A 72089-nucleotide genomic window follows, 5' to 3' on the forward strand; every position below is an offset into this window, starting at 1 on the left:
TTCACCGCCTCGCGGCTTTCCTCCGCCATTGTGGTCAATCGCGTGGCCCTCATCGTGGGTGCGACGCTTTCCCGTGGCCATTGACCATCGGACCCTGTTGGGGTCGAGTAAGGGGTTTCCCCTGAGCTAGCAGCAAAAAGAATTAGACCACTACATGCCCTAGGACCGGAGTTACAATTTTAATAGGTTTGAACTTGGCCGTGACCAAGTTCCCACGACACTTTAGTGATCAAATGCTCTTTCATTGAAATTGTATCCGCTTTCGGAGTTTGCAGTTTCGCTGGCAGCCAACTCGTCCTTGGAGAGCGGAATCGAGGAATCCCCATTGAAAGACATTACGGCAGGCCTGCACAACTTGTAAAGCGAGAAAGGCCAAACTGCTCCAAGTAAAAAAAATTTGGGCCGCACGGGTAAAATCATCACCATCATCATCATATCTCCCCCAGAACCCCTCACTATCAACCTTTGCGATACTCCCCATCTCTCCCTCATACCCCCATCTCTCCCCCTCCCCCACACACATAATACTCCCCCTCCACATCAAACACACGATACCCCCCTGCACACCACACACCCCCTGCACCTCACTTCCTTCTCCCCCCTGCACCTCACATCACTCTCCCCCCTTGCACCTCACATCACTCTCCCCCCTTGCACCTCCAATCACCCTCCAAGGAACCTCCCCTGCACCTCCAATCACCCCCCTTCACTTCAAATCACATCATCTCGCCCCTCCCCCCCTTCCCTTCCTTACCTTGCGGTGGAGGAGGCAGGAGTGCACGCACGCAGGAGTGCACTTGCTAGAGCAAGCAGCAGGCTGGAAGTGCCTCAATACTAGAGCGCGCTGCTACCCTGCGAGGGGGAGAGAGGGCTCGCGGGGTGGGGGAGAGCAGGCTTGCGTGGGAGGGTGACAGCGGGCTCACGGGGGGGCGGGAGAGCAGACTCGGGAGGGGAAGAGCAGAAAGCCGCCGCGGGCCGCACAGTGAGTGCAGGCGGGCCGCGTGTTGTGCAGGGCTGCATTACGCCATTCATTTCAATAGAGAAGTTCCGCTCCTCCTCTCGGGCGCCAGCTGCTGGTCTTCTCAGGTATTGGGCCCAAAACGGTGAAATCTCCATAGATTCCTATGGAGCTTCAATGGCGACCTATGGAACCGGTTGCAAATGGAGGGTGAAAAGGCGGGAATAGGAACAAAGGGTCATAAATACACAACCACCATTAACCCTTTCCCTCCTCACCTGATCCCAGTGTATGTGTTTGGTGCATACGCTGTAGGGGTACAAACAAAGATAATTAGGACAATACATACAACCAGAAAAGAGAACACATTTTGCATTGAGGCAGGGTAATAAAAACACATGTAATCACTGTTACATTTAACCCCTCGCCTCTCACACGGTGGTGGGGCATGGCCAACTGGGGTGTAACCCCTTTATTACCGGGCCAACCCCCTCCCTGCATGAATTTGTTGGTTTCTGAAGAGATGACCCTTAACACTGAATTGTTTCCCAAACTGAACAAGCAAATGGTTTCTCCCATGTAAATACTTGGGTGTGACAGGAGGTCACACTTTGTACTGAATTGTTTCCAACACCCTGAACTAAGGTTATACAATAACAAAAATACTTTTCACCCATATTCAGCAATATATTAACACCCAATAGAAAGCAAAAAAGCAAAAATCCTCAAAATGTTCAAGGTCATTTATTGTGACACATTTCTTATACAAATGCATTTCATTCTTAATTAAATGTAAAAAAGCAAATACATTTTAGTATATTTTCAGAATAACAAATGTTTCCATAAAAATGTAACCTTAACTACAGCTACACTAAAGCCCCTTTCTTCACCATGTTATTTTTATTTATTTATAAAAATGTTTTACCAGGAAGTAATACATTGAGAGTTACCTCTCGTTTTCACATATGTCCTGGGCATAGAGTTAAGATGACAAATAATACATGGTTACATAAGTGAACAGGGTATACATTATATTCAAGACATTGCATGCACAGTTAAAGATAATATATATTATAGGCGTATGTAACAGTTACAGACCAGATTAAAATGTGAGACAGCCTTAGTTTCGAAAGAACTTAAACTGGTGGTGGATGCGACTGAGAATGTTGAGAAATTTGACATTAAGGGGGTCTAACGTAAACAGCACTGAAATCTCAGCAGCCATTTTGGCAGACTATCCTTGTCGGCCATTTTTGTCTTGTTTGCTATAAGTTTTGTATGTCATTCAGTCTGTATTTGTCTTCCATGTGTTATGTGCTGATTTCTGTGAAACTTGTCTGTGTGAACGTGAGAAAGCAGAGTGGTTGTTGGGCTCTCAGTAGATTGTTTGTATCCTTTGTCAGCTGCAAATGATGAGGTGATGAGGAAGGAGTATGTGGGAGTGTGGGGTGGTAGAGAAAAGTCCAGGCAATAATGAGAAACCTTGGTAGAATTAGCTAGAGTCTGAGATAAGCACAGTTTCTCACATTGTAACTCTGAAACAAAGTATCAATAATAATGTGGAGGAAAGGTTACTGAAGCTGATGTAATCCTTTTTGCTGATTTACATATATTCATTTTGTTTCTTTATTATACAATTACGTTATTTTTATGACGCACAAGCGACTTCATAAAGGGGCGTATGTTTTAGTTTTTAGGGTATAAATATATGTCACACCATATTAACTGTTAGAGAGCTTTTCTATAGAAGCTTTCTCCTGTGTACACTGAATAAACTCATTTGATAACTACATTTTTTTGTTGTAACATTTTAACACAAGAGGTTGTTCCAGTTTTGGGGTGCACGGTAAGAAAGTTTATAATTACCCCCTCGACCCCCCCTTCTCCTGTACACATTAATAGGGCATGGGGAGGCGAGGGTTAATGGGCATGGGAAAGGATGTGGTAAAGAGGCACGGGTGAGAGCCGAGAGAAATACGGGGGAGGAGAGAAAGGGGTTGAGTCATGGTGGAAGGGGTAAGAGACATGGCAGAGGGGAAGTTATTAATATGGAGGGGTGAGATTACCAGCAGGAGGATTCCTTATAGCTGCAGCATGTGAAAGTCAAGGAGTTCCCAGACCCGCTCCCACGCCACTGTCTCTACCAGACCCACACTCAGTCCCCATCCCCACGCCTCTCTGCCAGACCCACACCCACTCTGCAGCTGCTGATAGGAATGCCATGGTAAGAAGTAATGGCAAGTATTGCGTTACCGTCCATTTTTATTACTGCAGTATTACTATGCTACTGGTATATTGCCCAACCCTACTTTGAACAATCACATATTTTATCTCATGCATGAATCCTCATGTGTGTAATGAGGCTGATCCTCTGTGAAAAGCTTTCCCCCCACTATGTACATGGAAATGGTTTCTCCCGTGTATGAATTCTGTGGTGGGTGAGGAGGTGGCTTATTTGAGAAAAGCTTTGCCCACACTCTGTACATGTGAATGGTTTCTCCCCTGTAAGTATCCTCTGGTGTAAGAGGAGGTTGTTCTTAACCCTCTGCGGTCCAATTAATTTTCACTAAGCGCGCCAGCAAGTCTAATTTATTTTCCAGAAAAAAACACATACAGCTTTTTTTTTACTGCGCGCACGCACACACTCACTGCGCGCGCGCTCTCACAGTGCACTCTTACTGCTCGCACGCTCTTAATGCTCTAAAGATCTTATCTTTGCGCGCGCGCGCGCAATCTTTCTGCATACCTCCGATATCAGCTGCTTTTGTCTGCTGGAGCTGGGTGCAGGGCTGGGGGGTGGAGGAGGGGAGGGATCAGTGCAGCTGCTCGGAGAAGGGGAATGCAGGGGACTCACAGCACACACACACCACACACACTGCCCCCCTACACCCTACCCCAGATGTCAGCTGCTTTGTCTGCCTGTGCGGTTCGGTGCAGGATTCGGGGGGGGAGGGAGGAGAGGAATCAGTGCGGCTGCTGGGAGAAGGGGACTCACAGCACACACAGCCAGCCCCTCCCCCCCACCTCTGATGTCAGTGCTGGGAGAAAAGGAATGCAGGGGACTCACAGCACACACACAGCCCCCCCCCCCCCGATGTCAGCTGCTTTGTCTGCCTGTGGGAATTGGTATGGGGCTGGGGGGGTGGGGTGGATCGGTGCAGGGCTGGGGGGGTGATCGGTGCAGGACTGGGGGGGGGCGGGGGAGGAGGGATCAGTGCGGCTGCTGAAGGGGAATGCAGGAGACTCACAGCACACGCACACACGCACAGCCCCCCCCTACCTCCGCTGTCAGCTGCTTTGTCTGCCTGTGGGGATTGGTGCGGGGCTGTGGGGCGGATAGGTGCAGGGCTGGGGGGGGGGGCGGTGGGAGGAATCAGTGTGGCTGCTGAGAGAAGTGCAATGCAGGGGACTTGTGCTGCAGCCGGCGCCTCGCTCCACACCTTCCTCCCTCCTCCTCCTGATCCGACATTGGACCGCAAGTGGCAAAATATTTTGGTGGATATATTCCGACATTAGACTGGAAAGGGTTAATACAGAATGGTTTCCCACACTCTGTAGATGTGAATCATTTCTCTCCTGTATGAATCCTCTCGTGTCTGAGGAGTTTTCTCTTAATACTGAATTGTTTCCCACACTCTGTACATGTGAATGGTTTTTCTCCTGTATGAGTCCTCTGGTGTATGAGGAGACTGCTCCTAACTGTGAATTGTTTCCCACACTCTGTACATGTGAATGGTTTCTCCCCTGTATGAATCCGCTCATGATTGCGGAGATCTCTCTTCTGAGAAAAGCTTTTACTACACACTGCACATGTGAATGGTTTCTCTCCTGTATGAATCCTCTGGTGTCTGAGGAGACGGCTCTTAATTGTGAATTGTTTCCCACACTCTGTACATGTGAATGGTTTCTCCCCTGTATGAATCCGCTCATGGATGAGGAGCCCCGCCTTTAAAGAAAAGCTTTTACTACACACTGTACATGTGAATGGTTTCTCCCCTGTATGAGTCATCTGGTGACGAAGGAAGTGGGTCTTAGTATTGAATTGTTTCCCACACTCTGCACATGTGAATGGTTTCTCTCCTGTATGAATCCTCTGGTGTCTGAGGAGACGGCTCTTAATTGTGAATTGTTTCCCACACTCTGTACATGTGAATGGTTTCTCCCCTGTATGAATCCGCTCATGGATGAGGAGCCCCGCCTTTAAAGAAAAGCTTTTACTACACACTGTACATGTGAATGGTTTCTCCCCTGTATGAGTCATCTGGTGATCAAGGAAGTGGGTCTTAGTATTGAATTGTTTCCCACACTCTGCACATGTGAATGGTTTCTCTCCTGTATGAATCCTCTGGTGTCTGAGGAGACAGCTCTTAATTGTGAATTGTTTCCCACACTCTGTACATGTGAATGGTTTCTCCCCTGTATGAATCTGCTCATGATTGCGGAGATCTCTCTTTTGAGAAAAGCTTTTACTACACACTGCACATGTGAATGGTTTCTCTCCTGTATGAATCCTCTGGTGTCTGAGGAGACAGTTCTTAATTGTGAATTGTTTCCCACACTCTGTACATGTGAATGGTTTTTCTCCTGTATGAGTCATCTGGTGACTGAGGAGGCTTTTCTTAGTACTGAATTGTTTCCCACATTCTGTACATGTGAATGGTTTTTCTCCTGTATGAGTCATCTGGTGACTGAGGAGGCTTTTCTTAGTACTGAATTGTTTCCCACATTCTGTACATGTGAATGGTTTCTCCCCTGTATGAATCCACTCATGGATGAGGAGATCTGTCTTTATAGAAAAGCTTTTACCACACTCTGTACATGTGAATGGTTTCTCCCCTGTATGAACCCTCTGATGATTGCGGAGGGTCCACTTAGTACTTAACTGTTTCCCACACACTGTACAAGAAAAAGGAGTCACTGATGTCTGAATCATCTGGTGTGAAAGAAGTTTCCCCTTCAGTGAGAAACTGCTCCCACCATCTGTACATATAAAGGGTTGCTCCCAAGCGGGGTCACAAAGGTGTGCGAGCAGGTCCCTGTCCAGTGAGAAGCTTTTGCCACACTGACAACAGAGAAAAGGCTGAGCACCACGGCTGCTTCGTAAATCTCTCGCATACCTTTTGCTGGACCCATATTTAGAGTCCGGCTCTGCTGTGTGCTGTACAAGCTCCGTAAATTCACCATCATGTGGCACTGGTTCCTTGTATGTGTCCAAAATGTGGCAGGAATCATTGTTTTTTGGCACTTCTGGGCGAGTAGTCAGACAGCTTCTGGATGCATCAGGGCTCAAGTTCTGTTCCTCATTCAGGCCGTTCTCTAACAGAAGTAAACAAAAAAAGACAGAACAAATGTTTTCAATCTGTAAATCAAATTACTGAACGCAAATTACAAATCCAAAACACTGAAGAATTTATTTCACCAATACTTAATTAACAAAATATTCTCTTCACCCAGGGTTTTAAAATTGTGGCACATTTTGGCACATGGACATCCAGTGACCCCTAATGACTGTGGTGGTTCCCGGAGGCCTGAAATATATTTGTAGCAGCTCTAACTGTGAAATCATTGATACATATATAACTTGTATTTATTACTGTATTCATTATTTAAGGATACATGTACATCCTCCAAATAATTAACATAGAAAATGTCCATGAGAAGTAAAGTTATGGAACTCGTGGTCTATCATATTAGTGCGTTAATAATATCAACTAAACCAGACAGCAACCTATAGTGTAAAGATACTGTAGATGCCCATGTATGTATGTCTTTATTTATATAAGGCCCACAGTGTACTCAGCGCTTTACAGCAGAAACAATACAGTACAGGGAATTATAATACAATAAGTGCAACAAACGAAATTAGACAATAGGAACGAAAATCCCTGCCCTGGAGAGTTTACAATCTAAGTGATGCAGTGACTACACTGCCCATGTAATCTTCTGCCATAAGACCCACAAACTAAACTGCTCCATTTTGTGTAATATTTTGTCAGTCAAAAATACTATTCATATAATTTCCCAAGCACGTGGCCTTGGTGTAATATTTGACTCCTCTCTTTCCTTCTTCTCCCACATTCAAAACAAAAAAAAAAAAGGAGCACAGCAGAAAAGAAGAACTGGAGGCAAAAGTAGAAAAAATAAAAGGGTTATTGAGACACAGCCTAAGTTAAAAGAGAAACCTCTAACGCATTTCTTGCCATGGGCGCTTTATCACAGAGTGGTTTCCTGAGTCTAAAGAGTGTCACTTTATAGGCACTCCCCGCCAGAAACACTGCCTACCTGTATCCCAGGTAAAAAAGTCCCATGAAAATAAAACAGTCCGGGGAAAATGTAACCACGGAAAGAAGGCAGTATAACTGTGGGGGAGAAATCCAGCAAAAGGACACAGTATAGAATATAATAACAATAAACTTAAATAGATTCATAAGGACAATAAAAATTAAATGAAAAAGCATCAAATTTAAAAATGGATAAGATGTGGAGAATAAAATTATTTAAATTAACTGCAACACAAAATAATATAATCATGTAATAATATACATATAATAAATGTAAATTCAACTACCAAGGCAAAGAAAAATTTGAATCTTGATAAAGGGAATATACAGTTAGGTCCGGAAATAATTGGACACTGATACAAGTTTTATTATTTCGGCTGTGTACGAAAATAAATTCAAGTTACAGTTAAATAATGAATATGGGCTTAAAGTGTAGTATATGAGCTTTAATTTGAGGGTATTCACATCCAAATTGGAGGAAGGGTTTAGGAATTACATCTCTTTAATATGTAGGCCCCTCTTTTTCAAGGGAACAAAAGTAATTGGACAATTGACTCAAAAGCTGTTTCATGGACAGGTGTGGGCTATTCCTTCGTTATTTCATCATCAATTAAGCAGGTAAAAGGTCTGGAGTTGATTCCAGGTGTGGCATTCGCATTTGGAAGCTGTTGCTGTGAACCCACAACATGCGGTCAAATGAGCTCTCAATGCAAGTGAAACAGGGCATCCTTAGGCTGCAAAAAAAAAAAAATCCATCAGAGAGATAGCAGGAATATTAGGAGTGGCCAAATCAACAGTTTGGTACATTCTGAGAAAAAAAAAAAAAAAAAAAAGAACGCACTGGTGAGATCTACAACACAAAAAGGCCTGGATGTCCACGGAAGACAACAGTGGGGGATGATCGTAGGATCCTTTCCATGGTAAAGAAAAACCCCTTCACAACATCCAGCCATGTGAAGAACACTCTCCAGGAGCTAGGCATATCATTATCCAAGTCTACCATAAAGAGAAGACTTCACGAGATCAAATACAGAGGGTTCACCACAAGGTGCAAACCATTCATAAGTCTCAAGAATAGAAAGGCCAGATTAGACTTTACCAACAAATATCTCAAAAAGCCAGCCCAGTTCTGGAACAGCATTCTTTGGACAGATGAAACTAAGATCAACCTGTACCAGAATGATGGGAAGAAAAAAGTATGGAGAAGGCTTGGAATGGCTCATGATCCGAAGCATACCACATCATCTGTAAAACACGGTGGGGGCAGTGTGATGGCATGGGCATGCATGGCTTACAATGGCACTGGGTCACTAGTGTTTATTGATGATGTGACAGAAGACAGAAGCAGCCAGATGAATTCTGAAGTGTATAGGGATATATTGTCTGCTCAGATTCAGCCAAATTCAGCAAAGTTGATTGGACGGCGCTTCATTTTACAGATGGACAATGACCCAAAACATACTGCGAAAGCAACCCAGGAGTTTTTTAAGGCAAAGAAGTGGAATATTCTGCAATGACCGAGTCAATCACCTGATCTCAACCCGATCGAGCATGCATTTCACTTGCTGAAGACAAAACTTAAGGCAGAAAGACCCACGAACAAACAACAACTGAAGACAGCTGCAGTAAAGGCCTGGCAAAGCATCTCAAAGGAGGAAACCAAGCGTTTGGTGATGTCTATGCGTTCCAGACTTCAAGCAGTCATTGCATGCATAAGATTCTCAACAAAGTATTAAAAATGAACATTTTATTTATGATTGTGTTAATTTGTCCAATTACATTTGAGCCCCTGAAATAAGGGGACTGTGTATGAAAATGGTTGCAAATCCTAAACGTTTCATACAATATTTTTGCTCAACCCCTTGAATTAAAGTTGAAAGTCTGTACTTCTATTGCATCTCGGTTGTTTCATTTTAAAATCCATTGTGGTGGCGTACAGAGCCAAAATTATGAAAATTGTGTCAGTGTCCAATTATTTTCGGACTTAACTGTACATAATGAATAAGATGTAAATAAATAAATCACACTGAGAAAATTGCCATATTAAGGATACAATACTACTCATCAAATGTGACTAGAGATACACATATGTATCTCAATGATAGAAACAAATGTATATGAAACACACACAATATTATATAACCTGAGAATGGGCAAAGGAATAATATAGTTTAGAGAAAATGTTTTAGGTCCCATTCTGTATTAATCACCAAAAGGGGATAGAGTATTATAAGTGAGTGGATCCAAAACATCTCACGCTGATTAAGCTGTTTAATTCTATCACCCCCTCGTGCAGTGACGGGTATAGATTCAATCCCCTCGTGTAGGGACAGGTATAGATTCAACTCCCTCGTCTAGGAACAGGTATAGATTCAATCCCCTCGTGTAGGGACAGGTATAGATTCAACCCCCTCATGTAGGAACAGGTATAGATTCAATCCCCTCGTGTAGGGACAGGTATAGATTCAACCCCCTTGTGTAGGAACAGGTATAGATTCAATCCCCTCGTGTAGGGACAGGTATAGATTCAATCCCCTCGTGTAGGGACAGGTATAGATTCAACTCCCTCGTCTAGGAACAGGTATAGATTCAATCCCCTCGTGTAGGGACAGGTATAGATTCAACCCCCTCATGTAGGAACAGGTATAGATTCAATCCCCTCGTGTAGGGACAGGTATAGATTCAACCCCCTTGTGTAGGAACAGGTATAGATTGAATCCCCTCGTGTAGGGACAGGTATAGATTCAATCCCCTCGTGTAGGGACAGGTATAGATTCAATCCCCTCGTGTAGGGACAGGTATAGATTCAATCCACTCGTGTAGGTACAGGTATAGATTCAATCGCTGAAAAATGAAAGGTGGACAAGTTTCCCAATGTACAATTTGTAAAATGTTTGGAATCTGGGAGCATCTGATCTAGTTTTTTTAATAGAACGAATGTGCTCCATAATTCTGACCTTCACTGGTCCGATTGTCCGCCCAACAAATCCTCGACCAGAACCGCAGGTTAAGTAATAAATCACAATATTACAATGAATAAAAACTAGAATTGTGTGTCTTTTCTTACTGTATACAATATCAATAGATTTTATAGGATTGGCATAGCAACAAATACAACATTTACCATATTTAAAAAAAAAAAGTGTATTAAATTTGATTCATGAACACTGTCTGACTTGGAGGTAAATAAACTAGGCGAAAGATAGTTTGCCAAGGATTTAGCCTTTCTAAATGCAATTTTTGGTCCTGGTTCAATTGGCACTAAGGTCTTCCTCCAAGGTGAGCACTTCCCAATGTTTCTGGATGATTGAGCGGATTTGATCTATGCCGTGTAATAAACAGCGGATTGGACCCTTCGGGAGTGCCCCGGTCTCTCCTTGATTTAAACCCCCTGCCTAGAACCAGTTGAACCATAAGACAGTAACTCAGCATGAGTACAGAGTTTGGCATTCATGTGAGCCTCCTCTGTATCTCCTCTGTATCCCCTGTTCTGTAGCCCCTGACAGAAAATCTGTTTGCCAATTCGGTGGCCTGTTGGTGAAAAAGCCACCTTAGGCGGAGGAATTGCCCCTTGGGTATACCACGGATGAGTGACCTGGGGTGATTGCTATCCGCTTTAAGAAAGGTATTTCTGGAATTTTGTTTCCTATAAATGTCAGTCTGTATTTCTCCTGTAACGTCAATAAAGTGATATCTAAATAATTAATGTGATTAATATGGGGTTCATAAGTAAAGTTAAGATTCAACATATTGGAATTAAGTGTATTAATGAAAGTGTCCAGTGAATGTGAATCCCCTTCCCAAATCATAATCAGGTCATCAATACAGTGTATAACGCTTGTAAAAAAATAATATGATGCCGAAAAGGATTAGAATCACCAAAAAGAAATGTGGATTCCCAGAGACCCATAAAAAGATTAGCATACGACGGGGCAAAGGAGGTACCCATAGCCGTTCCCCGTGTCTGCAAGTAAAACTGTGACTCAAATAAAGAATAATTATGAGTCAATAAAAATGTGATGGAATCTAAAAGAAAAGTGCGAAGTGAAATAGATAATGAGGAGACGAAGAGTAAGGGGTTAAATACTCCCCTAGCAATGCTCACAGGGAATGTCCACGAGTTAAACATACACTTTGTATCCTTTAGAATCTTGTTTTCCTTCCCAAAGAAGCCTAGACCTCCATTATCCACATCAGCCAAAATCAATAATGTCACATATCATGTCCTTTCATAACCACTCTTGATAGACTTCCACTAGCCTTAATAGGTAAATCTTATGTGGTTGTCTAGGTTTAGGGTACTGTAGACATATAGTATACATCACTTTCACTGTCCGGAAGAATTGCCTGGACTCTTGGGACACTGTCCCCCATCTGTTAGTTAAGCTATGTCTAAATACTGGATATTATTGTATATCTAGTGACCCTTAATGAGAGGGTATTGTTTAAGCTGGGGAACAAGGTTAGTTAGGGAAGGGTCCCTTGAATTTGCTTTGATGGTCAGACGCCCATAACTCTGCATTTCCAACCTTTATACGCGTTTGAGAGCCATATTGCACTTCTAACTCTGCTGCATGTGGCTTGTCCCAGAACACCCAGCAGGCCTGGGGACTTCCTATGAGAGGCAATTAACCATGAATATTCACTAAATGTGACCCTGTGTCTTGTAACAAGATAACATCCCTTTGTGCAGACAAAGGGGAAAAGGTACTCACCAGACACAGGAAATGGAACAGTTTCACTCTTTATTGGGGTCAGATGTTCCTCAATGTTCGGATCTTCCTTCTCTGACTTAATCTCTAAACTCTCCAGCACAATCACTGGGAAACCTGGCAATAAGAAAAGGGAAACCCATCATGTAAAGCTGGGAGTGGGGGCGCTTCTTGTACTCTATACTGATTCCTATGGGGGAGGGGTGAAGTGATTGATTTTACTTTGTTATTAACCCATTGAGTGCTGAAGAAGTTTTTACCCCACAAGTGCTGAAAACATTTGAGCTACCAATGTTCAAACCTCAATAACAATAATATCCTCAATATAACCTTAGATAAATCATTTTTTTCATTAGAACAGGTATCTTATAATTGTATGCACGCTTTAATATTATTTACCAAAATATTGTACACATTTCAGTCCATTTTGAAACATACTGAATAAAGACAAGTGAGGATGTAAGGGTACTTACCACAAACAGGAAATGCATCTATTTCTTCCTTTATTGGGGTCAGATGTTCCTCTGTGTTCGGTTCTTCTTTCTCTGTCTTAATCTCTAACCTCTCCGGTACAATCACTGGGAAACCTGGCAATAAGATAAGGGAAACCCATCATGTAAAGCTGGGAGTGGCAGCGCTTCTTGTGATTTCACCTCCTCTGATATTGGTATAATATAATACCTCTTGTAAAAAAATGTATTACTAGCCCTTCTGGCAGAACATGACAGAGGTGAAGATATATAATCTTCTTACCTGCTGGTGGTGCTATAAGAAAATAAGATTAGTTTGGGTGTTTGATGCGCATAACTGCCAAATAATCAGATATCCCCCCCATGCATATTCCAAAGACACTAAATTATCTCCTCTACTCACTTAACTTGCGTGGATCCATGCTGGCAGTGGGCAGCGCTGCTCTGGGAGGTGCTGGCAGTGGACAGTGCTGCTCTGGGAGGTGCTGGCAGTGGGTAGTGCTGCTCTGGAGGTGCTGGCAGTGGGCAGTACTGCTCTGGAGGTGCTGGCAGTGGGCAGTGCTGCTCTGGAGGTGCTGGCAGTGGTCCCCTGGAGGTGCTGGCAGTGGGCAGTGGTCCTCTGGGAGGTGCAGGACAAATATACAGCATTTAGTATCAGCTTTTTCAAACCTAAATCATTAACCCCAAAGGAGTCGGAGAAGACAGGGGCACCAAAAAACACATATGGCCCATTCGCAAACAGGAACTTCATTTCAAACACTGCAAAACTTTAATGGCTCAGGATTGTGTCACAACAAAACCATCTAGAAAAGTATAAAGTGAGTCGGAGATTAGCAGCCAAAAAAACAGTAAAGTTCTCATAGTGTAACATAGTAACATACTGCACAGTTCCACAGTATGAAGATGTAGCCAGGTCCCCCTCTGCTTGTCGCCCCCCCTCCCCTCACATTGCTGGCGATCGCGGGTGCTGCCGAGCCCCATGGCGGACACGTCGGCGGGCCGCAGGTGTGGGTGGTTGCTGGGGGAGCTGTGCGGTGGTTGCTGTGTGCGGCGATCATGAGCCAGGTACTCCCGGCGGCTCCCGGAGCCGGGTGCCACCATCTTAGATTGCGCACGCATGCGCAGTAAGGATTTCAGTGCGGTGGCCAGCCGGGAAGTTCGCGCATGCGATTTGTAGAGGCCCTAGAGATAATGAAGGCATTAAACGTAATGAGGTATGCGTTCATGCACAGAGCCAGCGCCAGGAAGAGATGGAGGCTCCGAGAGCAGAATTGCGAGATGTACGCAAGGAACAGGATTCTCTCACAAGTGGACTAAACGTATTGAAAATACTGTACAGTTCCATAGTATGAATCAAAAGCAGATACAGTACATGAGTGAGACTTTGATAAATGCTCCCGATACTCTCTCAGGTCCATCAGTTCTGCTCCATACTGACACAGTCTCACTTTCCTATTTCATACGGTGAGAAGTGGGTAATGCAGAGGAACCAGTGCAGTAACTTCCCTCACCTTACCCCACCATAATAAATAGATTAACTCATTAATTTGTTCCTCGATCACCTCCAGTTTCTCACATTCAGCTCATTTGTACCTGGCAGGACATTCTTATATAAAGGAGTGCCTGGGGAAACACTCAGTAACTTCCCCTCACCTGTCCCCACTTCTCACTATATTAAATAGGGGGGTTTGATCCCTCACACTCATTAATTTGTTCCTCAATCAACTCCAGTTTCTCACCTGCTCACACCCTTATAAGCCCGTCCTTTTATGATGGGATCACTGCTTCCCGACCCAGATAATTTCCAGCGGAATAGTTATTAGCGGAATAGCGGATACTGAATCAAAAGCACTATTCTCTGTGTTATATCTGTGGAACGTATCCATATATATATAAATATATAGTGACAACCACATAACGTTGAGGTCCCTTTGATCCCAAATAAGACCGGAAACACAGTACTTCTATTTACGTGGGGTTTATTTATAGGGGTTTAAGTAACGTATTCGCAGGTCCACCGTCCCTTTAAGAAAACCAAATTAAAATAAAACATAAATAAACGCCTATACCTGTCAGGGAGCTTAATGACTTCTTCAGTCCCTTACTATCAGGGCCCCCAGCTAAGCCAGTTGTCAGCCCAAAACATGCCCTGGCATGGGCAATACAGTAACAACACAGTCTTTGTAAATAATAGAAAGCGTTTTGCTTATCTTAGTCCATCTGGCAATGTCCCTGCTTCAGCACGGCTCAATCAGCAGCTTCTCACACTGTTTCAGCACAGCTCTCTCAGCAGCTTATCTCACACTGCTTCAGCACGGCTCTCTCAGCAGCTTCTCTCACAATCTGCCAACTTCTTTAACAGCCTTTGGTAGCTGCGGAGCCCCTTCTGCCTCCCTCCTTCTCTGAGGGAAAACCGGTCTGTCTCTCTCACTGCCTCTCTGGCTTCCTGGGTCTGGCTCTGTGTCTCATACCTTCCTGTATCTTTTTAACCTGCAGTCTTTCAGGAATCCTGCTTAATTAGGCTGCAGGTGCTGGAAGGTTAACTGGTTGAGTGCTGGAAGGTGCACATATCCTACATTCCAACCTACTGAGACAGTGACTCAGTCACATATCCTCCCCTCCAGCTCATTCCTACTGGGGTCTGCGACCAGTGCACAATTATCGTGCACCCACAAAGACGTCCTCTCTTTCCATTTCCTAGTCTTCCAATTGAAAAATCTTCCCTTTGGGACAATTACCAGGCCTTCTGGGCCTGCAGACTGGTCCTTCGCTACCTCTTTATCTTGTGCCGGCCTGAGTCTAGGGTTGAAGCTCCGCCTTTGTTGTGTCCCTTTTTTCAAATGTTCCCGAGCATCCTGCTGTCTATCAGCTATCTCTGCCTTCTTCCTCTTGTGCTCAGAGTCTCCCTTACCCTGTAGAAGTGCCTTGACCCTTAATTGGCTCATGGCATTCACTCGCCAGTGCCCGTTTGGCCTTTTCTCGTGAAGACAGCAACTCCGCTTCAGTGGTGATGGCTTTTGGACCTTTTCCCATCAGCACACCTTTAGTGTTGGGTTTCACATCATTTATCTTCAGAACTTCAATTTGGGTGGGGGTCTTATTAACCCTAAGTGCTCCCCATGATGCCTCTCTATTACAGTCGGCAGACTCGCAGGCTTGGGCCTGTCTTTCTGGTCCCCTTAACTTACTCCGTTGGGAGTGTTGCTGGACAAACTGTGAGGTCTTTCTCATCTTACGAACATGGACACTCTTTAGTCCCATTCTCGACTGTCTCTTCACAGCGGCTACCTTCCTTGCAAGGAATCCACTATGGGTCCCATACTACAACTGGCTTCTTACTGTGCTACTACATCGCACCTTGGTCTTCCCATTCCGTTCCTTGTGGAAAGTAGACTGTAACACTGCAACGGTATTGCAGTCATGCTTCCTGGTGCGCCTCACTTGCTTCATCTCTACCGCCCTCTTTTCCATGGACTGCTTCTGTGACCCAAGTGTTTGTCTTAGGGTAGTAACCGCTTTCTCCAACTTCAGCTGAGGAACCTCCTGCTGGGCAGCCTTAGAGTCCAACATAGCGTCCTGCTCAGTCTTAAGAGCCTCGAGCTCCTCCCTCAGGTCGTGTTTTGCTTCTCTGTCATCTTGCGGCCAGCACACTCAGACTCAAGGTCCTTCCTTAAGTTTTGAAGCAGTCCTTTTGTATGTCTTTTCCCACTCAGTGCGGCTGTGTCACGGTTGTGCTCGCCACAAATCTGGTTCGGACCGTGTGGCTGAGGTGAGGTTGTATAAGCACCGACCTTAGACCGCGCAGGCTGATCCGGATTGCGCAGTTCGTAGTCATACGTAGCAGGGTCGGGACTGGAGAAGGTAGCATCATCAGTGGACAAGCCATGGTCAGGACTGGAGAGATCAGGGTAAACGTTATTCAAGCAGGAGTTCGGCAACAGGTAATCAGAAGTTCCCCGCCTCAGCTTAGGAGCGTGAGCGTGGGCGTGGGTTGCTGCGCGTGAGGCAACCATGGCCCATGGTACTGGTCTCAGGAAAGGGTAGGCAGACCAGAGTGGGCACACCGCCATGCAGCACTGGTAAACCAGTGCTTCAGCGCAAGAGTCCAGAGCGGCCTGTGCAAGGAGAGAGAGAGCTACAGACCTCAGGACTCATAGACTGGCCTCTGCTAAGGGTAGGGCAGCAGACCACAGGAAACAGGAAGCTGAAGAATACACGGGAGGTGCTCCGCTTCAGCACAGGAACCAGGACACAGCCTCTGCTATGGAGAATGAGCAGCAGGCCTCATGAACCAAATAGATAGGCTCTGCAGAGAAGGGACAGCAAGCCTTAGGAAACCAGGAGCTGAAGTCAACACTGGAGTGACCTCCGCTTCAGCACAGGAACCAGGACACAGCCTCTGCTATGGAGAATGAGCAGCGACCCCAGGTACCGGTAGATAGGCTTTTGCTGTGGAAGGATAGCAGACCTCAGGAAACAGGGAGCTCAAGTCAACACTGGAGAGACGTCTGCTTCAGCACAGGAGACAGGAACAGGCCGCTGCGTGCGACTAGAAGCCGACCTCAGGAAACAGGGATCTGAAGTTAACACGAAGAGTACTCCGCTTCAGCACAGGAGACAGGAACAGACCTCTGCGTGAACAAGGAATAGAACTAGAGAGATTAGTACACAACAGAGCCAAGCCTTAGGGCTTGTGGCAGAACACTTGTGACAACCAGGAAGGGTTATGCTCGGCAGGGAAGCATTGTGGGAAAGGTGTCTTTAAAGGTCAGTGAACCAATAGCTGAAGGGGCGTGTGACAGCATTGTCTCAATGAGTGAACCCAGGGTGGAGCTGCAGCAAAGATCAGGAGCAGTGTTCCAGGGCTGCACAGGTCTGTAAGGCAAGGCAAACAGCGAACTAAGGTGCGGATCCGTTACAGGCTGCTAGTTCAGCTGCTTTGAAGTTGAGTCGCGATTCCAGATCTGTCAGCTGATTCAGAGCCAGGTTTACTCTGTTACCTTTTCTCTATTCTTGACCTGTAGCTGCTGGTGCTCCTCCCGGACCTTATCCAGCTCCAGCTGCAGCCGGGCCTCCTGATTGGCCGTGTGGTCCAGCCGCTTGTATATATCAGCCATCTCCGTTTCATAGCGTAATGTCAGGCACCTCATCTGACGGACGGACACCTCCCACCTCTCGACGAGCTGTATCTTGCACTCAGCAACCTGCGTTTGCAGCTCTTCAATTTGATCCTGCAAGTCTCCTCTCAGGGCCTTCACTTCTTGCTTGCTCTGAGTTTGCATCAGTGCAGCCTTCATCTTTTGGAGCTCTGCAGTGTTTGTCGCCAGGATCGCCGCTGCTTCTGTTTTCCAGGCTTCTTTCTCCTTGGCAAACTGACTCATGGAGATCGAGTTGCCTCTCTGCTTCTCCAGCTCTTGCTCCAGTCTCTGGACCTTCTCGCGCTCCCTCTCATACATAGTCACCTGGCTTCTAAGCTCCACCCCCAGCGATGCTTGAGGCACACAGCGTGGCCCTCAGCTCCTCATGCTGCTCTATGAGGACACACTGGGTACTCAGCCGTTTCTTTAGCACTCGTTGCTTCTCCTTGGCAACTTGTAGACTTGCACATAGCTCTTGCAGCTGGCTCTGCCATAGGTGCGCTGCTTGTGTGTGCTGCTCCAGGGAGACACGTTGCATCCTCTCTGCATTCTAACTTTTCCTGGATCAATTGCTTCTCCACGTTTCCTGCTTGGTGAAGCTTCTCATCACCTTTACTGATTTGATCAGTCAAGACTGAATTTTTGTGTGTCAGACTTACATTCTCTTTCTTTACAGTCTCTAAATCCCCCAGGGCATTCTCATGGGTTTCCTTCAACAAACCCAGCTCTGTGTTTAGACTGTGGCCCTCTTGGTGTGAGTGTTCCACCTCTGTGCTGAGAGCGTGAACCTCTTGAAGAGCCTTCCCATATTTCTGTTTGAGGTTAGCAATCACTTTGTTCAATTTGTTCTGCTTTTCCTCCATAGTAGCAATTGAGGCGTTGGCATTTTCCAGACCAGTCGTCACCTCCTCCAACTCACTCCGTAAGAGACACTCTGTTTCCTTCAAAGCCACATACTCTTGTAAAGCTGAGATTATACACCACTGTAACTCATCGTTTACTTCTCGCTCCTTCATCAATCCCGGCCACAGGACTTCAGAATCATGGCGGGCAGCTTGGAGTGCAGAAATTAAAGCCTCTTTATCCTGGATTAAGGATTCAGCATCCCTTTGCTCCTCCTTTTCCTTTGTCCCATGACAATTCTGCCCATCACTCCGGTCTGCAGCACATCTCGGAGCCTCTCTGACGCATGTCCTGACAGCGCCGGTTCAAGTGGCTCGGTCACTTCTTCTGTGACTTGAGGAACAGTTTTCTTTTTCTTCTTCTTTCTTTTTGATTTATTAGCTCCAGAGACATCAGTATTACTGGGCACACACTCACTGGTATCAGCTTCCACATCTTCCTTGTACTCACAGGGCCTTGTTTGCTTTTGCAGCTGTTTGTCTTTGAAAATTTGGGGACACACATCTTCCAAGTGACCTATCCCACGACAGACCCAGCATACTAAATTTATCTGGTATGAGTCGTCGTCGTCATCGTCATCATCATCGTAGGGCCTGAAGGGACACTGTTTTGTATGATTACGTACATTGCAAAACAAACATTTCACGTCGGCCATTTTAAAACCCCAGCAGGGAAATTCTGACACTCAGCACTTTGCTTATGGCGTTATCTCTATACACCGCTCTTGCTAGCTGCAACTTCACTCACTTCAGCAAAAGGCATTAGCTTTACACAGCAATCCTTTCATACCCCACGGGGCAAACTTTACACTCAGCACTTGCTAGCTGTAATTTCCACTTTCTTCAGAAAAATTTAGTTTTCTGCTTGAATTCAGTACCTTTCAATCTTCTGACCTCTGGGTGCTATTGCATCCACACTACATACATTCTTTGTGCATGCTGTAGCATAAATGGTCATACACATTGGGACAAACTTTGCTTGCTTTTCACTTCCGTTGGGCGGCCATTTTAAATCCCTGCATTTCTCTTCAACCCCAGTTTCCGCTGCATGGTGCCTTAGGGACTGCCCGCATTAAACTCCACCATATGTGACAACCACATCACGTTGAGGTCCCTTTGATCCCAAAAGAGGCTGAAAACACAGTACTTCGATTTACGTGGGGTTTATTTATAGGAGTTTAAGTAACGTATTCGCAGGTCCACCGTCCCTTTAAGAAAACAAAATTAGAGACTTCCGGTGACGTCAACGCTGATGGAAACTTGAGGAGAGAGCTCCGGAGCCCTCCGCTGTATAATCCCCAATAAATAGCTCCAATCGAAGGATTTCGCCCTCAAAATAACATTAAGGATTAGGGGAAACTGTGCAGAATGACCGGAAAGGGCAAAAAAGCAGCCCAGCAGGCTGAATTATTTCCCTGCGAGTCAGTGGGTGGCGGATAGCTGCGAGACCTCCCAAGATGGCGGCCTGCCCCACACGCGGGAAGGCCCGAGCGGAGCGCAGACACACGACATGACTAACATTGCTATAAACAAAGATTACCTGGAAACCCTCTTTACCAGAATGCGGAAAGAATTCCAGGAAGACCTGGCCAAAGCAGTCAACACTCTAAGGGCTGATATGAACGTCCTAGCGGCTAAAACGGACACACTAAGCCACAAAGTGGAGGCCCTAGAGCAGGCCCAATCATCTGCGGAAGATGAAATCAACCGCCTACACTGGGAAATCAGGGGGCTAAGGGAAAGTGCCGAGGACCAGGAAAATCGCGATCGGCGACAAAACCTCAGGATAAGGTACGTCCCAGAATCGGTTGAACCCGAGCAGCTGCGAGCATACCTGGTGGATCTATTCACATATATAGTACCTGAGTTGCCCCCTGATAGAATTGAGATGGATCGCGCCCATCGAGCCCCAGGACCCAGGTCAACAGACCCCAAGAGGACCAGAGACATACTAGTCAGATTCCATTATTATGCCACGAAGGAAAGAATATTAACAGCTAGCCGAGAGAAGGGACACCTCCAATTCCGAAATACGCATATCGAAATTTACCGTGACCTCTCAAGGATGACCGTGGAGAGGAGAAAAGAACTCAAACCCCTCATACAGCAGTTACGAGATAATAAAATAAAGTATCGCTGGGGATTCCCTTTCAAAGTCGTGGTCAATGAGGGAGGAAAGTTCCATACCCTGTCCTACCCGGAGGAGGCACCAACATTCTTGAGGGGCTTGGGTATCTCACAAAAGAACGGAGGATCGGCCCCTGAGGACGCGGTAGAAGACCGGAACCAAAGGCTGCCAGAAAAAATGCCACGGGCCTCGCAGAGGCTGGCTACCCAACGGGACCAGACGGGGGGAGACTGAGAGGCACGACCCGAAGATGTGGCCTGATCCGGCAAGACCTAAGGTCCTGAGTCCCCCCCGCTCACTTTCTCCCCACTCCCGCGAAGGAATAAAGGCCGCGACCCCTCAGGCTGCTCCCCCCGGCGACCCCTCCCTTACCTGCTGCCTGAAGCGAGCATCGACAGACGGAGCCTGGGCGTCCGCCATCTTGTTCCGCAAGGAGGAGGCGGCGATCTCCCCGGACTGATGGGAGGTATCCTGAGCTGGAGACGCGGAGCGCTGGGACGGAGTCCGGTGTCCACAACCGGAGAGTTGGCGTCCTACAGACGAGACGTTGGGGGGGGGGGGTGCTGTTGTCGGGGGGGGAGGGGGGTGTTGGGGGGAGGTCGTTCTGTTGGCGTCCGGAGAGCCAGCTGCGGCTACGGTTTCAAGGGGGAAAAAAATAACGGGAACGCCCAAAAGAAGAAGCACCAGGGAGCACAGAATGGATAGAGGGTTGTATGTGATTTAGATATATATACCATGTAAAAGTTGTCCAGGAATTTGTGCTATAACAAGGGACCTAACAAGCTTTCAACCAAAGGTTACCCCTTCCCCCCCTTTTTCACCCCTCTCCCCCCCCTTCCCTGTCTCCCCCCTCCCCTTCTCCCCCCCTCCCCCCTAGACAGTCTCAGGACAATAGAATCACGAGACTCGTGCCCCAGGTCCCACTCACCCCCCCCCCCCCCCGATGTCCGGACAACCTTTTGGCCCTTACTGCCAAATAAGAGGTCTCTAAACCATGTCAACAGGGTAATATAGAGAAGTTACCCAGGAAACTCAAAATGAGTAACCCTGACGTTCCTTTTTAAAGTTAAATCAGTTAAATGTGTTTTACTATGATTGGATTCATTATTGGTATATAACGGTCACTTGTGATCCCGTGTCCAGTAGGGCCGATGCATAGATCTCTTCCAGTACAACAGGCACGATGGCCGCGGGGCCTACTTGACTGTAAGCTCCCCTGGGTGAGGCGTCATCACTGGGGCCGGAGTCAGAAGGGGCATCTTCGGTTCCAGAAGGAGAGGGTTCGGGGTCAGACTCTGCCATTTGTACGCGTCAGACCATTGATCGGGCTGGTTTCCCTCTAGCGGGAGGGTTTTCCTCTGGGGGATCCTCCATCTCCGGACAGTTGCTGGCGAAGTGGCCCTTCTTACCACAGTTATAGCACACAACCTCGCGGCGTTCTGGATGAACCTTAGACGGGGAAGGTGGTCTGTCGGGGGGTTTTGACTTGTACCCTTTGGACGGAGTGACCGACTCTTCTTTCTTCTCCATAGAGCCCTTTCCCTTTGGGATGGAGGGGCTCTTGGATTTTGCTCTTGGAGTGGCTCTTGGAGTGTAACAAGGCATGTGCCTCCTGAATTTTCACCTGGCGCAGCAACTCGGTGAACGTAGGGGGACTTCCGTTCATTATTTTGCTGCGGAGCATATTGGCTATGGGGTGAGTGGGGCTTGATCCCCGCAGGTACTGCTTCCGAAGCGCCTCATCCATCTCAGAGGCAGGAATCAGCTTACGATTGAATAGGATTCCCAAGACCAGTTGCAGGCGGTGTATAAAGGCCGACAAGTCCTCTCCCTCCTTCTGATAGAGATTGTAGTAATTCGTCCAGACCGCTCCTTCATCTTCTGCCAGTCCGTACGCTTCCAGCAGGAATTCCACCATCTCCAACGCTGTCAACTCTGGATGTTGGTCCCTGTGGATGGTTACAATGGTAGAAGCGGGAGGCCTGAGACACTCCATGATACGCTGCCTTTTTACGGTGTCAGTGCATGACCATTCCTCTACGCTTTTAATGCATTCTCCATCCAAAGGTCTATCCCTTCCTCCCCCTGTGGTGTTGGAAGTACTCCTGAGAAGGCTTTGAGTTTCCAGTAGCTTTGGGACTGGGAGGCCATGGTGATGGCTTCTACGAATTGGGGTAGAGTCACCCCCATTACGGAGTCTTCATTAGTTACCCTCTCTCTGATAGGCCGGGAGTTCACCTCACGGGGTGTGGGGGCTGGTGAAGAGGGCGGACTGTCAGCCCAACTAGTGGCTCCCGTGAGAGCGCTTGGAGTAAAGGAAACTTTGGGTGGGGGACGGTCGACCCGGTTTGGGGTACTTGACACTGGTGCAGTTGGTGTCCAAGTACTGGTAGACGGGTCATCTTGAGCCTGAGGAGGGGCCCTTGCTGAAAACATTTCCCGTATTACTGGTAATTCTGAGTATATAAGGGGGTAGCCTTCTGGCGGGCACTCGGGGGCTACTAGAGTGTTCGGGGCCGTTACCTGGCATATGTCCCGCCCCACAGTGAATAGTAGGGCACTCCAATAATAAGTAGAGTGGAACACCCTGCCACGGTACCATACTTTGTCTGCTCCTAAGAGCTTCCTCAGTGAGTCCCGGATGTCAGTTTCCGCCACTAACGCTGGAACGTTCCCTACGGCTACGACGTAACTAGGTGGTTCCAGGATGGTGGTGGCCCACGCATGGACCTCTTGACGTGAGGGAATTACCATGTTGCTGGTCTTTTATGATACTGTTTTGAATAGCGCACCCCAGGTCTGAATCTCAGCAGCGCCTCCAAATGTAACAGGTATTCCCTCTATCCCAATCACAGATACAGTGTGTGGGTGGAAACCTTTGTGTTACCAGGTGTGGTGCATTATACCTGTCAGGCTCACAGGAGGTCTGAGCCTCCGCCAGTGAGAGCCTGGGATTAATCCTCTGGAACGTTCTCGGTTTCAGCGTGTGGCAGGACGGCCTGTAGCCAAGGTCAGGGAATAGTCCACACGTGTAGTTTCAGGATAAATGAAAACGTTCAGTGGCTTTATTTCTCCACAGCAACATAACATGCGGGTACACTGTCCCTTTAAACAAATAAATCCTGCTCCACGTTGGGAGAAAAACTGACTAACACAGCAGGCCTATCTAGCAGGCTGGCTGGCTAAACCATAACCAAACCATAAGAGTCTTTTAAGCAGTCATGAAAACAAATGAAACAAATCTTACTTTGGTTGCAGTAAGTAGTGTGCTGTATCCGTCTGGCTAGCAGCACATATATCCATGTGCTCTGGTCTGAGAGAGCCAGCTACTGCTAGTAACAAGATCCTTTTCTACCTTGCTGGCTCTCAGGTGTCAGCTTACATCCTGACTACCTAACTGCCACCTGAGTTAACCCTTATGAGTGCTGGATGAAGCACTCAGACATATGTCTCCCAGGCGTAACTGATAGGAGTTGACTTCGCTCTGTCACACAGCGCCTCCACCTGTGTAGGGTTCTAGGGATGTAGAAGGTTGCCTACACAGGACCCACACATATAATAAGTACATACACAAGTGTAACGGGTACTCCCCCACCCCCAAAAAAGAATTAGACCGCTACCTGCCCTAGGATCGGAGTTACAATTTTAATAGGTTTGAACTTGGCCGTGACCAAGTTCCCACGACACTTTAGTGATCAAAGGCTCTTTCATTGAAATTGTATCCGCTTTCGGAGGTTGCGGTTTGGCTGGCAGCCAACTCGTCCTTGGAGAGCGGAATCGAGGAATCCCCATTGAAAGACATTACGCCATTCATTTCAATGGAGAAGCTCCGCTCCTCCTCTCGGGCGCCACCTGCTGGTCTTCTCAGGTATGGGGCCCAAAACGGTGAAATCTCCATACATTCCTATGGAGCTTCAATGGCTACCTATGGACCCAGTTGCAAATGGAGGGTGAAAAGACGGGAAGGGGAACAAAGGGTCATAAAGACACAAAAACCATTAACCCTTTCCCTCCCGACCTGATCCCAGTGTCTGTGTTTGGTGCATACACTGTAGGGGCACAAACACAGATAATTGGAACAATACAAACAACTAGAAAAGAGAACACATTTTGCACTAAGGCAGGGTAATAAAAACACATGTAATCACTGTTACATTTAACCCCTCGCCTCTCACACGGTGGTGGGGTATGGCCAGCTAGGGCGTAACCCCTTTATTACCAGGCCAACCTCCCCCCCTTCATCGCTACACCTCCCCTTCTCTATGGGTGCCCTGCGGCCCGCTGCCCCTCACGGGAAGCGGGTCATCGGTGGCACCGTTGGAGAACTCAAGTTCAGAGGGGTTCTCTTGACGTGATAGTCCATCTGCGTTGCTGTGTTCTCTATCCTTCTTGTGCTGGATAGTGAAATCAAACTCTTGCAGTGCCAAGCTCCAACGTAACAGCTTGGCATTCTCCCCTGATGCCCTCTGCAGCAAACTCATGGGGTTGTGGTCAGTAATGACCGTGAAAGAGCGCCCATACACATAAGGTTGTAACTTCCTTAGTGCCCACACAATTGCCAAGCACTCCTTTTCAATGCTGGCATATGCCACCTCTCTGGGGAGCAGCTTATGGCTGAGGTACACCACGGGGTGCTCTCGGCCATCCTCCCCACCTGGTTAAGCACAGCCCAAATGCCAAAGTCTGAAGCATCAGTCTGTACCAAGAAATGTTTGGAGTAGTCCGGGGCGGCCAAAATGAGAGCGCCGGCAAGGGCAGTCTTTAAGCCTGGAAAGCAGTTTCACAGGCAGAAGACCAGGTAATAAGCACAGTCTGTCGCTTTCTGGTCAGGTCAGTCAGGGGTTTGGCCATGGCACTGTACTGTGGGACAAACTTCCTATAGTACCCTGCGGTGCCCAGAAATGCCATGACCTGTTTCTTAGTTCTGGGAACAGGCCATTGGACTATTGCCTCTACCTTGGCTGGCTCTGGTTTGAGATACCCTCCACCCACCCTCTGCCCCAGGTACAGGACCTCAGCCATCCCTACCATACACTTTGTGGGTTTTAAGGTAAGCCCGGCTTCCCTAATCCTGTCTAGCACCGCAGCTACATGTCCTAAATGGGATTCCCAGGAATTTTCTGAAGACAGCAATGTCATCTAGATAAGCCCTTGCATAACTCTGCATCCCTTCCAGTAGGCGGTTGACCAGGCGTTGGAAGGTAGCCGGGGCATTCTTCATCCCGAATGGCATCACTAGGAATTCATAGAGGCCACTCAGAGTGATGAATGCTGACTTCTCCCTAGCCTCCAGGGTCAGTGGGATTTGCCAATACCCTTTGCTCAAATCCATGGTGGTCTGATACCTTGCCCCCGCGAGTTCATCTAATAACTCATCCATGCGGGGCATGGGATAGGCATCTGAGACCGTCCCAGCATTGAGCAAGCGGTAGTCCACACAGAACCAGGTGGTTTTGTCGTTCTTAGGAACCAGGACTACCGGACTAGCCCAAGGACTCTAGGACGGTGCAATTACCCCTAGGGTCAGCATCTCCTCTATTTCCCTCTCTATACTCATCTTGACCTCTACTGACACTCTATAAGCATGCTTATGAAGAGGTCGCAGGTCCCCTGTGAGCACTGGGTGATCTGTGAGGTGTGTTTTCCCTGGCATGTCAGTAAAGAGAGCCCTATACTTTTCTAGCATCTCCCTGGCCTCTACCTTCTGCCTCACACTTAACTGCCCTCCTATCTCTAACTGCTGTACCGTGCCTCCCTGCCTAGCCTCCCCTAGGAGATCAGGCAGAACATTGCTCACCGGATCCTCCAGCGGTGGGCTACAAATGGCCATCACCACTCCCATACTAGGTGCTCTGTATTCCTTTAACATATTAATGTGGTAGGTCTTGTTCCTATCTGGCTCTACCTGTACAACATAGTTGTACTCATTCATTTATCGGAGAACCGGATACGGTCCCGACCATACAGCCATCAATTTCTTCTCCTGAGTGGGATTGAGAACAAGCACCTGCTGATCTGGGATGAATTCTTGGCTACGGGCATTCCGGTCATACAGTACCATTGCTTTTGCTTGGTCTGAGCGGCCCTGAGATGGTCCTGGGCCACCCTCATGAGCATCTCTAACCGGTCTCTGAGATCTACTACATACTGGATCACAGAAGCGTCAGTATCAGTAGCTTCCCCCTCCCATCCCTCCTGGAATAGATCCAGAGGTCCCCGTACCCTGCGGCCATATAGCAGCTCGAAGGGAGAAAAAACGGTAGACTCTTGCGGTACCTCTCGGTATGCAAACAGCAAGTGCTGCAGGTGAATCTCCCAGTCTTTCCCCTCCACCTCTATAAAGGTCCGAAGCATCTGTTTCAGGGTACTGTTAAACCTCTCACATAAGCCGTTTGTCTGGGGATGGTAAGGGGTAGTGCGCCGGTGCTGTAAACCGCAGGCATCCCAGAGACACTGTAACTGTTCACTCATGAACTGCGACCCTTGATCGGTTAGGATCTCACTAGGAAAACCTACCCTAGCAAAAATATTCAGTAGTGCCGCTGCTACTGTCCTGGCATCGATGGTGCCAAGCGCTACCACCTCAGGGTACTGGGTGGCAAAATCCACCACCGTGAGGATGTAGTGCTTCCCTGACCTACTAAGAATCATAAGTCCATGGCTACTTTCTGGAAGGGTTCCCCTATTACCGGTAGTGGGTTCAGGGGTGCCTTCATACGATCGCCCGCCTTAACTACCCGCTGGCAGGCGTCACAGGAGCGGCAAAAAGTGCCCACATCCAGGGACGCCCCCGGCCAGCAGTAACGCTGCAATAGCCGGGCACTCGTCTTAGTGACCCCCTGATGTCCCCCTAGTGGATTAGAGAGGGCTACCTGTAACAGTTGCTGTCTGTACCCCTGGGGCACTACTAGCTGTCGCCTACCGGTCAATCTTTCCTCTACCCCCGGGATCCCCGCTTCTCTATACAGGAGTCCCCGGTGCCATAGGCAGTGATAATCGCCCTCCCCTGCCTGAGACTCGGACGCCCGAAGTCTCATACCAGCCAGGCTGGGGTCTGATCGCACTGCCTCCCTGAACTGGGTCCCTAATTCTGGCCACCACCCAGTCATGTCTATGTCTTGGCTACGGGGTACGGTAAGGGGAAACAGTAAGTCGGTCTGCAGCTGCGACTGAACCTGGCTTACCTCCCCGGTCTCCTGAGACACCTCTGCTAACATTGGTCCCAATTGAAGGTGGGACTGGAGCCACCGCTTGGCTCAGGGTGACTGCCGCAACAGCAGCGGGTCTTGGTACCCGATCGTAGGTGCAGGTCATCGGACCTACACTACCGACACACTTTATTGAAGTGTGGTCGGTACCGCAAGCCGGGAAATCTCCCGGCTTGCTAGTGGCCGCCCCTCGGCGTGCCGCGCGTCATAGACGCGCGGTCACGCGTCATCGGGAGCGTGCGCCCGCTGCACGCGTGTCCAGGGGCTCCCCGAGGGAGCCCTGGTGTCCCGCGATCGCGGGACAGCGGCAGGGGGTTCCGGGGGACCCGGCGGACCCGGCAGCGGTAGGGAGAGCGCCCCGATCGGAGGGCGCTCTTCCGCTGCTTCGGCGTGCGCCCGTCACACTCGGGCGCGTGCCAGGCTACTGCTGCGGCACAGAACGGGCAAATGCTCGAATAAACTGTGCCGCAGCAGTAGATCGTTGCTGAGGAGCACCTACGCATCCAAACCGGGTAAAGCCCCCACCTCTCGCACACCCTGTCGCTGCCCCAATCCAAAAAGATTCGGGCAATCTGTAAAAATCGTGGCTTTCCGTCCGCCACCGTGATCTGCATCCCGGGTCCCGGGAGCAATTCATCTGGTCGTACCATATCAGGTCGTACCAGGGTTACCGCAGCACCTGAATCCAGCAAGCCGACTGCTTGCCAGTCACCGACTGTGACCGTCGTGAGGTGTCTGCTCCAGCCATCCTTCTGCTGCATCGCGGTCGGTGCAACGGGATGTCCTCCACTCCTGGTTGTGGGCACCGAAGAAACCAGGACAGGCTCTCCATGGGACGTCCCGGTGGAGTTTTTTCCATGACTGGGATCCTTGGTGGAGGCCACCCATACTCAGGCTACTGGCCTCGCAGCTGGGCTGCAATGCCCCTGATGGGGTCCGCTGGAACGTAGAGGCTCCGGGCAATCCGGCTTGATGTGACCCGTGCGGTTACAGTTAAAGCAGCGTCGCTCGTGCCGGATCTCCCCCGTCTTGGGTGGACTGCTGCCCGCAGGCGGCTTTGTGGTCCATTGGGGAGTGGTGCAGACCCCCTTTGTGGGGACCGCCGCTGCTTTGGCCTCTGCCTTGGCGTTGATCAGGGCTCTGCTGGTGATGTAATCGTCCGTGAGCCTTGCTGTCTCCTGGTGAGTCTGGGATTTTTGTCGAACACCCAAGCTTTCACCGCCGGAGGACACTGTTGCAGGAGCTGTTCTTGAAACACCAGGTCCAGCAGAACCTGATAAGTCTTAGCCCCATACTCCTCCACCCATCGGGTCCCGTGCAATGCCATGCGGGCACCAAAGGTCACAAAAGACTCCAGCGGTTGGTTCTCCTCCGTCTAGAACTTGCCACGGTAAGCTTCTGGGGTGAGGGCATTTTGGACCAGCAACAGTTATTTCAGATGATCGTAGTCATCACCTTGCTCATCCGGAACAGCAAGCAGTGTCTGTTTGGCCAGACCGAACAGCAAGGAGTCATTCACTCCTCTGCGGTCCCCCGGTATCCCCACGTAGTAATTAGTGCCAGCATTTCAGGGGTGAATGGACTGGTCGCCGCGACGGCCAATGCCCCTCCTGCTGCAATACTCCCATGGTCGCGGAGTTCTCCCGCTCCCTCCCCAAGTCCCTGCCGTCCCGGAGCTGGGTCCATTCCCTGCTCTCCAGGCGGTTGATGTGCGTCTGCTGGAGCTGTGGTAATTGGCTCAGCCAACCGAGTTTCGTGCACTCTGATCGCCTCCTCCATCTGTTCCATATCCCTGCCCTCCGTGGGCAGCCCATACTCGATACACCTTTCTGTCAGCTGTGCCAGGGTCCGGACAGAAGATGGACCGGTACCCTCGCTCATGATCAGATGCTTCTCGCGAGTAGGTTAGAACAATGAGGTGGTGTTATATGCCCTGTTATATGTTGTACAACAGTGTGTCCAATATCATTAGCCTAAGGAACTCGCACTTTACACAAGTGCCCGCTGTGTTACAGAGTCCCGCAGTAAACGGTAACATAGATTCAGTTCAATCCCGCCGCTGCCACCAGTTTATTATAAGACTGTCACGGTAGATGTACAGGGTTATAATATACGCCAAATAACTGGGTTGAATTGAATACGACTAGGATATGATAAAGAAAGTTTATTAATTAGAAATAAGTTGAACACACAGGATTGGACAAATAACAAACAGAATATATACACTTACGTGGAAGGGGACAATTAAGTAATCAGGATTCAGATTAGCAATTCATCAGGCATCAGGTATCATTCAGATGTAATCACGAAGAACACTGGGCATAGAATTTACACTTGTTTATATGGGATTTAAGCCCTATACCCTAACATTGGGTCTCAGGTATTGGTTGAGAATTACCTGGGCCCAATTACTTTTTGCCAGCTAACGTGGGAAGTACTTTGGTACCTGCCCCCAGGTAGCTGGCATATGCGCACATCACTCTGGCCCGAGACCCATTTTCAGCACCCCACTCTAATAAACTGGCGACTTAAAGTCTACCTTTTGGGGGTCTGGGCCGGGAAACTCTGTCCAGAGGTGTGAAGTGTGGCACTTATTACAAGTACCCACGTCCTGCTCTTCTCCGCCCTAGAATACTTAATCAGAGCAGGGAAGCCTTTGATCAGGGGACTTGGTGTAGACATACTGTCACCCCCTAACCATTAACATACTGTATGGGCCAGTAGCGTTCGCGGGTTTTATACTAGGCATAACATACAGTAAACTCACAATAATACATATATATTAAAATATCCTGTTCGGTTGGGCCGAGCGGGCTACAAATTTTCAGACGTTCATGTCGGAAGGGACTCTACATGGTGGCCAATTTTCAGCTCGATGAGACCCACCAGACCGGAGATACAATAATGGACTTTAAAACTCCATGTTGCAAGGCGCATGCGCGACGGGAGCGGAGATGGAGGCATAATCTGAATGCTCTGCTACCCGCCGGCAAAATCAGCAAAAAAAACAGATAAAAATCAAACTTAGCTGCAAATAAATTATAGCCAGCAGGCCAGCAAGGCTTACAGTACAAATAGAGATGGCGACAACTAGGCAAAAGAATAAACAAAAGGTGGATGTCCATTCGTACTTTTCAGGGGCAAGTAAGGCACGGGAGGAGGAGAATATGGCGGTTTCAGACACTGACGCCGTGTCGGAGATGGAGGCGGCTGCATCGGAGCAATGGGGGACAATCAAAAGAGATATAGCCCAACTCCTTGCAGACCTCAAGACCTTCTTTAGGGGGAGGTGGAAAACCTACGGAAGGACATCCTGAGCATTGGCACCCGCACTAATGAACTTGAAGAAAAAATGGAGGCAAACACAAAGTGCCAGTGGGAGACCAGCACCAGGATCGGAGCGCTTGGAAGAAAAGTAGCCGAGCTGGAAGAAAGGCATGAGGACAGTGAGAACCGGGACCGGCGCAAGAATTTGCGCATAAGGGGGATCCCAGAAGAAATCCAGGACCCGGAGGAAATGATCAGCCGATGGATGAACTCCATAATGCCGGCCAAATCTGAGGCAGAGCTGGTCATGGACCGGTGCCATCGAGCACTGTGGGCCTGGCCGCTGCCCAATAACCCCCCACGCGTCGTAATCCTCCGTCTCCAACATTATAGAACTAAGGAGGAGATCTGCAAAATAACCAGAGCAACCCCACTGGTAGCTTTTGAGGGAGTAAACATGGCCATTTTCCAAGACATCTCCCCAATAACCCTGGCAAGATGGAGAGCCCTTTAGCCTGTTACAAAACTGCTTAGGGTTAAAGACATAAGGTACAGATGGGCCTTTCCGTTTGCACTAGTGGGGGTGAGAAATGGCCGGACTCGGGCTCTCAGACACCTCTCAGAGGGGACAACATTCCTGAAGAAGCTGGGACTATCTGAAAAAATAACTTACCCAGAGGTTCCAGAAGCATGTCCTCCCCGGCCAGCAGAGTGGGAGAAAGTGAGCACGCCGGCCGTGCAGAGGAAGGAGAAGACGGGGGCCCGAGAGTCAATTAAGCCTTAAAGAGACAGCATCCATACGCCGATGTAAAAAGTTGAAAACCAGTTATAACCATGTTGAGAGATGGAGGAGACGAAAGGGATGCTGCAGCAATAGTTCCACTCTCCTGCTGGCCGATAGGGGCACAGTGGGGCTTGGAGGATCCAACAGGGTCAGAATAATGGCAGCAGACAATATTCACCAAGATGGCGGCGAGGCACACAATCCAGGAGGAAGGAGAGATGACGCGAAGGAGAAGCATGCCGGTGGTCGTTTGGGCGCGAAGTGGTGCGCCAGCAGTGCCCGCCCATAGTCACTCTCACTGCTGCTCGAGGGCGGCCTCACAGCCAAAGACCCGGGAATTCGTGGGCAACAAGAGGGCCCAAGGGGCTGGACTGGAGATTAGGGTCCAGGGCAGGGGCGGTGTACCTGGGCATCAAACCTTAGATCTGTGGAGACCAAAATGGTTTATTGTGTACGTGTCAAAATTGTTTGTTTTCCTTGTCATCTGCCTATGTGCATCCCGTTCCACACTCCAGAGTCCCACAGAGGAGGCGCAGAGGCAACATGGAGACGGCACAGATGGTCCTGGTAACACGTATGGCCACAAAGTCCGGGTAGGAGATGTCTATATAGCTCACACAGAGGCCCACTACACACAGACACATGGCATTGAGGTGCATTTCCCAAAATGTTAAAGGGTTTAAATGCCCGCAGAAGCGTAAAGTTGCCTTCGCGGAGTTCAAGTGGAGAAGTGCGGATATCCTCTTCCTCCAAGAGACACACTTTCACTCAAGTAATAGCCCGGGTTTTGTAGACAAAAACTATAGGTAGTTCTACCTCGCCTCAGCCAAAGAAAAGAAGAAAGGGGTTGCCATCCTACCTCGCCTCAGCCAAAGAAAAGAAGAAAGGGGTTGCTATCTTACTTAATAACAAAGTCCCTTTTCAGGCAGAAAAGGTGAAGCGAGACACAGGGTTAGAAACCTTATTCTAGTGGGGCTGTTGCAGCAGTGCAGTGACTTTAGCATGTGGATACGCTCCCTGCGAGAATGATCCCCAGTTCTTCAACTTGTTTTTCCTAACGTTCCAGCGTTGGGCAGAGGGTAATCTAATTTTAGCGGGGGATTTCAACAAGGTTATGGACCCTCGGATAGACAGATCCCCAATGCAACAGAGACAGACGGGCGGGAGCTTTAGCTCTGCTGGAAGGGTTGAGGAGAGGGGGACTTGTAGACATATGAGGGGAGCAACACCCTGGTGAGCGAGCCAGCCTGGATAAACAAAAGACCACGGGTAAAAGCAAAAATCATGCAAAGACCTAGAGAAGCTGGGGGCTTGGCGGTGCCGTGCTTGTTGTCTTATTATAAAGTGGCGCAAGTATGCCAAATTACACAATGGCATGGGGACCCAGAGCCGAGAAGGTGAGTGTCGCTGGAGAGGGAGTTGTGCGCCCCGCTGGAGCTCAGAGACTTAATATGGAACCCAAAATCTTGATTAACGGATTTAAAGGAGCCGCTGGCCTCCTTGCTAAACTCACCCACCGCTAACTAATTTTGAAAAGCTCTGTGTGCGGGGCACAAACACACGGGACTGATTTCTGCTTTGTACAGAGATGTGGTCGGAGCCAACAGGGACGGTACACGTAGACCCAGATTCATGACTCAGTGGGAGACAGATCTGACAGGGCCACTAGAAGACGAGGACTGGACGGAAATCTTTAAGGCAGCTGCCAGTAGCTCGATCTGCACGACTTTAAAGGAGAACTCATATAAAGTAATGATGAGGTGGTATCTCACCCCAGTTATATTGGCTAAATTTATCCCAGGCAGAGCGGGGTCCTTCCCACAAATCATACCCGTTTTGAGTCAAATTAGAGATTGGTTGCAGAGGATCTTGGGCCTCCCAATTCAGCTAGACCCATGGCTGTTTCTGTTAAGCAAACCTACAAAAGAAGTGTCAAGATCGGGGAGCAAATTAATTGCACATTTTGCAGCAGCTATGAGGTGCGAGACCGCAGCATTGTGGAATCAGAGTGCAATTCCATCAATAGGAAAAATTTGGAACAGGATTTGGTTTGTTTGCCAGATGGAAAAGTTGACGAGTTTGGTTAACGACACTGGCCCAAATTTCCAAAAGGTCTGGCTGCCCTGGGTGGCACAGACGGATATCCAGGGGGCGAGCAATGCCACTGTCTGGCTCTGACAGGATCAGGTGAGTTCTCCTCTTGTGAAGGATAAAATATGGAGATCATATCTCTATGCTTTATAGAAACCACTCGTCTCCATATTTATCTGTTTGCTGTGCTTTTTTACTAATACTGTTTTCTATCCGAGGTGACTGTGGAATTCCGCTGGCACAGACTCTCGCCCACGCAATAAGGAAGTAGCAAAGTGACCTAAAGCCGACTGATTACAGAGAAAACGAAACATAACTTCAGAAAGCAAGGACACACGGCATTTCTGTGAAACTTGCATCAGCCGACAAGACCCCCGCCCCCATCGTGATTGGCTAGTGTTAGCCTACTTTGATATAAATAGATTGTAATCCAAAAACTCGGCAGTCTTGTCTTGACTACTTGTCTGAGGAAACTAATACGTGACTCTGTGTCATTATTGGGATCCGGGGTGCACCCAGGCCTAAGATACATAATTCGGATGCCCACATCTGAGCAGTAGATACCCTCGATTGAAGGGACCTTAACACTCTGATGGGCGGTGAGGGTCGGAGACGGAAGAACTAGGGGACGATAGTGGACCCCCCCCCCCCCCACGGGGACGCTGAAGTGGGCAGCACCCTCCTTACCCAGGGCTACGGAGTTAAAGCAAGGAGCGATCTCAGATCATCTGCACGTTAGGAGAGCCTCGGTGACACCTCCCCCAAACCCCTCCCCCCCCAATTCCTCACCTTATTGTCATTCCCTTCCCATGTCTGTTTAGATGTTGTATGTCCATAATTGTTTTTTTTACGGTACTTATTATATGAATGTATGCTATATACTTAAAACCCAATAAAATGAAAGTTAAAAAAAAAAACGCATGTTGCACAGGTTGCATTTCTCCGCCATTGGAGTCCATGGCAGAAACACAATTTAAACAATTCACCATAATCCGTTTGGTTGATCGGAGAGGGTCGGGAATTGCCATGCAATCATGCCAGAGCGGTGACTGCAGGGTGGCCAAGTCCCAGCCCTCTAGTTCTTACCGAACCGGAGATATGGGTTCCTAGTTTATGCAGTTTTTCACTTTGTTTTCACCGCCTCGCGGCTTTCCTCCGCCATTGTGGTCAATCGCGTGGCCCTCATCGTGGGTGCGACGCTTTCCCGTGGCCATTGACCATCGGACCCTGTTGGGGTCGAGTAAGGGGTTTCCCCTGAGCTAGCAGCAAAAAGAATTAGACCACTACATGCCCTAGGACCGGAGTTACAATTTTAATAGGTTTGAACTTGGCCGTGACCAAGTTCCCACGACACTTTAGTGATCAAATGCTCTTTCATTGAAATTGTATCCGCTTTCGGAGTTTGCAGTTTCGCTGGCAGCCAACTCGTCCTTGGAGAGCGGAATCGAGGAATCCCCATTGAAAGACATTACGGCAGGCCTGCACAACTTGTAAAGCGAGAAAGGCCAAACTGCTCCAAGTAAAAAAAATTTGGGCCGCACGGGTAAAATCATCACCATCATCATCATATCTCCCCCAGAACCCCTCACTATCAACCTTTGCGATACTCCCCATCTCTCCCTCATACCCCCATCTCTCCCCCTCCCCCACACACATAATACTCCCCCTCCACATCAAACACACGATACCCCCCTGCACACCACACACCCCCTGCACCTCACTTCCTTCTCCCCCCTGCACCTCACATCACTCTCCCCCCTTGCACCTCACATCACTCTCCCCCCTTGCACCTCCAATCACCCTCCAAGGAACCTCCCCTGCACCTCCAATCACCCCCCTTCACTTCAAATCACATCATCTCGCCCCTCCCCCCCTTCCCTTCCTTACCTTGCGGTGGAGGAGGCAGGAGTGCACGCACGCAGGAGTGCACTTGCTAGAGCAAGCAGCAGGCTGGAAGTGCCTCAATACTAGAGCGCGCTGCTACCCTGCGAGGGGGAGAGAGGGCTCGCGGGGTGGGGGAGAGCAGGCTTGCGTGGGAGGGTGACAGCGGGCTCACGGGGGGGCGGGAGAGCAGACTCGGGAGGGGAAGAGCAGAAAGCCGCCGCGGGCCGCACAGTGAGTGCAGGCGGGCCGCGTGTTGTGCAGGGCTGCATTACGCCATTCATTTCAATAGAGAAGTTCCGCTCCTCCTCTCGGGCGCCAGCTGCTGGTCTTCTCAGGTATTGGGCCCAAAACGGTGAAATCTCCATAGATTCCTATGGAGCTTCAATGGCGACCTATGGAACCGGTTGCAAATGGAGGGTGAAAAGGCGGGAATAGGAACAAAGGGTCATAAATACACAACCACCATTAACCCTTTCCCTCCTCACCTGATCCCAGTGTATGTGTTTGGTGCATACGCTGTAGGGGTACAAACAAAGATAATTAGGACAATACATACAACCAGAAAAGAGAACACATTTTGCATTGAGGCAGGGTAATAAAAACACATGTAATCACTGTTACATTTAACCCCTCGCCTCTCACACGGTGGTGGGGCATGGCCAACTGGGGTGTAACCCCTTTATTACCGGGCCAACCCCCTCCCTGCATGAATTTGTTGGTTTCTGAAGAGATGACCCTTAACACTGAATTGTTTCCCAAACTGAACAAGCAAATGGTTTCTCCCATGTAAATACTTGGGTGTGACAGGAGGTCACACTTTGTACTGAATTGTTTCCAACACCCTGAACTAAGGTTATACAATAACAAAAATACTTTTCACCCATATTCAGCAATATATTAACACCCAATAGAAAGCAAAAAAGCAAAAATCCTCAAAATGTTCAAGGTCATTTATTGTGACACATTTCTTATACAAATGCATTTCATTCTTAATTAAATGTAAAAAAGCAAATACATTTTAGTATATTTTCAGAATAACAAATGTTTCCATAAAAATGTAACCTTAACTACAGCTACACTAAAGCCCCTTTCTTCACCATGTTATTTTTATTTATTTATAAAAATGTTTTACCAGGAAGTAATACATTGAGAGTTACCTCTCGTTTTCACATATGTCCTGGGCATAGAGTTAAGATGACAAATAATACATGGTTACATAAGTGAACAGGGTATACATTATATTCAAGACATTGCATGCACAGTTAAAGATAATATATATTATAGGCGTATGTAACAGTTACAGACCAGATTAAAATGTGAGACAGCCTTAGTTTCGAAAGAACTTAAACTGGTGGTGGATGCGACTGAGAATGTTGAGAAATTTGACATTAAGGGGGTCTAACGTAAACAGCACTGAAATCTCAGCAGCCATTTTGGCAGACTATCCTTGTCGGCCATTTTTGTCTTGTTTGCTATAAGTTTTGTATGTCATTCAGTCTGTATTTGTCTTCCATGTGTTATGTGCTGATTTCTGTGAAACTTGTCTGTGTGAACGTGAGAAAGCAGAGTGGTTGTTGGGCTCTCAGTAGATTGTTTGTATCCTTTGTCAGCTGCAAATGATGAGGTGATGAGGAAGGAGTATGTGGGAGTGTGGGGTGGTAGAGAAAAGTCCAGGCAATAATGAGAAACCTTGGTAGAATTAGCTAGAGTCTGAGATAAGCACAGTTTCTCACATTGTAACTCTGAAACAAAGTATCAATAATAATGTGGAGGAAAGGTTACTGAAGCTGATGTAATCCTTTTTGCTGATTTACATATATTCATTTTGTTTCTTTATTATACAATTACGTTATTTTTATGACGCACAAGCGACTTCATAAAGGGGCGTATGTTTTAGTTTTTAGGGTATAAATATATGTCACACCATATTAACTGTTAGAGAGCTTTTCTATAGAAGCTTTCTCCTGTGTACACTGAATAAACTCATTTGATAACTACATTTTTTTGTTGTAACATTTTAACACAAGAGGTTGTTCCAGTTTTGGGGTGCACGGTAAGAAAGTTTATAATTACCCCCTCGACCCCCCCTTCTCCTGTACACATTAATAGGGCATGGGGAGGCGAGGGTTAATGGGCATGGGAAAGGATGTGGTAAAGAGGCACGGGTGAGAGCCGAGAGAAATACGGGGGAGGAGAGAAAGGGGTTGAGTCATGGTGGAAGGGGTAAGAGACATGGCAGAGGGGAAGTTATTAATATGGAGGGGTGAGATTACCAGCAGGAGGATTCCTTATAGCTGCAGCATGTGAAAGTCAAGGAGTTCCCAGACCCGCTCCCACGCCACTGTCTCTACCAGACCCACACTCAGTCCCCATCCCCACGCCTCTCTGCCAGACCCACACCCACTCTGCAGCTGCTGATAGGAATGCCATGGTAAGAAGTAATGGCAAGTATTGCGTTACCGTCCATTTTTATTACTGCAGTATTACTATGCTACTGGTATATTGCCCAACCCTACTTTGAACAATCACATATTTTATCTCATGCATGAATCCTCATGTGTGTAATGAGGCTGATCCTCTGTGAAAAGCTTTCCCCCCACTATGTACATGGAAATGGTTTCTCCCGTGTATGAATTCTGTGGTGGGTGAGGAGGTGGCTTATTTGAGAAAAGCTTTGCCCACACTCTGTACATGTGAATGGTTTCTCCCCTGTAAGTATCCTCTGGTGTAAGAGGAGGTTGTTCTTAACCCTCTGCGGTCCAATTAATTTTCACTAAGCGCGCCAGCAAGTCTAATTTATTTTCCAGAAAAAAACACATACAGCTTTTTTTTTACTGCGCGCACGCACACACTCACTGCGCGCGCGCTCTCACAGTGCACTCTTACTGCTCGCACGCTCTTAATGCTCTAAAGATCTTATCTTTGCGCGCGCGCGCAATCTTTCTGCATACCTCCGATATCAGCTGCTTTTGTCTGCTGGAGCTGGGTGCAGGGCTGGGGGGTGGAGGAGGGGAGGGATCAGTGCAGCTGCTCGGAGAAGGGGAATGCAGGGGACTCACAGCACACACACACCACACACACTGCCCCCCTACACCCTACCCCAGATGTCAGCTGCTTTGTCTGCCTGTGCGGTTCGGTGCAGGATTCGGGGGGGGAGGGAGGAGAGGAATCAGTGCGGCTGCTGGGAGAAGGGGACTCACAGCACACACAGCCAGCCCCTCCCCCCCACCTCTGATGTCAGTGCTGGGAGAAAAGGAATGCAGGGGACTCACAGCACACACACAGCCCCCCCCCCCCCCGATGTCAGCTGCTTTGTCTGCCTGTGGGAATTGGTATGGGGCTGGGGGGGTGGGGTGGATCGGTGCAGGGCTGGGGGGGTGATCGGTGCAGGACTGGGGGGGGGCGGGGGAGGAGGGATCAGTGCGGCTGCTGAAGGGGAATGCAGGAGACTCACAGCACACGCACACACGCACAGCCCCCCCCTACCTCCGCTGTCAGCTGCTTTGTCTGCCTGTGGGGATTGGTGCGGGGCTGTGGGGCGGATAGGTGCAGGGCTGGGGGGGGGGGCGGTGGGAGGAATCAGTGTGGCTGCTGAGAGAAGTGCAATGCAGGGGACTTGTGCTGCAGCCGGCGCCTCGCTCCACACCTTCCTCCCTCCTCCTCCTGATCCGACATTGGACCGCAAGTGGCAAAATATTTTGGTGGATATATTCCGACATTAGACTGGAAAGGGTTAATACAGAATGGTTTCCCACACTCTGTAGATGTGAATCATTTCTCTCCTGTATGAATCCTCTCGTGTCTGAGGAGTTTTCTCTTAATACTGAATTGTTTCCCACACTCTGTACATGTGAATGGTTTTTCTCCTGTATGAGTCCTCTGGTGTATGAGGAGACTGCTCCTAACTGTGAATTGTTTCCCACACTCTGTACATGTGAATGGTTTCTCCCCTGTATGAATCCGCTCATGATTGCGGAGATCTCTCTTCTGAGAAAAGCTTTTACTACACACTGCACATGTGAATGGTTTCTCTCCTGTATGAATCCTCTGGTGTCTGAGGAGACGGCTCTTAATTGTGAATTGTTTCCCACACTCTGTACATGTGAATGGTTTCTCCCCTGTATGAATCCGCTCATGGATGAGGAGCCCCGCCTTTAAAGAAAAGCTTTTACTACACACTGTACATGTGAATGGTTTCTCCCCTGTATGAGTCATCTGGTGACGAAGGAAGTGGGTCTTAGTATTGAATTGTTTCCCACACTCTGCACATGTGAATGGTTTCTCTCCTGTATGAATCCTCTGGTGTCTGAGGAGACGGCTCTTAATTGTGAATTGTTTCCCACACTCTGTACATGTGAATGGTTTCTCCCCTGTATGAATCCGCTCATGGATGAGGAGCCCCGCCTTTAAAGAAAAGCTTTTACTACACACTGTACATGTGAATGGTTTCTCCCCTGTATGAGTCATCTGGTGATCAAGGAAGTGGGTCTTAGTATTGAATTGTTTCCCACACTCTGCACATGTGAATGGTTTCTCTCCTGTATGAATCCTCTGGTGTCTGAGGAGACAGCTCTTAATTGTGAATTGTTTCCCACACTCTGTACTGTACATGTGAATGGTTTCTCCCCTGTATGAATCTGCTCATGATTGCGGAGATCTCTCTTTTGAGAAAAGCTTTTACTACACACTGCACATGTGAATGGTTTCTCTCCTGTATGAATCCTCTGGTGTCTGAGGAGACAGTTCTTAATTGTGAATTGTTTCCCACACTCTGTACATGTGAATGGTTTTTCTCCTGTATGAGTCATCTGGTGACTGAGGAGGCTTTTCTTAGTACTGAATTGTTTCCCACATTCTGTACATGTGAATGGTTTTTCTCCTGTATGAGTCATCTGGTGACTGAGGAGGCTTTTCTTAGTACTGAATTGTTTCCCACATTCTGTACATGTGAATGGTTTCTCCCCTGTATGAATCCACTCATGGATGAGGAGATCTGTCTTTATAGAAAAGCTTTTACCACACTCTGTACATGTGAATGGTTTCTCCCCTGTATGAACCCTCTGATGATTGCGGAGGGTCCACTTAGTACTTAACTGTTTCCCACACACTGTACAAGAAAAAGGAGTCACTGATGTCTGAATCATCTGGTGTGAAAGAAGTTTCCCCTTCAGTGAGAAACTGCTCCCACCATCTGTACATATAAAGGGTTGCTCCCAAGCGGGGTCACAAAGGTGTGCGAGCAGGTCCCTGTCCAGTGAGAAGCTTTTGCCACACTGACAACAGAGAAAAGGCTGAGCACCACGGCTGCTTCGTAAATCTCTCGCATACCTTTTGCTGGACCCATATTTAGAGTCCGGCTCTGCTGTGTGCTGTACAAGCTCCGTAAATTCACCATCATGTGGCACTGGTTCCTTGTATGTGTCCAAAATGTGGCAGGAATCATTGTTTTTTGGCACTTCTGGGCGAGTAGTCAGACAGCTTCTGGATGCATCAGGGCTCAAGTTCTGTTCCTCATTCAGGCCGTTCTCTAACAGAAGTAAACAAAAAAAGACAGAACAAATGTTTTCAATCTGTAAATCAAATTACTGAACGCAAATTACAAATCCAAAACACTGAAGAATTTATTTCACCAATACTTAATTAACAAAATATTCTCTTCACCCAGGGTTTTAAAATTGTGGCACATTTTGGCACATGGACATCCAGTGACCCCTAATGACTGTGGTGGTTCCCGGAGGCCTGAAATATATTTGTAGCAGCTCTAACTGTGAAATCATTGATACATATATAACTTGTATTTATTACTGTATTCATTATTTAAGGATACATGTACATCCTCCAAATAATTAACATAGAAAATGTCCATGAGAAGTAAAGTTATGGAACTCGTGGTCTATCATATTAGTGCGTTAATAATATCAACTAAACCAGACAGCAACCTATAGTGTAAAGATACTGTAGATGCCCATGTATGTATGTCTTTATTTATATAAGGCCCACAGTGTACTCAGCGCTTTACAGCAGAAACAATACAGTACAGGGAATTATAATACAATAAGTGCAACAAACGAAATTAGACAATAGGAACGAAAATCCCTGCCCTGGAGAGTTTACAATCTAAGTGATGCAGTGACTACACTGCCCATGTAATCTTCTGCCATAAGACCCACAAACTAAACTGCTCCATTTTGTGTAATATTTTGTCAGTCAAAAATACTATTCATATAATTTCCCAAGCACGTGGCCTTGGTGTAATATTTGACTCCTCTCTTTCCTTCTTCTCCCACATTCAAAACAAAAAAAAAAAAGGAGCACAGCAGAAAAGAAGAACTGGAGGCAAAAGTAGAAAAAATAAAAGGGTTATTGAGACACAGCCTAAGTTAAAAGAGAAACCTCTAACGCATTTCTTGCCATGGGCGCTTTATCACAGAGTGGTTTCCTGAGTCTAAAGAGTGTCACTTTATAGGCACTCCCCGCCAGAAACACTGCCTACCTGTATCCCAGGTAAAAAAGTCCCATGAAAATAAAACAGTCCGGGGAAAATGTAACCACGGAAAGAAGGCAGTATAACTGTGGGGGAGAAATCCAGCAAAAGGACACAGTATAGAATATAATAACAATAAACTTAAATAGATTCATAAGGACAATAAAAATTAAATGAAAAAGCATCAAATTTAAAAATGGATAAGATGTGGAGAATAAAATTATTTAAATTAACTGCAACACAAAATAATATAATCATGTAATAATATACATATAATAAATGTAAATTCAACTACCAAGGCAAAGAAAAATTTGAATCTTGATAAAGGGAATATACAGTTAGGTCCGGAAATAATTGGACACTGATACAAGTTTTATTATTTCGGCTGTGTACGAAAATAAATTCAAGTTACAGTTAAATAATGAATATGGGCTTAAAGTGTAGTATATGAGCTTTAATTTGAGGGTATTCACATCCAAATTGGAGGAAGGGTTTAGGAATTACATCTCTTTAATATGTAGGCCCCTCTTTTTCAAGGGAACAAAAGTAATTGGACAATTGACTCAAAAGCTGTTTCATGGACAGGTGTGGGCTATTCCTTCGTTATTTCATCATCAATTAAGCAGGTAAAAGGTCTGGAGTTGATTCCAGGTGTGGCATTCGCATTTGGAAGCTGTTGCTGTGAACCCACAACATGCGGTCAAATGAGCTCTCAATGCAAGTGAAACAGGGCATCCTTAGGCTGCAAAAAAAAAAAAATCCATCAGAGAGATAGCAGGAATATTAGGAGTGGCCAAATCAACAGTTTGGTACATTCTGAGAAAAAAAAAAAAAAAAGAACGCACTGGTGAGATCTACAACACAAAAAGGCCTGGATGTCCACGGAAGACAACAGTGGGGGATGATCGTAGGATCCTTTCCATGGTAAAGAAAAACCCCTTCACAACATCCAGCCATGTGAAGAACACTCTCCAGGAGCTAGGCATATCATTATCCAAGTCTACCATAAAGAGAAGACTTCACGAGATCAAATACAGAGGGTTCACCACAAGGTGCAAACCATTCATAAGTCTCAAGAATAGAAAGGCCAGATTAGACTTTACCAACAAATATCTCAAAAAGCCAGCCCAGTTCTGGAACAGCATTCTTTGGACAGATGAAACTAAGATCAACCTGTACCAGAATGATGGGAAGAAAAAAGTATGGAGAAGGCTTGGAATGGCTCATGATCCGAAGCATACCACATCATCTGTAAAACACGGTGGGGGCAGTGTGATGGCATGGGCATGCATGGCTTACAATGGCACTGGGTCACTAGTGTTTATTGATGATGTGACAGAAGACAGAAGCAGCCAGATGAATTCTGAAGTGTATAGGGATATATTGTCTGCTCAGATTCAGCCAAATTCAGCAAAGTTGATTGGACGGCGCTTCATTTTACAGATGGACAATGACCCAAAACATACTGCGAAAGCAACCCAGGAGTTTTTTAAGGCAAAGAAGTGGAATATTCTGCAATGACCGAGTCAATCACCTGATCTCAACCCGATCGAGCATGCATTTCACTTGCTGAAGACAAAACTTAAGGCAGAAAGACCCACGAACAAACAACAACTGAAGACAGCTGCAGTAAAGGCCTGGCAAAGCATCTCAAAGGAGGAAACCAAGCGTTTGGTGATGTCTATGCGTTCCAGACTTCAAGCAGTCATTGCATGCATAAGATTCTCAACAAAGTATTAAAAATGAACATTTTATTTATGATTGTGTTAATTTGTCCAATTACATTTGAGCCCCTGAAATAAGGGGACTGTGTATGAAAATGGTTGCAAATCCTAAACGTTTCATACAATATTTTTGCTCAACCCCTTGAATTAAAGTTGAAAGTCTGTACTTCTATTGCATCTCGGTTGTTTCATTTTAAAATCCATTGTGGTGGCGTACAGAGCCAAAATTATGAAAATTGTGTCAGTGTCCAATTATTTTCGGACTTAACTGTACATAATGAATAAGATGTAAATAAATAAATCACACTGAGAAAATTGCCATATTAAGGATACAATACTACTCATCAAATGTGACTAGAGATACACATATGTATCTCAATGATAGAAACAAATGTATATGAAACACACACAATATTATATAACCTGAGAATGGGCAAAGGAATAATATAGTTTAGAGAAAATGTTTTAGGTCCCATTCTGTATTAATCACCAAAAGGGGATAGAGTATTATAAGTGAGTGGATCCAAAACATCTCACGCTGATTAAGCTGTTTAATTCTATCACCCCCTCGTGCAGTGACGGGTATAGATTCAATCCCCTCGTGTAGGGACAGGTATAGATTCAACTCCCTCGTCTAGGAACAGGTATAGATTCAATCCCCTCGTGTAGGGACAGGTATAGATTCAACCCCCTCATGTAGGAACAGGTATAGATTCAATCCCCTCGTGTAGGGACAGGTATAGATTCAACCCCCTTGTGTAGGAACAGGTATAGATTCAATCCCCTCGTGTAGGGACAGGTATAGATTCAATCCCCTCGTGTAGGGACAGGTATAGATTCAACTCCCTCGTCTAGGAACAGGTATAGATTCAATCCCCTCGTGTAGGGACAGGTATAGATTCAACCCCCTCATGTAGGAACAGGTATAGATTCAATCCCCTCGTGTAGGGACAGGTATAGATTCAACCCCCTTGTGTAGGAACAGGTATAGATTGAATCCCCTCGTGTAGGGACAGGTATAGATTCAATCCCCTCGTGTAGGGACAGGTATAGATTCAATCCCCTCGTGTAGGGACAGGTATAGATTCAATCCACTCGTGTAGGTACAGGTATAGATTCAATCGCTGAAAAATGAAAGGTGGACAAGTTTCCCAATGTACAATTTGTAAAATGTTTGGAATCTGGGAGCATCTGATCTAGTTTTTTTAATAGAACGAATGTGCTCCATAATTCTGACCTTCACTGGTCCGATTGTCCGCCCAACAAATCCTCGACCAGAACCGCAGGTTAAGTAATAAATCACAATATTACAATGAATAAAAACTAGAATTGTGTGTCTTTTCTTACTGTATACAATATCAATAGATTTTATAGGATTGGCATAGCAACAAATACAACATTTACCATATTTAAAAAAAAAAAGTGTATTAAATTTGATTCATGAACACTGTCTGACTTGGAGGTAAATAAACTAGGCGAAAGATAGTTTGCCAAGGATTTAGCCTTTCTAAATGCAATTTTTGGTCCTGGTTCAATTGGCACTAAGGTCTTCCTCCAAGGTGAGCACTTCCCAATGTTTCTGGATGATTGAGCGGATTTGATCTATGCCGTGTAATAAACAGCGGATTGGACCCTTCGGGAGTGCCCCGGTCTCTCCTTGATTTAAACCCCCTGCCTAGAACCAGTTGAACCATAAGACAGTAACTCAGCATGAGTACAGAGTTTGGCATTCATGTGAGCCTCCTCTGTATCTCCTCTGTATCCCCTGTTCTGTAGCCCCTGACAGAAAATCTGTTTGCCAATTCGGTGGCCTGTTGGTGAAAAAGCCACCTTAGGCGGAGGAATTGCCCCTTGGGTATACCACGGATGAGTGACCTGGGGTGATTGCTATCCGCTTTAAGAAAGGTATTTCTGGAATTTTGTTTCCTATAAATGTCAGTCTGTATTTCTCCTGTAACGTCAATAAAGTGATATCTAAATAATTAATGTGATTAATATGGGGTTCATAAGTAAAGTTAAGATTCAACATATTGGAATTAAGTGTATTAATGAAAGTGTCCAGTGAATGTGAATCCCCTTCCCAAATCATAATCAGGTCATCAATACAGTGTATAACGCTTGTAAAAAAATAATATGATGCCGAAAAGGATTAGAATCACCAAAAAGAAATGTGGATTCCCAGAGACCCATAAAAAGATTAGCATACGACGGGGCAAAGGAGGTACCCATAGCCGTTCCCCGTGTCTGCAAGTAAAACTGTGACTCAAATAAAGAATAATTATGAGTCAATAAAAATGTGATGGAATCTAAAAGAAAAGTGCGAAGTGAAATAGATAATGAGGAGACGAAGAGTAAGGGGTTAAATACTCCCCTAGCAATGCTCACAGGGAATGTCCACGAGTTAAACATACACTTTGTATCCTTTAGAATCTTGTTTTCCTTCCCAAAGAAGCCTAGACCTCCATTATCCACATCAGCCAAAATCAATAATGTCACATATCATGTCCTTTCATAACCACTCTTGATAGACTTCCACTAGCCTTAATAGGTAAATCTTATGTGGTTGTCTAGGTTTAGGGTACTGTAGACATATAGTATACATCACTTTCACTGTCCGGAAGAATTGCCTGGACTCTTGGGACACTGTCCCCCATCTGTTAGTTAAGCTATGTCTAAATACTGGATATTATTGTATATCTAGTGACCCTTAATGAGAGGGTATTGTTTAAGCTGGGGAACAAGGTTAGTTAGGGAAGGGTCCCTTGAATTTGCTTTGATGGTCAGACGCCCATAACTCTGCATTTCCAACCTTTATACGCGTTTGAGAGCCATATTGCACTTCTAACTCTGCTGCATGTGGCTTGTCCCAGAACACCCAGCAGGCCTGGGGACTTCCTATGAGAGGCAATTAACCATGAATATTCACTAAATGTGACCCTGTGTCTTGTAACAAGATAACATCCCTTTGTGCAGACAAAGGGGAAAAGGTACTCACCAGACACAGGAAATGGAACAGTTTCACTCTTTATTGGGGTCAGATGTTCCTCAATGTTCGGATCTTCCTTCTCTGACTTAATCTCTAAACTCTCCAGCACAATCACTGGGAAACCTGGCAATAAGAAAAGGGAAACCCATCATGTAAAGCTGGGAGTGGGGGCGCTTCTTGTACTCTATACTGATTCCTATGGGGGAGGGGTGAAGTGATTGATTTTACTTTGTTATTAACCCATTGAGTGCTGAAGAAGTTTTTACCCCACAAGTGCTGAAAACATTTGAGCTACCAATGTTCAAACCTCAATAACAATAATATCCTCAATATAACCTTAGATAAATCATTTTTTTCATTAGAACAGGTATCTTATAATTGTATGCACGCTTTAATATTATTTACCAAAATATTGTACACATTTCAGTCCATTTTGAAACATACTGAATAAAGACAAGTGAGGATGTAAGGGTACTTACCACAAACAGGAAATGCATCTATTTCTTCCTTTATTGGGGTCAGATGTTCCTCTGTGTTCGGTTCTTCTTTCTCTGTCTTAATCTCTAACCTCTCCGGTACAATCACTGGGAAACCTGGCAATAAGATAAGGGAAACCCATCATGTAAAGCTGGGAGTGGCAGCGCTTCTTGTGATTTCACCTCCTCTGATATTGGTATAATATAATACCTCTTGTAAAAAAATGTATTACTAGCCCTTCTGGCAGAACATGACAGAGGTGAAGATATATAATCTTCTTACCTGCTGGTGGTGCTATAAGAAAATAAGATTAGTTTGGGTGTTTGATGCGCATAACTGCCAAATAATCAGATATCCCCCCCATGCATATTCCAAAGACACTAAATTATCTCCTCTACTCACTTAACTTGCGTGGATCCATGCTGGCAGTGGGCAGCGCTGCTCTGGGAGGTGCTGGCAGTGGACAGTGCTGCTCTGGGAGGTGCTGGCAGTGGGTAGTGCTGCTCTGGAGGTGCTGGCAGTGGGCAGTACTGCTCTGGAGGTGCTGGCAGTGGGCAGTGCTGCTCTGGAGGTGCTGGCAGTGGTCCCCTGGAGGTGCTGGCAGTGGGCAGTGGTCCTCTGGGAGGTGCAGGACAAATATACAGCATTTAGTATCAGCTTTTTCAAACCTAAATCATTAACCCCAAAGGAGTCGGAGAAGACAGGGGCACCAAAAAACACATATGGCCCATTCGCAAACAGGAACTTCATTTCAAACACTGCAAAACTTTAATGGCTCAGGATTGTGTCACAACAAAACCATCTAGAAAAGTATAAAGTGAGTCGGAGATTAGCAGCCAAAAAAACAGTAAAGTTCTCATAGTGTAACATAGTAACATACTGCACAGTTCCACAGTATGAAGATGTAGCCAGGTCCCCCTCTGCTTGTCGCCCCCCCTCCCCTCACATTGCTGGCGATCGCGGGTGCTGCCGAGCCCCATGGCGGACACGTCGGCGGGCCGCAGGTGTGGGTGGTTGCTGGGGGAGCTGTGCGGTGGTTGCTGTGTGCGGCGATCATGAGCCAGGTACTCCCGGCGGCTCCCGGAGCCGGGTGCCACCATCTTAGATTGCGCACGCATGCGCAGTAAGGATTTCAGTGCGGTGGCCAGCCGGGAAGTTCGCGCATGCGATTTGTAGAGGCCCTAGAGATAATGAAGGCATTAAACGTAATGAGGTATGCGTTCATGCACAGAGCCAGCGCCAGGAAGAGATGGAGGCTCCGAGAGCAGAATTGCGAGATGTACGCAAGGAACAGGATTCTCTCACAAGTGGACTAAACGTATTGAAAATACTGTACAGTTCCATAGTATGAATCAAAAGCAGATACAGTACATGAGTGAGACTTTGATAAATGCTCCCGATACTCTCTCAGGTCCATCAGTTCTGCTCCATACTGACACAGTCTCACTTTCCTATTTCATACGGTGAGAAGTGGGTAATGCAGAGGAACCAGTGCAGTAACTTCCCTCACCTTACCCCACCATAATAAATAGATTAACTCATTAATTTGTTCCTCGATCACCTCCAGTTTCTCACATTCAGCTCATTTGTACCTGGCAGGACATTCTTATATAAAGGAGTGCCTGGGGAAACACTCAGTAACTTCCCCTCACCTGTCCCCACTTCTCACTATATTAAATAGGGGGGTTTGATCCCTCACACTCATTAATTTGTTCCTCAATCAACTCCAGTTTCTCACCTGCTCACACCCTTATAAGCCCGTCCTTTTATGATGGGATCACTGCTTCCCGACCCAGATAATTTCCAGCGGAATAGTTATTAGCGGAATAGCGGATACTGAATCAAAAGCACTATTCTCTGTGTTATATCTGTGGAACGTATCCATATATATATAAATATATAGTGACAACCACATAACGTTGAGGTCCCTTTGATCCCAAATAAGACCGGAAACACAGTACTTCTATTTACGTGGGGTTTATTTATAGGGGTTTAAGTAACGTATTCGCAGGTCCACCGTCCCTTTAAGAAAACCAAATTAAAATAAAACATAAATAAACGCCTATACCTGTCAGGGAGCTTAATGACTTCTTCAGTCCCTTACTATCAGGGCCCCCAGCTAAGCCAGTTGTCAGCCCAAAACATGCCCTGGCATGGGCAATACAGTAACAACACAGTCTTTGTAAATAATAGAAAGCGTTTTGCTTATCTTAGTCCATCTGGCAATGTCCCTGCTTCAGCACGGCTCAATCAGCAGCTTCTCACACTGTTTCAGCACAGCTCTCTCAGCAGCTTATCTCACACTGCTTCAGCACGGCTCTCTCAGCAGCTTCTCTCACAATCTGCCAACTTCTTTAACAGCCTTTGGTAGCTGCGGAGCCCCTTCTGCCTCCCTCCTTCTCTGAGGGAAAACCGGTCTGTCTCTCTCACTGCCTCTCTGGCTTCCTGGGTCTGGCTCTGTGTCTCATACCTTCCTGTATCTTTTTAACCTGCAGTCTTTCAGGAATCCTGCTTAATTAGGCTGCAGGTGCTGGAAGGTTAACTGGTTGAGTGCTGGAAGGTGCACATATCCTACATTCCAACCTACTGAGACAGTGACTCAGTCACATATCCTCCCCTCCAGCTCATTCCTACTGGGGTCTGCGACCAGTGCACAATTATCGTCCACCCACAAAGACGTCCTCTCTTTCCATTTCCTAGTCTTCCAATTGAAAAATCTTCCCTTTGGGACAATTACCAGGCCTTCTGGGCCTGCAGACTGGTCCTTCGCTACCTCTTTATCTTGTGCCGGCCTGAGTCTAGGGTTGAAGCTCCGCCTTTGTTGTGTCCCTTTTTTCAAATGTTCCCGAGCATCCTGCTGTCTATCAGCTATCTCTGCCTTCTTCCTCTTGTGCTCAGAGTCTCCCTTACCCTGTAGAAGTGCCTTGACCCTTAATTGGCTCATGGCATTCACTCGCCAGTGCCCGTTTGGCCTTTTCTCGTGAAGACAGCAACTCCGCTTCAGTGGTGATGGCTTTTGGACCTTTTCCCATCAGCACACCTTTAGTGTTGGGTTTCACATCATTTATCTTCAGAACTTCAATTTGGGTGGGGGTCTTATTAACCCTAAGTGCTCCCCATGATGCCTCTCTATTACAGTCGGCAGACTCGCAGGCTTGGGCCTGTCTTTCTGGTCCCCTTAACTTACTCCGTTGGGAGTGTTGCTGGACAAACTGTGAGGTCTTTCTCATCTTACGAACATGGACACTCTTTAGTCCCATTCTCGACTGTCTCTTCACAGCGGCTACCTTCCTTGCAAGGAATCCACTATGGGTCCCATACTACAACTGGCTTCTTACTGTGCTACTACATCGCACCTTGGTCTTCCCATTCCGTTCCTTGTGGAAAGTAGACTGTAACACTGCAACGGTATTGCAGTCATGCTTCCTGGTGCGCCTCACTTGCTTCATCTCTACCGCCCTCTTTTCCATGGACTGCTTCTGTGACCCAAGTGTTTGTCTTAGGGTAGTAACCGCTTTCTCCAACTTCAGCTGAGGAACCTCCTGCTGGGCAGCCTTAGAGTCCAACATAGCGTCCTGCTCAGTCTTAAGAGCCTCGAGCTCCTCCCTCAGGTCGTGTTTTGCTTCTCTGTCATCTTGCGGCCAGCACACTCAGACTCAAGGTCCTTCCTTAAGTTTTGAAGCAGTCCTTTTGTATGTCTTTTCCCACTCAGTGCGGCTGTGTCACGGTTGTGCTCGCCACAAATCTGGTTCGGACCGTGTGGCTGAGGTGAGGTTGTATAAGCACCGACCTTAGACCGCGCAGGCTGATCCGGATTGCGCAGTTCGTAGTCATACGTAGCAGGGTCGGGACTGGAGAAGGTAGCATCATCAGTGGACAAGCCATGGTCAGGACTGGAGAGATCAGGGTAAACGTTATTCAAGCAGGAGTTCGGCAACAGGTAATCAGAAGTTCCCCGCCTCAGCTTAGGAGCGTGAGCGTGGGCGTGGGTTGCTGCGCGTGAGGCAACCATGGCCCATGGTACTGGTCTCAGGAAAGGGTAGGCAGACCAGAGTGGGCACACCGCCATGCAGCACTGGTAAACCAGTGCTTCAGCGCAAGAGTCCAGAGCGGCCTGTGCAAGGAGAGAGAGAGCTACAGACCTCAGGACTCATAGACTGGCCTCTGCTAAGGGTAGGGCAGCAGACCACAGGAAACAGGAAGCTGAAGAATACACGGGAGGTGCTCCGCTTCAGCACAGGAACCAGGACACAGCCTCTGCTATGGAGAATGAGCAGCAGGCCTCATGAACCAAATAGATAGGCTCTGCAGAGAAGGGACAGCAAGCCTTAGGAAACCAGGAGCTGAAGTCAACACTGGAGTGACCTCCGCTTCAGCACAGGAACCAGGACACAGCCTCTGCTATGGAGAATGAGCAGCGACCCCAGGTACCGGTAGATAGGCTTTTGCTGTGGAAGGATAGCAGACCTCAGGAAACAGGGAGCTCAAGTCAACACTGGAGAGACGTCTGCTTCAGCACAGGAGACAGGAACAGGCCGCTGCGTGCGACTAGAAGCCGACCTCAGGAAACAGGGATCTGAAGTTAACACGAAGAGTACTCCGCTTCAGCACAGGAGACAGGAACAGACCTCTGCGTGAACAAGGAATAGAACTAGAGAGATTAGTACACAACAGAGCCAAGCCTTAGGGCTTGTGGCAGAACACTTGTGACAACCAGGAAGGGTTATGCTCGGCAGGGAAGCATTGTGGGAAAGGTGTCTTTAAAGGTCAGTGAACCAATAGCTGAAGGGGCGTGTGACAGCATTGTCTCAATGAGTGAACCCAGGGTGGAGCTGCAGCAAAGATCAGGAGCAGTGTTCCAGGGCTGCACAGGTCTGTAAGGCAAGGCAAACAGCGAACTAAGGTGCGGATCCGTTACAGGCTGCTAGTTCAGCTGCTTTGAAGTTGAGTCGCGATTCCAGATCTGTCAGCTGATTCAGAGCCAGGTTTACTCTGTTACCTTTTCTCTATTCTTGACCTGTAGCTGCTGGTGCTCCTCCCGGACCTTATCCAGCTCCAGCTGCAGCCGGGCCTCCTGATTGGCCGTGTGGTCCAGCCGCTTGTATATATCAGCCATCTCCGTTTCATAGCGTAATGTCAGGCACCTCATCTGACGGACGGACACCTCCCACCTCTCGACGAGCTGTATCTTGCACTCAGCAACCTGCGTTTGCAGCTCTTCAATTTGATCCTGCAAGTCTCCTCTCAGGGCCTTCACTTCTTGCTTGCTCTGAGTTTGCATCAGTGCAGCCTTCATCTTTTGGAGCTCTGCAGTGTTTGTCGCCAGGATCGCCGCTGCTTCTGTTTTCCAGGCTTCTTTCTCCTTGGCAAACTGACTCATGGAGATCGAGTTGCCTCTCTGCTTCTCCAGCTCTTGCTCCAGTCTCTGGACCTTCTCGCGCTCCCTCTCATACATAGTCACCTGGCTTCTAAGCTCCACCCCCAGCGATGCTTGAGGCACACAGCGTGGCCCTCAGCTCCTCATGCTGCTCTATGAGGACACACTGGGTACTCAGCCGTTTCTTTAGCACTCGTTGCTTCTCCTTGGCAACTTGTAGACTTGCACATAGCTCTTGCAGCTGGCTCTGCCATAGGTGCGCTGCTTGTGTGTGCTGCTCCAGGGAGACACGTTGCATCCTCTCTGCATTCTAACTTTTCCTGGATCAATTGCTTCTCCACGTTTCCTGCTTGGTGAAGCTTCTCATCACCTTTACTGATTTGATCAGTCAAGACTGAATTTTTGTGTGTCAGACTTACATTCTCTTTCTTTACAGTCTCTAAATCCCCCAGGGCATTCTCATGGGTTTCCTTCAACAAACCCAGCTCTGTGTTTAGACTGTGGCCCTCTTGGTGTGAGTGTTCCACCTCTGTGCTGAGAGCGTGAACCTCTTGAAGAGCCTTCCCATATTTCTGTTTGAGGTTAGCAATCACTTTGTTCAATTTGTTCTGCTTTTCCTCCATAGTAGCAATTGAGGCGTTGGCATTTTCCAGACCAGTCGTCACCTCCTCCAACTCACTCCGTAAGAGACACTCTGTTTCCTTCAAAGCCACATACTCTTGTAAAGCTGAGATTATACACCACTGTAACTCATCGTTTACTTCTCGCTCCTTCATCAATCCCGGCCACAGGACTTCAGAATCATGGCGGGCAGCTTGGAGTGCAGAAATTAAAGCCTCTTTATCCTGGATTAAGGATTCAGCATCCCTTTGCTCCTCCTTTTCCTTTGTCCCATGACAATTCTGCCCATCACTCCGGTCTGCAGCACATCTCGGAGCCTCTCTGACGCATGTCCTGACAGCGCCGGTTCAAGTGGCTCGGTCACTTCTTCTGTGACTTGAGGAACAGTTTTCTTTTTCTTCTTCTTTCTTTTTGATTTATTAGCTCCAGAGACATCAGTATTACTGGGCACACACTCACTGGTATCAGCTTCCACATCTTCCTTGTACTCACAGGGCCTTGTTTGCTTTTGCAGCTGTTTGTCTTTGAAAATTTGGGGACACACATCTTCCAAGTGACCTATCCCACGACAGACCCAGCATACTAAATTTATCTGGTATGAGTCGTCGTCGTCATCGTCATCATCATCGTAGGGCCTGAAGGGACACTGTTTTGTATGATTACGTACATTGCAAAACAAACATTTCACGTCGGCCATTTTAAAACCCCAGCAGGGAAATTCTGACACTCAGCACTTTGCTTATGGCGTTATCTCTATACACCGCTCTTGCTAGCTGCAACTTCACTCACTTCAGCAAAAGGCATTAGCTTTACACAGCAATCCTTTCATACCCCACGGGGCAAACTTTACACTCAGCACTTGCTAGCTGTAATTTCCACTTTCTTCAGAAAAATTTAGTTTTCTGCTTGAATTCAGTACCTTTCAATCTTCTGACCTCTGGGTGCTATTGCATCCACACTACATACATTCTTTGTGCATGCTGTAGCATAAATGGTCATACACATTGGGACAAACTTTGCTTGCTTTTCACTTCCGTTGGGCGGCCATTTTAAATCCCTGCATTTCTCTTCAACCCCAGTTTCCGCTGCATGGTGCCTTAGGGACTGCCCGCATTAAACTCCACCATATGTGACAACCACATCACGTTGAGGTCCCTTTGATCCCAAAAGAGGCTGAAAACACAGTACTTCGATTTACGTGGGGTTTATTTATAGGAGTTTAAGTAACGTATTCGCAGGTCCACCGTCCCTTTAAGAAAACAAAATTAGAGACTTCCGGTGACGTCAACGCTGATGGAAACTTGAGGAGAGAGCTCCGGAGCCCTCCGCTGTATAATCCCCAATAAATAGCTCCAATCGAAGGATTTCGCCCTCAAAATAACATTAAGGATTAGGGGAAACTGTGCAGAATGACCGGAAAGGGCAAAAAAGCAGCCCAGCAGGCTGAATTATTTCCCTGCGAGTCAGTGGGTGGCGGATAGCTGCGAGACCTCCCAAGATGGCGGCCTGCCCCACACGCGGGAAGGCCCGAGCGGAGCGCAGACACACGACATGACTAACATTGCTATAAACAAAGATTACCTGGAAACCCTCTTTACCAGAATGCGGAAAGAATTCCAGGAAGACCTGGCCAAAGCAGTCAACACTCTAAGGGCTGATATGAACGTCCTAGCGGCTAAAACGGACACACTAAGCCACAAAGTGGAGGCCCTAGAGCAGGCCCAATCATCTGCGGAAGATGAAATCAACCGCCTACACTGGGAAATCAGGGGGCTAAGGGAAAGTGCCGAGGACCAGGAAAATCGCGATCGGCGACAAAACCTCAGGATAAGGTACGTCCCAGAATCGGTTGAACCCGAGCAGCTGCGAGCATACCTGGTGGATCTATTCACATATATAGTACCTGAGTTGCCCCCTGATAGAATTGAGATGGATCGCGCCCATCGAGCCCCAGGACCCAGGTCAACAGACCCCAAGAGGACCAGAGACATACTAGTCAGATTCCATTATTATGCCACGAAGGAAAGAATATTAACAGCTAGCCGAGAGAAGGGACACCTCCAATTCCGAAATACGCATATCGAAATTTACCGTGACCTCTCAAGGATGACCGTGGAGAGGAGAAAAGAACTCAAACCCCTCATACAGCAGTTACGAGATAATAAAATAAAGTATCGCTGGGGATTCCCTTTCAAAGTCGTGGTCAATGAGGGAGGAAAGTTCCATACCCTGTCCTACCCGGAGGAGGCACCAACATTCTTGAGGGGCTTGGGTATCTCACAAAAGAACGGAGGATCGGCCCCTGAGGACGCGGTAGAAGACCGGAACCAAAGGCTGCCAGAAAAAATGCCACGGGCCTCGCAGAGGCTGGCTACCCAACGGGACCAGACGGGGGGAGACTGAGAGGCACGACCCGAAGATGTGGCCTGATCCGGCAAGACCTAAGGTCCTGAGTCCCCCCCGCTCACTTTCTCCCCACTCCCGCGAAGGAATAAAGGCCGCGACCCCTCAGGCTGCTCCCCCCGGCGACCCCTCCCTTACCTGCTGCCTGAAGCGAGCATCGACAGACGGAGCCTGGGCGTCCGCCATCTTGTTCCGCAAGGAGGAGGCGGCGATCTCCCCGGACTGATGGGAGGTATCCTGAGCTGGAGACGCGGAGCGCTGGGACGGAGTCCGGTGTCCACAACCGGAGAGTTGGCGTCCTACAGACGAGACGTTGGGGGGGGGGGGTGCTGTTGTCGGGGGGGGAGGGGGGTGTTGGGGGGAGGTCGTTCTGTTGGCGTCCGGAGAGCCAGCTGCGGCTACGGTTTCAAGGGGGAAAAAAATAACGGGAACGCCCAAAAGAAGAAGCACCAGGGAGCACAGAATGGATAGAGGGTTGTATGTGATTTAGATATATATACCATGTAAAAGTTGTCCAGGAATTTGTGCTATAACAAGGGACCTAACAAGCTTTCAACCAAAGGTTACCCCTTCCCCCCCTTTTTCACCCCTCTCCCCCCCCTTCCCTGTCTCCCCCCTCCCCTTCTCCCCCCCTCCCCCCTAGACAGTCTCAGGACAATAGAATCACGAGACTCGTGCCCCAGGTCCCACTCACCCCCCCCCCCCCCCGATGTCCGGACAACCTTTTGGCCCTTACTGCCAAATAAGAGGTCTCTAAACCATGTCAACAGGGTAATATAGAGAAGTTACCCAGGAAACTCAAAATGAGTAACCCTGACGTTCCTTTTTAAAGTTAAATCAGTTAAATGTGTTTTACTATGATTGGATTCATTATTGGTATATAACGGTCACTTGTGATCCCGTGTCCAGTAGGGCCGATGCATAGATCTCTTCCAGTACAACAGGCACGATGGCCGCGGGGCCTACTTGACTGTAAGCTCCCCTGGGTGAGGCGTCATCACTGGGGCCGGAGTCAGAAGGGGCATCTTCGGTTCCAGAAGGAGAGGGTTCGGGGTCAGACTCTGCCATTTGTACGCGTCAGACCATTGATCGGGCTGGTTTCCCTCTAGCGGGAGGGTTTTCCTCTGGGGGATCCTCCATCTCCGGACAGTTGCTGGCGAAGTGGCCCTTCTTACCACAGTTATAGCACACAACCTCGCGGCGTTCTGGATGAACCTTAGACGGGGAAGGTGGTCTGTCGGGGGGTTTTGACTTGTACCCTTTGGACGGAGTGACCGACTCTTCTTTCTTCTCCATAGAGCCCTTTCCCTTTGGGATGGAGGGGCTCTTGGATTTTGCTCTTGGAGTGGCTCTTGGAGTGTAACAAGGCATGTGCCTCCTGAATTTTCACCTGGCGCAGCAACTCGGTGAACGTAGGGGGACTTCCGTTCATTATTTTGCTGCGGAGCATATTGGCTATGGGGTGAGTGGGGCTTGATCCCCGCAGGTACTGCTTCCGAAGCGCCTCATCCATCTCAGAGGCAGGAATCAGCTTACGATTGAATAGGATTCCCAAGACCAGTTGCAGGCGGTGTATAAAGGCCGACAAGTCCTCTCCCTCCTTCTGATAGAGATTGTAGTAATTCGTCCAGACCGCTCCTTCATCTTCTGCCAGTCCGTACGCTTCCAGCAGGAATTCCACCATCTCCAACGCTGTCAACTCTGGATGTTGGTCCCTGTGGATGGTTACAATGGTAGAAGCGGGAGGCCTGAGACACTCCATGATACGCTGCCTTTTTACGGTGTCAGTGCATGACCATTCCTCTACGCTTTTAATGCATTCTCCATCCAAAGGTCTATCCCTTCCTCCCCCTGTGGTGTTGGAAGTACTCCTGAGAAGGCTTTGAGTTTCCAGTAGCTTTGGGACTGGGAGGCCATGGTGATGGCTTCTACGAATTGGGGTAGAGTCACCCCCATTACGGAGTCTTCATTAGTTACCCTCTCTCTGATAGGCCGGGAGTTCACCTCACGGGGTGTGGGGGCTGGTGAAGAGGGCGGACTGTCAGCCCAACTAGTGGCTCCCGTGAGAGCGCTTGGAGTAAAGGAAACTTTGGGTGGGGGACGGTCGACCCGGTTTGGGGTACTTGACACTGGTGCAGTTGGTGTCCAAGTACTGGTAGACGGGTCATCTTGAGCCTGAGGAGGGGCCCTTGCTGAAAACATTTCCCGTATTACTGGTAATTCTGAGTATATAAGGGGGTAGCCTTCTGGCGGGCACTCGGGGGCTACTAGAGTGTTCGGGGCCGTTACCTGGCATATGTCCCGCCCCACAGTGAATAGTAGGGCACTCCAATAATAAGTAGAGTGGAACACCCTGCCACGGTACCATACTTTGTCTGCTCCTAAGAGCTTCCTCAGTGAGTCCCGGATGTCAGTTTCCGCCACTAACGCTGGAACGTTCCCTACGGCTACGACGTAACTAGGTGGTTCCAGGATGGTGGTGGCCCACGCATGGACCTCTTGACGTGAGGGAATTACCATGTTGCTGGTCTTTTATGATACTGTTTTGAATAGCGCACCCCAGGTCTGAATCTCAGCAGCGCCTCCAAATGTAACAGGTATTCCCTCTATCCCAATCACAGATACAGTGTGTGGGTGGAAACCTTTGTGTTACCAGGTGTGGTGCATTATACCTGTCAGGCTCACAGGAGGTCTGAGCCTCCGCCAGTGAGAGCCTGGGATTAATCCTCTGGAACGTTCTCGGTTTCAGCGTGTGGCAGGACGGCCTGTAGCCAAGGTCAGGGAATAGTCCACACGTGTAGTTTCAGGATAAATGAAAACGTTCAGTGGCTTTATTTCTCCACAGCAACATAACATGCGGGTACACTGTCCCTTTAAACAAATAAATCCTGCTCCACGTTGGGAGAAAAACTGACTAACACAGCAGGCCTATCTAGCAGGCTGGCTGGCTAAACCATAACCAAACCATAAGAGTCTTTTAAGCAGTCATGAAAACAAATGAAACAAATCTTACTTTGGTTGCAGTAAGTAGTGTGCTGTATCCGTCTGGCTAGCAGCACATATATCCATGTGCTCTGGTCTGAGAGAGCCAGCTACTGCTAGTAACAAGATCCTTTTCTACCTTGCTGGCTCTCAGGTGTCAGCTTACATCCTGACTACCTAACTGCCACCTGAGTTAACCCTTATGAGTGCTGGATGAAGCACTCAGACATATGTCTCCCAGGCGTAACTGATAGGAGTTGACTTCGCTCTGTCACACAGCGCCTCCACCTGTGTAGGGTTCTAGGGATGTAGAAGGTTGCCTACACAGGACCCACACATATAATAAGTACATACACAAGTGTAACGGGTACTCCCCCACCCCCAAAAAAGAATTAGACCGCTACCTGCCCTAGGATCGGAGTTACAATTTTAATAGGTTTGAACTTGGCCGTGACCAAGTTCCCACGACACTTTAGTGATCAAAGGCTCTTTCATTGAAATTGTATCCGCTTTCGGAGGTTGCGGTTTGGCTGGCAGCCAACTCGTCCTTGGAGAGCGGAATCGAGGAATCCCCATTGAAAGACATTACGCCATTCATTTCAATGGAGAAGCTCCGCTCCTCCTCTCGGGCGCCACCTGCTGGTCTTCTCAGGTATGGGGCCCAAAACGGTGAAATCTCCATACATTCCTATGGAGCTTCAATGGCTACCTATGGACCCAGTTGCAAATGGAGGGTGAAAAGACGGGAAGGGGAACAAAGGGTCATAAAGACACAAAAACCATTAACCCTTTCCCTCCCGACCTGATCCCAGTGTCTGTGTTTGGTGCATACACTGTAGGGGCACAAACACAGATAATTGGAACAATACAAACAACTAGAAAAGAGAACACATTTTGCACTAAGGCAGGGTAATAAAAACACATGTAATCACTGTTACATTTAACCCCTCGCCTCTCACACGGTGGTGGGGTATGGCCAGCTAGGGCGTAACCCCTTTATTACCAGGCCAACCTCCCCCCCTTCATCGCTACACCTCCCCTTCTCTATGGGTGCCCTGCGGCCCGCTGCCCCTCACGGGAAGCGGGTCATCGGTGGCACCGTTGGAGAACTCAAGTTCAGAGGGGTTCTCTTGACGTGATAGTCCATCTGCGTTGCTGTGTTCTCTATCCTTCTTGTGCTGGATAGTGAAATCAAACTCTTGCAGTGCCAAGCTCCAACGTAACAGCTTGGCATTCTCCCCTGATGCCCTCTGCAGCAAACTCATGGGGTTGTGGTCAGTAATGACCGTGAAAGAGCGCCCATACACATAAGGTTGTAACTTCCTTAGTGCCCACACAATTGCCAAGCACTCCTTTTCAATGCTGGCATATGCCACCTCTCTGGGGAGCAGCTTATGGCTGAGGTACACCACGGGGTGCTCTCGGCCATCCTCCCCACCTGGTTAAGCACAGCCCAAATGCCAAAGTCTGAAGCATCAGTCTGTACCAAGAAATGTTTGGAGTAGTCCGGGGCGGCCAAAATGAGAGCGCCGGCAAGGGCAGTCTTTAAGCCTGGAAAGCAGTTTCACAGGCAGAAGACCAGGTAATAAGCACAGTCTGTCGCTTTCTGGTCAGGTCAGTCAGGGGTTTGGCCATGGCACTGTACTGTGGGACAAACTTCCTATAGTACCCTGCGGTGCCCAGAAATGCCATGACCTGTTTCTTAGTTCTGGGAACAGGCCATTGGACTATTGCCTCTACCTTGGCTGGCTCTGGTTTGAGATACCCTCCACCCACCCTCTGCCCCAGGTACAGGACCTCAGCCATCCCTACCATACACTTTGTGGGTTTTAAGGTAAGCCCGGCTTCCCTAATCCTGTCTAGCACCGCAGCTACATGTCCTAAATGGGATTCCCAGGAATTTTCTGAAGACAGCAATGTCATCTAGATAAGCCCTTGCATAACTCTGCATCCCTTCCAGTAGGCGGTTGACCAGGCGTTGGAAGGTAGCCGGGGCATTCTTCATCCCGAATGGCATCACTAGGAATTCATAGAGGCCACTCAGAGTGATGAATGCTGACTTCTCCCTAGCCTCCAGGGTCAGTGGGATTTGCCAATACCCTTTGCTCAAATCCATGGTGGTCTGATACCTTGCCCCCGCGAGTTCATCTAATAACTCATCCATGCGGGGCATGGGATAGGCATCTGAGACCGTCCCAGCATTGAGCAAGCGGTAGTCCACACAGAACCAGGTGGTTTTGTCGTTCTTAGGAACCAGGACTACCGGACTAGCCCAAGGACTCTAGGACGGTGCAATTACCCCTAGGGTCAGCATCTCCTCTATTTCCCTCTCTATACTCATCTTGACCTCTACTGACACTCTATAAGCATGCTTATGAAGAGGTCGCAGGTCCCCTGTGAGCACTGGGTGATCTGTGAGGTGTGTTTTCCCTGGCATGTCAGTAAAGAGAGCCCTATACTTTTCTAGCATCTCCCTGGCCTCTACCTTCTGCCTCACACTTAACTGCCCTCCTATCTCTAACTGCTGTACCGTGCCTCCCTGCCTAGCCTCCCCTAGGAGATCAGGCAGAACATTGCTCACCGGATCCTCCAGCGGTGGGCTACAAATGGCCATCACCACTCCCATACTAGGTGCTCTGTATTCCTTTAACATATTAATGTGGTAGGTCTTGTTCCTATCTGGCTCTACCTGTACAACATAGTTGTACTCATTCATTTATCGGAGAACCGGATACGGTCCCGACCATACAGCCATCAATTTCTTCTCCTGAGTGGGATTGAGAACAAGCACCTGCTGATCTGGGATGAATTCTTGGCTACGGGCATTCCGGTCATACAGTACCATTGCTTTTGCTTGGTCTGAGCGGCCCTGAGATGGTCCTGGGCCACCCTCATGAGCATCTCTAACCGGTCTCTGAGATCTACTACATACTGGATCACAGAAGCGTCAGTATCAGTAGCTTCCCCCTCCCATCCCTCCTGGAATAGATCCAGAGGTCCCCGTACCCTGCGGCCATATAGCAGCTCGAAGGGAGAAAAAACGGTAGACTCTTGCGGTACCTCTCGGTATGCAAACAGCAAGTGCTGCAGGTGAATCTCCCAGTCTTTCCCCTCCACCTCTATAAAGGTCCGAAGCATCTGTTTCAGGGTACTGTTAAACCTCTCACATAAGCCGTTTGTCTGGGGATGGTAAGGGGTAGTGCGCCGGTGCTGTAAACCGCAGGCATCCCAGAGACACTGTAACTGTTCACTCATGAACTGCGACCCTTGATCGGTTAGGATCTCACTAGGAAAACCTACCCTAGCAAAAATATTCAGTAGTGCCGCTGCTACTGTCCTGGCATCGATGGTGCCAAGCGCTACCACCTCAGGGTACTGGGTGGCAAAATCCACCACCGTGAGGATGTAGTGCTTCCCTGACCTACTAAGAATCATAAGTCCATGGCTACTTTCTGGAAGGGTTCCCCTATTACCGGTAGTGGGTTCAGGGGTGCCTTCATACGATCGCCCGCCTTAACTACCCGCTGGCAGGCGTCACAGGAGCGGCAAAAAGTGCCCACATCCAGGGACGCCCCCGGCCAGCAGTAACGCTGCAATAGCCGGGCACTCGTCTTAGTGACCCCCTGATGTCCCCCTAGTGGATTAGAGAGGGCTACCTGTAACAGTTGCTGTCTGTACCCCTGGGGCACTACTAGCTGTCGCCTACCGGTCAATCTTTCCTCTACCCCCGGGATCCCCGCTTCTCTATACAGGAGTCCCCGGTGCCATAGGCAGTGATAATCGCCCTCCCCTGCCTGAGACTCGGACGCCCGAAGTCTCATACCAGCCAGGCTGGGGTCTGATCGCACTGCCTCCCTGAACTGGGTCCCTAATTCTGGCCACCACCCAGTCATGTCTATGTCTTGGCTACGGGGTACGGTAAGGGGAAACAGTAAGTCGGTCTGCAGCTGCGACTGAACCTGGCTTACCTCCCCGGTCTCCTGAGACACCTCTGCTAACATTGGTCCCAATTGAAGGTGGGACTGGAGCCACCGCTTGGCTCAGGGTGACTGCCGCAACAGCAGCGGGTCTTGGTACCCGATCGTAGGTGCAGGTCATCGGACCTACACTACCGACACACTTTATTGAAGTGTGGTCGGTACCGCAAGCCGGGAAATCTCCCGGCTTGCTAGTGGCCGCCCCTCGGCGTGCCGCGCGTCATAGACGCGCGGTCACGCGTCATCGGGAGCGTGCGCCCGCTGCACGCGTGTCCAGGGGCTCCCCGAGGGAGCCCTGGTGTCCCGCGATCGCGGGACAGCGACAGGGGGTTCCGGGGGACCCGGCGGACCCGGCAGCGGTAGGGAGAGCGCCCCGATCGGAGGGCGCTCTTCCGCTGCTTCGGCGTGCGCCCGTCACACTCGGGCGCGAGCCAGGCTACTGCTGCGGCACAGAACGGGCAAATGCTCGAATAAACTGTGCCGCAGCAGTAGATCGTTGCTGAGGAGCACCTACGCATCCAAACCGGGTAAAGCCCCCACCTCTCGCACACCCTGTCGCTGCCCCAATCCAAAAAGATTCGGGCAATCTGTAAAAATCGTGGCTTTCCGTCCGCCACCGTGATCTGCATCCCGGGTCCCGGGAGCAATTCATCTGGTCGTACCATATCAGGTCGTACCAGGGTTACCGCAGCACCTGAATCCAGCAAGCCGACTGCTTGCCAGTCACCGACTGTGACCGTCGTGAGGTGTCTGCTCCAGCCATCCTTCTGCTGCATCGCGGTCGGTGCAACGGGATGTCCTCCACTCCTGGTTGTGGGCACCGAAGAAACCAGGACAGGCTCTCCATGGGACGTCCCGGTGGAGTTTTTTCCATGACTGGGATCCTTGGTGGAGGCCACCCATACTCAGGCTACTGGCCTCGCAGCTGGGCTGCAATGCCCCTGATGGGGTCCGCTGGAACGTAGAGGCTCCGGGCAATCCGGCTTGATGTGACCCGTGCGGTTACAGTTAAAGCAGCGTCGCTCGTGCCGGATCTCCCCCGTCTTGGGTGGACTGCTGCCCGCAGGCGGCTTTGTGGTCCATTGGGGAGTGGTGCAGACCCCCTTTGTGGGGACCGCCGCTGCTTTGGCCTCTGCCTTGGCGTTGATCAGGGCTCTGCTGGTGATGTAATCGTCCGTGAGCCTTGCTGTCTCCTGGTGAGTCTGGGATTTTTGTCGAACACCCAAGCTTTCACCGCCGGAGGACACTGTTGCAGGAGCTGTTCTTGAAACACCAGGTCCAGCAGAACCTGATAAGTCTTAGCCCCATACTCCTCCACCCATCGGGTCCCGTGCAATGCCATGCGGGCACCAAAGGTCACAAAAGACTCCAGCGGTTGGTTCTCCTCCGTCTAGAACTTGCCACGGTAAGCTTCTGGGGTGAGGGCATTTTGGACCAGCAACAGTTATTTCAGATGATCGTAGTCATCACCTTGCTCATCCGGAACAGCAAGCAGTGTCTGTTTGGCCAGACCGAACAGCAAGGAGTCATTCACTCCTCTGCGGTCCCCCGGTATCCCCACGTAGTAATTAGTGCCAGCATTTCAGGGGTGAATGGACTGGTCGCCGCGACGGCCAATGCCCCTCCTGCTGCAATACTCCCATGGTCGCGGAGTTCTCCCGCTCCCTCCCCAAGTCCCTGCCGTCCCGGAGCTGGGTCCATTCCCTGCTCTCCAGGCGGTTGATGTGCGTCTGCTGGAGCTGTGGTAATTGGCTCAGCCAACCGAGTTTCGTGCACTCTGATCGCCTCCTCCATCTGTTCCATATCCCTGCCCTCCGTGGGCAGCCCATACTCGATACACCTTTCTGTCAGCTGTGCCAGGGTCCGGACAGAAGATGGACCGGTACCCTCGCTCATGATCAGATGCTTCTCGCGAGTAGGTTAGAACAATGAGGTGGTGTTATATGCCCTGTTATATGTTGTACAACAGTGTGTCCAATATCATTAGCCTAAGGAACTCGCACTTTACACAAGTGCCCGCTGTGTTACAGAGTCCCGCAGTAAACGGTAACATAGATTCAGTTCAATCCCGCCGCTGCCACCAGTTTATTATAAGACTGTCACGGTAGATGTACAGGGTTATAATATACGCCAAATAACTGGGTTGAATTGAATACGACTAGGATATGATAAAGAAAGTTTATTAATTAGAAATAAGTTGAACACACAGGATTGGACAAATAACAAACAGAATATATACACTTACGTGGAAGGGGACAATTAAGTAATCAGGATTCAGATTAGCAATTCATCAGGCATCAGGTATCATTCAGATGTAATCACGAAGAACACTGGGCATAGAATTTACACTTGTTTATATGGGATTTAAGCCCTATACCCTAACATTGGGTCTCAGGTATTGGTTGAGAATTACCTGGGCCCAATTACTTTTTGCCAGCTAACGTGGGAAGTACTTTGGTACCTGCCCCCAGGTAGCTGGCATATGCGCACATCACTCTGGCCCGAGACCCATTTTCAGCACCCCACTCTAATAAACTGGCGACTTAAAGTCTACCTTTTGGGGGTCTGGGCCGGGAAACTCTGTCCAGAGGTGTGAAGTGTGGCACTTATTACAAGTACCCACGTCCTGCTCTTCTCCGCCCTAGAATACTTAATCAGAGCAGGGAAGCCTTTGATCAGGGGACTTGGTGTAGACATACTGTCACCCCCTAACCATTAACATACTGTATGGGCCAGTAGCGTTCGCGGGTTTTATACTAGGCATAACATACAGTAAACTCACAATAATACATATATATTAAAATATCCTGTTCGGTTGGGCCGAGCGGGCTACAAATTTTCAGACGTTCATGTCGGAAGGGACTCTACATGGTGGCCAATTTTCAGCTCGATGAGACCCACCAGACCGGAGATACAATAATGGACTTTAAAACTGCATGTTGCAAGGCGCATGCGCGACGGGAGCGGAGATGGAGGCATAATCTGAATGCTCTGCTACCCGCCGGCAAAATCAGCAAAAAAAACAGATAAAAATCAAACTTAGCTGCAAATAAATTATAGCCAGCAGGCCAGCAAGGCTTACAGTACAAATAGAGATGGCGACAACTAGGCAAAAGAATAAACAAAAGGTGGATGTCCATTCGTACTTTTCAGGGGCAAGTAAGGCACGGGAGGAGGAGAATATGGCGGTTTCAGACACTGACGCCGTGTCGGAGATGGAGGCGGCTGCATCGGAGCAATGGGGGACAATCAAAAGAGATATAGCCCAACTCCTTGCAGACCTCAAGACCTTCTTTAGGGGGAGGTGGAAAACCTACGGAAGGACATCCTGAGCATTGGCACCCGCACTAATGAACTTGAAGAAAAAATGGAGGCAAACACAAAGTGCCAGTGGGAGACCAGCACCAGGATCGGAGCGCTTGGAAGAAAAGTAGCCGAGCTGGAAGAAAGGCATGAGGACAGTGAGAACCGGGACCGGCGCAAGAATTTGCGCATAAGGGGGATCCCAGAAGAAATCCAGGACCCGGAGGAAATGATCAGCCGATGGATGAACTCCATAATGCCGGCCAAATCTGAGGCAGAGCTGGTCATGGACCGGTGCCATCGAGCACTGTGGGCCTGGCCGCTGCCCAATAACCCCCCACGCGTCGTAATCCTCCGTCTCCAACATTATAGAACTAAGGAGGAGATCTGCAAAATAACCAGAGCAACCCCACTGGTAGCTTTTGAGGGAGTAAACATGGCCATTTTCCAAGACATCTCCCCAATAACCCTGGCAAGATGGAGAGCCCTTTAGCCTGTTACAAAACTGCTTAGGGTTAAAGACATAAGGTACAGATGGGCCTTTCCGTTTGCACTAGTGGGGGTGAGAAATGGCCGGACTCGGGCTCTCAGACACCTCTCAGAGGGGACAACATTCCTGAAGAAGCTGGGACTATCTGAAAAAATAACTTACCCAGAGGTTCCAGAAGCATGTCCTCCCCGGCCAGCAGAGTGGGAGAAAGTGAGCACGCCGGCCGTGCAGAGGAAGGAGAAGACGGGGGCCCGAGAGTCAATTAAGCCTTAAAGAGACAGCATCCATACGCCGATGTAAAAAGTTGAAAACCAGTTATAACCATGTTGAGAGATGGAGGAGACGAAAGGGATGCTGCAGCAATAGTTCCACTCTCCTGCTGGCCGATAGGGGCACAGTGGGGCTTGGAGGATCCAACAGGGTCAGAATAATGGCAGCAGACAATATTCACCAAGATGGCGGCGAGGCACACAATCCAGGAGGAAGGAGAGATGACGCGAAGGAGAAGCATGCCGGTGGTCGTTTGGGCGCGAAGTGGTGCGCCAGCAGTGCCCGCCCATAGTCACTCTCACTGCTGCTCGAGGGCGGCCTCACAGCCAAAGACCCGGGAATTCGTGGGCAACAAGAGGGCCCAAGGGGCTGGACTGGAGATTAGGGTCCAGGGCAGGGGCGGTGTACCTGGGCATCAAACCTTAGATCTGTGGAGACCAAAATGGTTTATTGTGTACGTGTCAAAATTGTTTGTTTTCCTTGTCATCTGCCTATGTGCATCCCGTTCCACACTCCAGAGTCCCACAGAGGAGGCGCAGAGGCAACATGGAGACGGCACAGATGGTCCTGGTAACACGTATGGCCACAAAGTCCGGGTAGGAGATGTCTATATAGCTCACACAGAGGCCCACTACACACAGACACATGGCATTGAGGTGCATTTCCCAAAATGTTAAAGGGTTTAAATGCCCGCAGAAGCGTAAAGTTGCCTTCGCGGAGTTCAAGTGGAGAAGTGCGGATATCCTCTTCCTCCAAGAGACACACTTTCACTCAAGTAATAGCCCGGGTTTTGTAGACAAAAACTATAGGTAGTTCTACCTCGCCTCAGCCAAAGAAAAGAAGAAAGGGGTTGCCATCCTACCTCGCCTCAGCCAAAGAAAAGAAGAAAGGGGTTGCTATCTTACTTAATAACAAAGTCCCTTTTCAGGCAGAAAAGGTGAAGCGAGACACAGGGTTAGAAACCTTATTCTAGTGGGGCTGTTGCAGCAGTGCAGTGACTTTAGCATGTGGATACGCTCCCTGCGAGAATGATCCCCAGTTCTTCAACTTGTTTTTCCTAACGTTCCAGCGTTGGGCAGAGGGTAATCTAATTTTAGCGGGGGATTTCAACAAGGTTATGGACCCTCGGATAGACAGATCCCCAATGCAACAGAGACAGACGGGCGGGAGCTTTAGCTCTGCTGGAAGGGTTGAGGAGAGGGGGACTTGTAGACATATGAGGGGAGCAACACCCTGGTGAGCGAGCCAGCCTGGATAAACAAAAGACCACGGGTAAAAGCAAAAATCATGCAAAGACCTAGAGAAGCTGGGGGCTTGGCGGTGCCGTGCTTGTTGTCTTATTATAAAGTGGCGCAAGTATGCCAAATTACACAATGGCATGGGGACCCAGAGCCGAGAAGGTGAGTGTCGCTGGAGAGGGAGTTGTGCGCCCCGCTGGAGCTCAGAGACTTAATATGGAACCCAAAATCTTGATTAACGGATTTAAAGGAGCCGCTGGCCTCCTTGCTAAACTCACCCACCGCTAACTAATTTTGAAAAGCTCTGTGTGCGGGGCACAAACACACGGGACTGATTTCTGCTTTGTACAGAGATGTGGTCGGAGCCAACAGGGACGGTACACGTAGACCCAGATTCATGACTCAGTGGGAGACAGATCTGACAGGGCCACTAGAAGACGAGGACTGGACGGAAATCTTTAAGGCAGCTGCCAGTAGCTCGATCTGCACGACTTTAAAGGAGAACTCATATAAAGTAATGATGAGGTGGTATCTCACCCCAGTTATATTGGCTAAATTTATCCCAGGCAGAGCGGGGTCCTTCCCACAAATCATACCCGTTTTGAGTCAAATTAGAGATTGGTTGCAGAGGATCTTGGGCCTCCCAATTCAGCTAGACCCATGGCTGTTTCTGTTAAGCAAACCTACAAAAGAAGTGTCAAGATCGGGGAGCAAATTAATTGCACATTTTGCAGCAGCTATGAGGTGCGAGACCGCAGCATTGTGGAATCAGAGTGCAATTCCATCAATAGGAAAAATTTGGAACAGGATTTGGTTTGTTTGCCAGATGGAAAAGTTGACGAGTTTGGTTAACGACACTGGCCCAAATTTCCAAAAGGTCTGGCTGCCCTGGGTGGCACAGACGGATATCCAGGGGGCGAGCAATGCCACTGTCTGGCTCTGACAGGATCAGGTGAGTTCTCCTCTTGTGAAGGATAAAATATGGAGATCATATCTCTATGCTTTATAGAAACCACTCGTCTCCATATTTATCTGTTTGCTGTGCTTTTTTACTAATACTGTTTTCTATCCGAGGTGACTGTGGAATTCCGCTGGCACAGACTCTCGCCCACGCAATAAGGAAGTAGCAAAGTGACCTAAAGCCGACTGATTACAGAGAAAACGAAACATAACTTCAGAAAGCAAGGACACACGGCATTTCTGTGAAACTTGCATCAGCCGACAAGACCCCCGCCCCCATCGTGATTGGCTAGTGTTAGCCTACTTTGATATAAATAGATTGTAATCCAAAAACTCGGCAGTCTTGTCTTGACTACTTGTCTGAGGAAACTAATACGTGACTCTGTGTCATTATTGGGATCCGGGGTGCACCCAGGCCTAAGATACATAATTCGGATGCCCACATCTGAGCAGTAGATACCCTCGATTGAAGGGACCTTAACACTCTGATGGGCGGTGAGGGTCGGAGACGGAAGAACTAGGGGACGATAGTGGACCCCCCCCCCCCCCACGGGGACGCTGAAGTGGGCAGCACCCTCCTTACCCAGGGCTACGGAGTTAAAGCAAGGAGCGATCTCAGATCATCTGCACGTTAGGAGAGCCTCGGTGACACCTCCCCCAAACCCCTCCCCCCCCAATTCCTCACCTTATTGTCATTCCCTTCCCATGTCTGTTTAGATGTTGTATGTCCATAATTGTTTTTTTTACGGTACTTATTATATGAATGTATGCTATATACTTAAAACCCAATAAAATGAAAGTTAAAAAAAAAAACGCATGTTGCACAGGTTGCATTTCTCCGCCATTGGAGTCCATGGCAGAAACACAATTTAAACAATTCACCATAATCCGTTTGGTTGATCGGAGAGGGTCGGGAATTGCCATGCAATCATGCCAGAGCGGTGACTGCAGGGTGGCCAAGTCCCAGCCCTCTAGTTCTTACCGAACCGGAGATATGGGTTCCTAGTTTATGCAGTTTTTCACTTTGTTTTCACCGCCTCGCGGCTTTCCTCCGCCATTGTGGTCAATCGCGTGGCCCTCATCGTGGGTGCGACGCTTTCCCGTGGCCATTGACCATCGGACCCTGTTGGGGTCGAGTAAGGGGTTTCCCCTGAGCTAGCAGCAAAAAGAATTAGACCACTACATGCCCTAGGACCGGAGTTACAATTTTAATAGGTTTGAACTTGGCCGTGACCAAGTTCCCACGACACTTTAGTGATCAAATGCTCTTTCATTGAAATTGTATCCGCTTTCGGAGTTTGCAGTTTCGCTGGCAGCCAACTCGTCCTTGGAGAGCGGAATCGAGGAATCCCCATTGAAAGACATTACGGCAGGCCTGCACAACTTGTAAAGCGAGAAAGGCCAAACTGCTCCAAGTAAAAAAAATTTGGGCCGCACGGGTAAAATCATCACCATCATCATCATATCTCCCCCAGAACCCCTCACTATCAACCTTTGCGATACTCCCCATCTCTCCCTCATACCCCCATCTCTCCCCCTCCCCCACACACATAATACTCCCCCTCCACATCAAACACACGATACCCCCCTGCACACCACACACCCCCTGCACCTCACTTCCTTCTCCCCCCTGCACCTCACATCACTCTCCCCCCTTGCACCTCACATCACTCTCCCCCCTTGCACCTCCAATCACCCTCCAAGGAACCTCCCCTGCACCTCCAATCACCCCCCTTCACTTCAAATCACATCATCTCGCCCCTCCCCCCCTTCCCTTCCTTACCTTGCGGTGGAGGAGGCAGGAGTGCACGCACGCAGGAGTGCACTTGCTAGAGCAAGCAGCAGGCTGGAAGTGCCTCAATACTAGAGCGCGCTGCTACCCTGCGAGGGGGAGAGAGGGCTCGCGGGGTGGGGGAGAGCAGGCTTGCGTGGGAGGGTGACAGCGGGCTCACGGGGGGGCGGGAGAGCAGACTCGGGAGGGGAAGAGCAGAAAGCCGCCGCGGGCCGCACAGTGAGTGCAGGCGGGCCGCGTGTTGTGCAGGGCTGCATTACGCCATTCATTTCAATAGAGAAGTTCCGCTCCTCCTCTCGGGCGCCAGCTGCTGGTCTTCTCAGGTATTGGGCCCAAAACGGTGAAATCTCCATAGATTCCTATGGAGCTTCAATGGCGACCTATGGAACCGGTTGCAAATGGAGGGTGAAAAGGCGGGAATAGGAACAAAGGGTCATAAATACACAACCACCATTAACCCTTTCCCTCCTCACCTGATCCCAGTGTATGTGTTTGGTGCATACGCTGTAGGGGTACAAACAAAGATAATTAGGACAATACATACAACCAGAAAAGAGAACACATTTTGCATTGAGGCAGGGTAATAAAAACACATGTAATCACTGTTACATTTAACCCCTCGCCTCTCACACGGTGGTGGGGCATGGCCAACTGGGGTGTAACCCCTTTATTACCGGGCCAACCCCCTCCCTGCATGAATTTGTTGGTTTCTGAAGAGATGACCCTTAACACTGAATTGTTTCCCAAACTGAACAAGCAAATGGTTTCTCCCATGTAAATACTTGGGTGTGACAGGAGGTCACACTTTGTACTGAATTGTTTCCAACACCCTGAACTAAGGTTATACAATAACAAAAATACTTTTCACCCATATTCAGCAATATATTAACACCCAATAGAAAGCAAAAAAGCAAAAATCCTCAAAATGTTCAAGGTCATTTATTGTGACACATTTCTTATACAAATGCATTTCATTCTTAATTAAATGTAAAAAAGCAAATACATTTTAGTATATTTTCAGAATAACAAATGTTTCCATAAAAATGTAACCTTAACTACAGCTACACTAAAGCCCCTTTCTTCACCATGTTATTTTTATTTATTTATAAAAATGTTTTACCAGGAAGTAATACATTGAGAGTTACCTCTCGTTTTCACATATGTCCTGGGCATAGAGTTAAG

General features: G+C 48.3%; 2 protein-coding genes across 2 annotated transcripts in view; both read right to left on the bottom strand.

The window, feature by feature from the left end:
* Positions 1–3710: 3710 nt before the first annotated feature.
* LOC142488315 (uncharacterized) lies at positions 3711–40515 on the bottom strand. Its single transcript, XM_075588682.1, is given in 18 exon segments — positions 3711–6274; positions 11955–12068; positions 12425–12538; positions 12825–13090; positions 15333–15490; positions 15863–16056; positions 17341–17392; positions 18327–18500; positions 20962–21081; positions 22082–22538; positions 22631–22998; positions 24882–25055; positions 27106–27226; positions 28701–29045; positions 30929–31007; positions 31188–31472; positions 38506–38575; positions 39598–40515. Coding segments are annotated over 18 exon segments (5871 nt in total). The 5' UTR covers positions 40435–40515; the 3' UTR covers positions 3711–4331.
* A 31315-nt stretch (positions 40516–71830) lies between these two features.
* LOC142488055 (uncharacterized) overlaps positions 71831–72089 on the bottom strand; it is a 54307-nt gene continuing 54048 nt past the window's right edge. Inside the window, exon 5 of the mRNA XM_075588423.1 lies at positions 71831–72089. This exon is cut by the window's right edge and continues 4326 nt beyond it. The gene's annotated coding sequence lies outside the window, so the exon portion shown is untranslated.

Source organism: Ascaphus truei, chromosome 2, assembly GCF_040206685.1.
Source record: "Ascaphus truei isolate aAscTru1 chromosome 2, aAscTru1.hap1, whole genome shotgun sequence".
NCBI lineage: Eukaryota > Metazoa > Chordata > Amphibia > Anura > Ascaphidae > Ascaphus > Ascaphus truei.